The 72,089-nt window shown below is 48.3% G+C and overlaps 2 long non-coding RNA genes across 3 annotated transcripts in view; both read right to left on the bottom strand.

The window, feature by feature from the left end:
• The window catches only part of LOC309615516, a 10,688-nt gene extending 2,065 nt beyond the window's left edge, over nucleotides 1-8,623 (bottom strand). The window contains exon 1 of the long non-coding RNA XR_014236901.1: nucleotides 6,971-8,623. This is a non-coding gene — a long non-coding RNA (uncharacterized lncRNA). The remainder of the gene's footprint in view (nucleotides 1-6,970) is intronic.
• Nucleotides 8,624-20,175: 11,552 nt separating this feature from the next.
• LOC309615514 lies at nucleotides 20,176-55,259 on the bottom strand. Of its 2 annotated transcripts, none has more exons than XR_014236897.1 (3): nucleotides 52,729-55,259; nucleotides 43,415-43,525; nucleotides 20,176-24,382 (listed from the first exon to the last, which is right to left on the bottom strand). It is a non-coding gene; the product is annotated as an uncharacterized lncRNA (long non-coding RNA). The 2 variants fall into 2 exon arrangements; XR_014236898.1 differs by lacking the exon at nucleotides 20,176-24,382 and adding an exon at nucleotides 39,423-42,123 and having other exon boundaries at nucleotides 52,729-55,258.
• Between the last annotated feature and the right edge of the window lie 16,830 nt (nucleotides 55,260-72,089).

Raw genomic sequence — 72,089 nt, 5'->3', positions numbered from 1 at the left:
CGCCGGCTGCTGCTGCTGAGGGTCTGCTCGCCTGCTATTAACAGGCAACCTCTCCAGCAGCAGGCTGTCCCCATAAGCGTGGTTTCAGAACCTTTTCCCTTCTCCTACCCAATCGCCACCCCGTGCCGGGGCAGGGCTGCATCAACTGCCCAACTTACAAGACTGTAGCCCAAAGAGATTATTTCTGTGAATGTGTTTGGCAAACTGACCACAAGGCACCATCTTTACGTCAGGTTTTGAATAATTCGACCAGTGGAAGAAAGAGCCCAGGGCAGCACTTCTCGAAAGCGACCCCCTCCCAACCGTTTCACCTGCAGGGGTCGTGTCCCTCTCACACTGTATCTCCAAATCGGGAGGATTTCTGAGCTGATAAGAGGAAAAGTGCTTGTAGTGTTGATTTCAGAATGCGTAACTTGGTCATTATCAGATTCTTTCTTAGCATTTAATGTAAAGCCACCTTACTTAAAGCAGTGCACATTTAGTACCTGGCCCAAGTGCTGTAAGAGGTAACTCGAAGAACAACACTACTAAAACAATAACAAGATAGCAGCAGAATTCCTATCGACCTCGGCCGCCCTATCAAAGACAAATAAACCCACCCCACGTGAGCCCGGGGGGATGCAGAGGCAACAGAGGAACCAAGGTCCAGAAAGGAGGAGGTCAGCATCGGGGCACACAAGGCAGAAGGGGCCTGTGTGCTCTGTGGGGATGAGAGGACGGAGCTTCTCAGAGCCGGGAAGCTACACAATCATCCCATTAACCGACCATCATCCTGCATGGACATCTAACGAAAATATAACAGCAAAAGAACACGAAGCCAACTGCACCACGGACACAGGTCAACCGTGAATAAAACCACACTGCGTGGAGTTACAGCACCGCGAGGGCGTGACCCGAGTGCCACGCGGGGTCAGTGCTGGGGTGCGAGGGGGCCCACGTGAAGAAGCTCACGAGCGCACACAGCACACAAGCCAGCCAGAAGAGCAGGACTCGAATCGTCTCAACATGGACAACCTTGCCCTTCTCCAGATTATCAAGGTGTGATGCCCGTTCCCGATAAAGACAGCCTTCTCACGAGACGGGCGAGACGCCTCAGCGGCCGGGGCCTCGCTGAAACTTCCGGCTGCCCTGGTCCATTTGCTCACCGCCTTCTTGGGGTCACCTCGCCTGGACCCCTGGCACAGCTCCTTGGGCACATACGCCTGGAGTCTGCGGGTCCCAGTAGGTCACCCGTTCCCAGAAGGGATCGTACTGGAAGCTTCCGTGAGCACCCTCCCTCTGGCATCGGTCCTCCCCATCCACGGCGGCTCAGTGGGTGCTGACTGAATGAATAAGTGAAGGCTGAATTGGGTTGGTGCACGCAGCACCCCTTTCACACTGTGGTCTTGGAGGAGCTCAACATTTTCAGGTGATAACTTCATGCTCACAGCTGTGAAACCAAGTAAAGAACAAACTGCTTTGAAAAAAAATTTAAAGGAAATACTAGTGAATGAAGGTCAGTTTTCTCTAGACCATTCTATCAAATAGGAGATGAGGATGGTGTCATCTACTTTCTCGTTGTAGTGAATATCCAGAAATACGGTACTTGGAGGGAGAAGAGAGTTAGTGAATCACACAAGCGTGGCTTTCTGGTTGCTGAGGGTCATGAAGACAGCCACAGGGGACACAAGCGTGGGGTCTTGCGGGGTATTGCTGTTGGGATGTAGACGGTCTTTAAACTCAGCTCAAGATCCGGAAGTGCTGCCTGGTCCTCCTGAAAAGAGGCACCTGGACAGTCCCCAAGACCCAGCCCGGAAGGGAGAGTCAGAGCTGGGATCCAACAAGGACGGTTGGCTCAGGGGCCCTACCCTTGCAGGCATCTTCAGGCCGGTCTAGCAAGGTCGCAGATACTGTCCTAGCTCTGTGGGCGGAGCTGGGTGGGCGCAGTGAGCGCTGGGTCGGGAGCAGAGGGCAGGGAAGGAGAGAGGGGGGGTGCCGGCTGTCCGACACCCCCCCCCCCCGCGCTCTGCGGCCCTGCCCGGAGCTGCCCAGCTGGCTGTGCAGAGGACATCAACCCCGAGACGGTTCTCTGCTGCGAAAGAAAGTAGGAGAGGCTGGGGGTTCCTGCTGGGGGCCGACCCCTGCCTGTCTCCTCACCTCCTCTGCCCTCTTCCCTCCCTGGCAGGTCACTGATTCTCAGCCGACAAACGCTGAGTGTCCACTCGGCCTGTCCTCACGGAACCGCAGGAAAATCTCCAGGATACGGTCAGGAAAGAAAAATCACACGATACTAATTTGAACATTACAACCTGGGCTGGGGCTTTTGGAAAATTAAGAGGATAAAAAGTTCTAGAAACTGGTAAAGTGTGGCTCTGTGCATTTATTTCATTTCTCTAGCACCTTGATGTTCAAAGCGTGGTCCAGCACCACCTGGGAGCTGGTGAGAAAGGCAGGCCTGGCCCCCTTCGACCTCCTGACCCCTCTGCAATCTAAAAGACCCTCAGGGGAATCAGACACATGTACGTCTGAGAAGCACTGTTCTAGGACAGCCACAGGTTTTACATGTTGTGCAAGGCCAGGACGACAGTCTGAGGAAACACGAGATGCCTGTATTCCTCACCAGACACGCACAGAGGAGAAAACAAGAGAAGCCCGAAAACAACAGCTGATTGACCTGTGGAATGTCCAAACACTTACAACAGACTGTAGGTTGGAACAGAAAGAGAGAGTAAATATCGGAGTGGCATTGTCTGAAATATGAAGATGTTTAATGGAATACATTCCTTTCAGAGACAAGAGTTAGTTCAAGCCGTTCCAATGAACCTAACTATTTCTGGGGGCAATAATGAAATTAAAGCAGTTGGCTCTTAAGAAAGGAATGAGGGAACCAAATGCCAAAACACAGTGCTTTTGCAGTAGTGACAGAGTTCAATGCCAAATAGCAACTGCATGAAAAGAAAAAAAAAATTGTAATGGAAGACTGGATTGGGAAATTGGAAAGTAAAGAAAAAAAAAATATATATATATATATATCACTGAATTTGGGAAGACTACATGAGATTGATTTTATTTCTGTTTCTAGAGAACACATTAATACCAGGTACCAATTAGCAGTCCCTTTGGCAAGCTTAAATAAGCATCACCAGCCAAATAGAGAAATCAAAACCGTTTTTCATCTCATTGGAGTCATTTTTGAGGCACATTTTTGGGAAGAGTGACAGGAGGCTGCTGGTGTTTCCATTTTATGGATGGATAAAAAGAAACAGCCACCGTCACTTCAGAAGAGGCTCCCTGACAGAGGAAGGCACGGTGACCAGCCCAGACTATAAGCAACAGATTCTGGAAGGATTATATCACAGGTTCCCAACTTTAGCCGCAGTTGGAACCCACCTGCAGAGCTTTACAAACCCTGAAGCCTGGGACTCACCCCCATAAATTCCGACAAAACTGTTCTGCAGACAAGGTCGCAAGCCGCTGGAGTGAGACATCCCCAAATTCAGTGTGCCTGGACCCACCTGCGGGCGCTGTTAAAAGGAGGATCCTGGAGACTTTCGGCTTGCGCCTCAGGACGTGAAGGGCTGGAAGGAATGTTGTCCCACCCTTATGATGAGAAAGGGTCAGCTTAACTTCAAAGTCACAGCTTTGCTTGAACCTGCCAGGGAGCTGAGGTCACAGAGCAAATGACTGGCCCAAGGTTTAAGGAGACCCAGTGCTGCAGGGAGAGAAGAGAGGCCCAGGCTGGGCCACCTCAAGTAGACGGGACAAGACACAGCCAGGAGGAGGTCAGCTACAAGAGCTAAGGGGCTGGTGGAAGCCCGGTGTGAAGCCTGGGCTGCAGAAATTCAGGGAGTCTACACGATCTTGCAGGTTCTTTCCCTGATAACTCCACCAAACGCTCGTGGAAACACTTAGAAAGAGCCCAAGAAGTAGCCCATCTGGTGAAGATGCAGGGAAGAAGAGAGCAGCCACTGGGGAGCAAGGGCCAGGAACCCCACTGAGTCTTCCCTCATCCCCATCAGAGAACAAAGCCGTGGTCTGCTGGCCTCCCTGCATGGGGAAGCTCATCGCTCTCGCAGGCAAAGGAGACTGGGTGGGGAGGGGTGGTCAAAACAACCTACTCCTGGGTTTCAAATTTCAGTTCTGAGTCCAGGACTGCTGCCTGGGGGGGGCGGGGGAACTGAGAAAGCCACACCCCCAGACCCAGAACCACCACCAGGCCAAGGAGCTTCGAGTAACAAATAACAGCAGAATTCCGAGAATCCTGCTGGGAGAGGGACGGGAGAGGAGCAAGGGCAGGCGAGACATCCTCTCTGGGTCAGCGTCAAGGGAAGACTGAAAATGAAGAATCAAATAGGCATCGCGCAGCTGACCCTCCCCTCCCCTAAGTGATCTCCGCAGGAATTTGAAGCCTGCAGTTCACTGAGGGCAGCTATAGCAATGGAAGATCAGAAACCCACCCAACTGCTAACTAGACTAATGGAAAGCTCACACTGCAGGTCCAGGAGGAAGAAAGGCATGCCCGCGTCCAGGCACAAAAACCACTCATCTCACTCTCTGCTGACTGACACACGTATGTAGCTGTCATGAAAAAATTGGGAGGCATACGAGAAAAGCAAGGAAAACCAACACACTCCCAAGAGAGAACAAGCGTCAAAACCAGACTCAGATATGAAACAGTTGTTGGAACTATCTGTCAGGGAATTTAAAATAACTATAATTAGTATGTTAAAGGCTCTAATAGAAAAAGTGGGTCACATGTAAGATCAAATGAGAACTTCAGCAGAGAGACAAAGCATAAGAAAAAACCACCTGGAAATGCTAGAAATAAAAAATCCACCGTTATAGAGATGAGAATGCCCTTGGAAGGCTCATCAGTGGATTCAGCACAAGCACTGAAGACTCAATAAACCTGAAGGTAAATCAGCAGAAATTACCCAAGTTGAAATACAGACAGGAAAAGCATAGGATAAATAAAATAACAACATCAAAGAAACAAACATCCAAGAGCTGTGGGACCGCATTAACATTCAAAATATGCACAATTGCAAAACCAAAGGAGAAGACAGAGAATGGGGCAGAAGGAATATTTGAAGTAATATCGGTCAAGAATTCTCAAAAATTAATGACAGATACCAAACCACAGATCTGATAAGCAAAGAGAACACCAAATAGGATAAATACAATACAAAACAAAAACATTCACTTAGGATATTACATTAAACTACTGAAAACAAGAAACAAAGAAAATCTTGAAGGCAGCTAGAGAAAGGAGACACTTTACATGCACAGGGACCCAGAAACCAAGGAAACCAGAAGACAATGGAATCACACCTTTAAACTGTAGAAGGAAGAAAAACTACTGACCCTGAATTCTACACCCAAAGAAACTATATCTTAAAACTAAAAAAGAAATAAGACATTCTCAGGAAAGAACCAAAACTGAGGGAATTCAGTGTCAGCAGCAGTTGCATCAAAAAAAAAAAAGCAATATCAGACTAAAACTTGTATCTGCACAAAGACGTGAAAAAGCTCTGGAAACAGAATACATGAAAGTCAACTGAAATTCATTTTTTGCTTTATATGAAAGGTAAACGGTCTGAAGTGGAGGTGGGAGAACTCTATCCAGTTGGTCAAATCTGACCTACTATCTGTTTTTGTTTTACTACAAAGCCAGCTACACCCATTCGTTTGCCTGTCACCCAGGCAGGTTTTTGTGCCCCAGTGGCAGAACTGAGTAGTTGAAATAGATATGACAGAGCCTGTAAAGCCTAAAATATTTAATATCTGGGCCTTTAAATTAAAGAAAAACTTTGCTGACCCCTGGTTTAAAGAAAAAATAGTAGCAATGTATTGTGTGTTGACAGTATTTGTAAAAGTGGAGGTTATGACAAAATAGCACATAGGAAGGGAAGGAGGAATTGGTAATATTTTGTTGCAAGGGCCTTACATGCCACAAAAGTGGGAATAACATTATTTAAGGCTGGACTAAACCCTTAAATATATATTTGATATTTATATCTTATTTTAAACTCTAGGGCAACTACTAAGATTTTTCCTAAGAGGTATAAAAGATTAAATGGACTCACAAAAAAATGCCCAATTAACCCAAGAGAATGCAGTAAAGGAAGAAAAAAAGAAAGAAATACAGATGTAAAAAGTAGAAAGCACTTAGCAAATACAACCCAGTGACGTATAAACATGATAATACAACACAACTACTCAGAGCTCATTCCAGGAATTCAAGGATAGTTCAATATTTGAAAGTCAACCCATATAATTCACCACATTAAGAGACTAAAAATGGAAATTTATATGGTCATCTTGACAGATGCAGAAAAAGCACTGAACAAAATTCAGTGTCCATTCAGGATCTGAAGTCTCAGCAAAGAAGCAACAGAACTGAACTTCCTTAACCTAATAAAGGGTGTCTCCAATCACCCTCCAGCTGACATCATACTGAACCATGAGGCACTGACTTCTTTCCCCTGAGGCTGGGAACAAGTTAAGTAGGTCCACGCTTAGCACTCGTATTCATCACACTGGAGACTCTACACAGTGTAACAGGGGAAGAAAAAGAAGTAAATGATCTGCAGATCTGAAAGGGTGAAATAAACTGTTTCTATTTGCAGACGACATGATTATCTATGTAGAAAAAAAAAATCTTCAAAAAAGCTCCTAGCCCTGGTAAGCGAGTAGAGCAAGGTCAGAGGCTACACAATACAAGAGTCACCCTGTGCTCCCGTATACCAGCTGAGGAGTCCAGCTTCTGGCCCAAACCCTACATGTAATACTGCAGGCCCGACCATGGCAATCACAAAGGCTCTACCCGCGGACCTCACAGGGGACATGCCCCCCACCCCAGACTTGGGGCACAGCCCATGCATCACGGTCTCCAAGGGGACTGCACCAAGGACCCAGGCCCCTGGCCAGCCATGCTCCTGTGCACATCCACATTCCCAGCCCAGGCACCCCTAGTTGGGGGCCTCTTTACCTGGGGCCTTCCTCAGGTGCCGCTGCCTAGATCTCCCTGTTGGGGAGGAGTGGGAAATCTCCAGGACACTTTTCTCCGCTCTGACTCGGTACTCACTACTTTTCCACTCCCAGCCCTTCCCCCTCTGCCTCCCCCAAGCCCCTGAGTTCAATAAAACACAGGAGCCTTCTGTTCAGGGTTCCCTCAGCAGTGAGATGACCCCGTGTCTACACCGGTCCACCCAACCCCAGCTGGTGCCATCCTGCGGGCTAAATGCAATGTGGGCACCGTGCTTCCTCTGGCTCACACTGTCACAGTAGGTGATGGAAGGCTGACAGGTGCCTTTACCACTTGGCTTGTTTTCTTAATCAGTTGTTCTGACATCTGGCAGCTCAGCTTTCAGCTCAGCTGAGCTCTTGAATATGAACAATTAGAATTTGAAATAAAAAAAAAAAACCAAACCATAAAGCACTTAAGTATAAAGCTAACAAAATATGTGCAGGATCTGTATACTAAAAACAACAAAATGCCAGTGATAGAAATCAAAGAAGATACAAATTAATAGAGAGACATACTGTGTTCACGAAAGAGAAGACTCGTTGCTAAGATGTCAATTCTCTAGAATCTGATCTATAATAATCTCAATCAAAATCTCAGCAAGGTTTCTAATAGATATTGACAAGCTGATTCTAAAATTTATACGGAAAGGCATAGGAACTAGAATAGCCAAGACAGTGCCGACAAGGAAGCCCTCAAATTACTCAAATTCGTGGTATAGTAATCATGCTAGAGGCAAAAAGAACGGACGCATAGATCAACAGGCCAGGATAAAGTTCAGAAAGAGGCCCACAAAAATACAGTCAACTGACTTTGGACAAAATGGCAACATCAATGGAGAAAGGATTAAAAAAAAAAAAAAACTAGAAATATTGTACACACCTATATAAGTAAATAAATAAACCTTGACACATACTTCATACTTTATCCAAAAATTTAACTAACAGCAGATTATATGCCTAAATGTAAAATGTTAAACTATAAAACTTTTAGAAGAAAGCCTGTTTGACCCTGGGTTTGGTGATGTGATTCTAGATATGACACCAAAAGCATGTCATAAAAAAATTTGATAAATTGTCCTTCATCAAAATAAACTTTTGTCTTCTGTGAAAAATACTGTTAGGAGAATGAAAAGCCACAGACCTGGTAGAAAATATTTGTAAATCATTATCTGATAAAAGACTTCTATCTCGACTATACAAAGAACATTTGAAACTCAACAATAAAAAACACAAACAACCCAATAAAAAACTGACAAAATATCTGATCAGATACTTTACCAAAGAAGATGTATTGATGGCATATAGGCTTATGAAAAGATGCTCAACATCATTAGTCATTAAGGAAATGAAAATTGAAACCACAACAAGATACCAGTAACTGCACACCAATTAGAATGGCTAAGATTAAAAACAAATGAATAAAATTTTAAAAAGGAGCAATACCAAATGTTGGCAAGGACGCAGAGACACAGACACACTCGTTTATTGCTGCTGGGAACATGTCCAGACACTTTCTAAAGATAGTTTGGTAGCTTCTTACGAAGCTAAACACGATTGTACCATACAACCCAGCAAACCCACTTCTAGGTACCTACCCAAGTGAATTCAAAACTTATGTCCTGGGGCTTCCCTGGTGGTGCAGTGGTTGAGAGTCTGCCTGCCGATGCAGGGGACACGGGTTCGAGCCCTGGTCTGGGAAGATCCCACGTGCCGCGGAGCAACTAGGCCCGTGAGCCACAATTACTGAGCCTGCGCCTCTGGAGCCTGTGCTCCGCAACAAGAGAGGCCGCGATAATGAGAGGCCCGCGCACCGCGATGAAGAGTGGACCCCGCTCGCCGCGACTAGAGAAAGCCCTCGCACAGAAACGAAGACCCAACACAGCCATAAATAAATACATAAATAAATAAAATATTAAAAACAAACAAACAAAAAAAAAAGCTTATGTCCTCGCAAAAAAAAAAAAAAGAAAAAAAAACCAATCCCCCGCAACTGTATGTGAATTTTATAGTAGCTTTGCAGGAATGTTCAGAGCAGCAATAGGAAAGAGCAAACAGTTCTCGATTCATGCTACTAATGGACAGATCTTGCAATAATTTTGCTAAGCTAGAGAAGTTAGTCTCAAAAGGCTACAGCATCGTAAGATTCTATTATGTTACTTTATGAAAAAGGCAAAACAGTAGAGATGCAAAACTGATCAGGGTGCCAGAGACTGTCCTAGTCAGGAGGGAGCCTGGGGGGCAGGATTTCCTTAGAGTTCTCCCTGGAGAGATTCCCCACCCAAGAGTGATCCTGGACGGCCCCGGGGAATGTGGGCAATGGCACCCATCAGAATTCTTGGCGACCCGCCAAGCAAAAGGCCACTTGCTTATTTTTTTATCAGGACTGACCTAGGAATCCACATGCACTCTCGAGTTATCATGCCAGCAAAACTACACCCTCAGATTGTCAAGAACTTATTTTACCAATGCCGTCCTAACATAAGGTTATTATTAGCCTCTGCACACTAAATCTTTCCTTTAATTATTCACCAGGCTTGTTCTTCTTCAATAAAATGGCACCGTTTCAAGAAGAGAAGACATGCAGTGCAAGGTTCTGTTTTTACATGGACTCATTTTTATGTTTGTAAAGACAGCCTATTTTCTTACAGAATTTTATTCATAATTACAGGGCCTGGGTATTAGGATACAAACTTATCCATTGCTATAAAGTTAATTTATTTGATTAATACGATTTTTTAAAAATTCAGGTTTTGGAAGTTAATTTAGTGAGGGAAATAACTATTCTTATCTTTTAGGGTTCGGTCAAATTATCACTTTTTCAAGGTTGAGATTCCTGACTGCCCAGATTAAGTTAGGGATTTTAGCTCCAGGGGTCTACAGCCCCTCTCCCTGCCCCAAGAAATACAGGCCACGTTTATATTTACCTGTTCAATGATTGCCTTTCCTCTTATGGGGTAAACTTCACAGAGACAGGGACCACATCTGTCTTTATCATAGCTAGACCCCAAAGACCCCACCCAGGGCCTGGACCACGGTGAGCCAATCAGAGTGCGTTTAGGTCAAGAGAGTCCAAAACCTGGGAGGCCGCATGCTGTGTCTCATCCACATGATGCCTGTGTAGCTATGCAGAGGGCCTGGCACACAGTAGGTGCTCAACAAATGCTTGTAAAATGCAAGAATCTATAAGTGATAACTGAAAGTTAATGAGTAGAGACGTGTACCTCTGAGAAAACTCTACCTGCTACCTGTTCGATTCTGCCCTCTTCTCCCATCTGCCCACCTGTCTGACGGGAGTTAATACATGGATGTGCCCAGATAAATCACAGGGTTTACCATGTGATTATGGAATTGTCAGGCAGAAAAAATCTACCCCAGGCCCCTGTCCTAAGAAGAGAACGTGAGGATATTAAATAACAACACAGTTTGCATTAAACAATGAAGAACGACTGCTTAGGGGGTCATTAAAGTGAATTTCTACACCCCCGCCCCCGTTCTAACGTACGGGCAAGAGCTATGGACCTTTAGTTCCACAGAGATCTAGCCCAGCCAAACTAGAAAAGGACAGGTGTGTTTTTGCAATGTGCTTCTCAAATATTTTCCATGGAAGGGAGGTGAGGAATTCCAGGGCCCCTTGGTCTCAGCACACATCCTGCTCACCTGAGTTCCAGGTAAGACACTGTCTTCGTGGGACGCCAGTGCGGCTGCAGGGCTGTAATTGCAGGATTATGCGATCATTCAGATTCCAATCTGATTTTAGTGGATGTAAATATTCTTACAGACCCAACCAACAAACTACGCCTTTCCAACGCGCCGAGCGACAGGAAGGTTTTGCTAGAAATGTACCGTAACTGCGCCTGTCTGGCCCCTGGTAGCCCGTTTCTACGCTCCTCATTCAATTGCACACGTGTCAGCAGGAAAGCGTGACCACAGACAACAAGCAGCCGTCATAATGCGAATGAATAACATAGATGTTGGGTTATTGTTATCCTTGAGGAAATCTTATGTTACGCCATTCAAAAGGGAAAAAAATACGTGAAAAGTATGAAAGTGAGATTCAGCAGATGTTACACTGGAGTTGTCAATCTTGTCTAAGCAGGTGCTAATGTGTTATAATTATCCCTTCTGGCAGTTGATGTTTAGGATATTGGTTCCCACCTAGTCAATCACAGCTGTAATTGTTAAGCTACTTACATCGCTAATATGCTGGGTAATAACCAGATAGGATTTAATATTTGACATTTACCGTCAATTACCTTTCTTCTGACATGTGTCTCCTCTACACCAGGATCTGTACATTGGGCTCTCTCGTGACTTCTGGATAAAATAAACAGAATTGCAGGGCAGAAGAGGGAAGTGAAAATAAAAAGCAGCTGTGTGTGTCTCTACGTTGATCTGCCACCCTGGATTTCCCAACACGGAGCGGGGCCCTCGCTCCACTGGAAGGGTTACAGGATGCCAACTGCACGTGCTACCAGAATTACTTTAAAAGATTTTGCTCTCGTTCTCCTCACTGGGGGGAAGGGGTCACCTTTATTTTTGCCTCACAAACGGAGAGGCCGGGGTGCAGAGGGTTTACAGTGGCCTCCCAGGCAAGAGTCATGTGAAAATTTGCAAAGAGCACCCATCAGGTTTCCTCCCAAAGATCTTACTTCCCCGCATGTGCTTTCATTTTCAATGCAAAATAAAATCGAGAGGGAAAATGGTCATGGGGAAGACGCAGGGCTCCAGAGTCACAGGCCTGGGTTTGAATCAACGCTCTGCCACTTTCTGGCAAATTCAGGAAATCACCTATATGGCCTGGGCTCCAGCTTCTTTTTCCAAGAAGGAGCGTTTCTGTGAGCTTAAGTGAGGTCACTCATGCCAAGCCTGAGCAGCGGGGCTGGCACAGAGGAAGGGCACGGTAAGCTGTGGTCACCAGCGGTGCGGCCTGGCAGTGCTGTGCTGACCCGGCTGGAGGCCGCATCTGAATCTGGAGCCTTGGGAGCTCGGCGACAATCAATTCCCTGGGGGTCTGGGGGTCCTGCTCTCCCCCCCCCCCCCCGCCGGCTGGGGCAGCTCCAGCCGGGACCATCCCTCTTGTCTGTATCCCGCCGCACTAGGCACTTGAGGACCCTACGAAAGTGCTGGGTGAGGGCAGCGGACCCCCAAGTGTGGGCGTCCCCCATATCAGGCTCTGTCTCCAGGACACCAGGGCTCCAACAAAGCCCCAGAGTCTCGGGCGTGGACCCGACATCACAACTCCACTGAGGGTCGGATTCCACTGACCAGCTCCACTGAGAAAACCAACAAAGAGTCCTCGGTAAGGAGGTTGGGAGTCCATTCCCCTTGACGTCACGGCTGTGGTGCGACATCACACGGTTCCAGGGAGCACCAGCCCTGCTGGGGACAGCGGGACGCATCCCAGAAAGGTCCCAGTTACCAGACGTACGTAGAGAAGTTTCCCTTGGTGGGTGTTCTTATCGAGGGCCCAGATGAAAATCACGGGAAGTTTCTCCAAAAGTTGTCACCCAGGAGATTGCGTACATTATTTTAATCCTAAAGACACACACACACGTGCATACAGATATGCACACACACCGTACATACACACACAGGTATGTGCGTACACACCACACACATGCACGAACACACACACATAAGATCCAGCCAGCTAAATTTTTGGTCTGTAACCTACTGTGAGCTAGTTCCCTTTAAGTTTTCTGCGCCATTTCTGCTCCGTCATCCCAGGAGCTTTCTATCTGTGGCCTCACGCGATGGGGCAGCACCTCTGGGGGCTCAGGAGAGACTCCCCTCACTCAGGGGGTGGGCACAACCCCCGTGACATCAGGTAACGGTTTGGTCTTGGGGTTGATGGCGTCAACGTCACCTCTTGTCACCTCACTAACCTTTTCCTGATGATATTTTGTCTTGAGGGCCTGCACTTCTCCACAGCTTGAAACTCTGCTTGAAGTTGAAGATAAGCCAACATTTGGATGCACTTTTTCCTGAGAATGAACTTACTGATTATTCCAAGGACTGTGCAACTTTCTAACATTTTTACAGTGTATGTATGTATGTCAGGATGGGGTTGGGTAATGAAGATTTTCTTTCTTTCAAATAATTTAGCAGAAAGTAAATACCCATAACCCTTCAGTCAGGTATGCTCCGTTAATAAGGAAAGTATATAATTTACGTTGTTACTCTCTTTTTCAAACATTTTGGCAATAAACCAACCAGTAAGATGTACTACACCAGTGACAGCCACATACTATCTTGAAAACTATATTTTTACGAGTTATTAAATGCTCCTTATTCCCTGCAGAAGAAAGGGGCTTGTTTCAAGGGGATTCTGCTCAAAGTTTAAATTGGAAAGGACGTGTGGATCTGACAACCAAGGAGCATTAAGACTTCAAAGCAAAGCAAATGAGGCTGGACCCAGTCATTTTGCAATAAAATGTGAAGTCATGTAATAGTGCCCTTTTAAGCCACTTGGGACTTTTAAGACTTCAAATAAAATGCTATTAGCACAGACAGATAAACAATCTAAGCCGCTATTTGCCTGGGGTGATACCCTTGTGATTTACAATGGGCAAAGAAAATACAGCAGCCCTGGTGTTGAGAAAGAATGGCACACACACTGGTAACCTCTCCTCGAGATGGCAGGTCTTTGCATTTGTACCTGCGCAAGCTCTCATCCCCGCCCCCAGCATCTCGTGGACCCCTCCGCTCCAAACCCAGATCCTGTCTTCAGGTGAGCGGCAAAGACGGGTTTCAGGAGGGAACATCGAATGTGAGAAAGTCACCAATTTATTTTAGCTGAGCAAGAGAAAAACTAACATTTTGCCCTTGTTTTTGCTTTAATTAGTGAGCAATGTCACCCACGGGGTATTCACTTCGAGTCACAAATGTCTGCTTTTTGAGCGCCCTGCTGGACCTGGCTGAAATCAGGAAGGCCCACTCCCAGGGGACTTCTTCTCGATTTCAGAGGTACTTCGCCCCACCGCACACTGCTGATCGCAGCAGCAAAAATGTTCGGAGTCAGGAAGTCCGGAGGGTTGGGCCCTGCAGGGCCAATCCATGGGTCCCACTGCCCTGTTTCTCTTCAGGGGAGATCCGCTCCAGCAAATCCCAGCGTGAGGGACAGCGGGGGCACCCAGGCTCTCCATAGCGTCTTTAGCCTGGGAACTCGGCTTTTCCAACATTTCCCTGCTACCCACCCACCCCCACCCCCATCCTCGGGGCCATTGCACGAGGCCCCGCGGAAAAAGTGCCCATCCAAGTTAGCTTCTGCGGCAAGCAGAGGCCAGGGTGTGATCTCCACAAAACCTGGTGGTGGCTTCCGGTTAATGGCAGGGGTGCATCTAGTCCGTCAGGGACGCGTGTCTCCCCTTCCAGCCGCCACGGCCAGGCACACCGCATCCTTCCCGGAGCCCGGTGATCGTCCGCCTCCTGTCCTGCCTGGGCCACCGCTGAGCTGCTGGCGGCCGGAGTAAAATGTGCCAGACGCTCCTGGCAGTGGCACAGACAGCTGCTGGATTTAACCTGCCTACACATAATAAGCCGGGAGAAGCCGAGAGGGCTACTTAGAAGATGCTGTCGTTCCAGCCTGGGAATTCTTCTGTGCTGTCACCTGAGAGGTCGGAGGACATCTCACGGACAGACGGGTCGCCGTTGTCAAAATGCCGTTCCATTTCCAAATCTCCCGAACACATTTCCCAAGTCTAAGAAGTCGAATCCGGGTCCAAGGCTACTGTCCCAATCACCAACAGTCAAGTAAGAATAAAATACAACAAGAGCAACTATTGAGGATTAAGCCAGTAAGGCTATTGTCCCTTTAAATTGAAAAAGAAAGAGAGAAAGAAAAATATTCTGCAAGTTCCATGGAAAAAAAATGTCGTATGTGTATAGACCCCCAAATCCCCTCTGTTTAAACAGGGTGATTAATATCAGCTCCTGTAGGAAATTAAATCCAGGGAAGAACAGTAATATGCAGATATGCAGATTTCCGGGCAGAACGGCCATCTCTGGGTAGGGAGCTGGCTGATTAATCTGCGTCCTCAGAATACAAAATGAAACACGGGGCTCCCCTGGGCAGTGAGAGAAATGACTCTGCCCCCCGCAGAAGGGGGGAGAAAGGACCAGGCACAAACAACGGGGTCGCGGGCCACATGCGGAGGGCTACGCTCCGGTATTTAAACCAGCGGGTCACAGCGCAAAGCCTGACTGCTTCATTCCAGGCTTCGCCGCGTGATCTCTGGAAAGTTCTCCCTCCCTCGTTTCTGCAGACGCGGAAGAACTGCCAGGCGTCCCTGTTCATTGATCTTCGCGGTCGTCTTCCAGCCCTCCTCCGCGGCTTCTGAGAAGGGTGCCCCGTTCTCCCACGTGAGCCCGAGACCACGCGTGCGCCCAGCTACACGCTACCCGTACAGCCCCACCCGCTGGGGTGTTTTTTCTTTCTGAAAAACTGAGTGGGGTAGACAAATTTTTTAATTTAAAGTACGACACCAGAAACTTATTTGCAAATGTAAATGACTCTCCCTCATCATTTCAAAATGTCGGTGTGGTCATAGCACCTGGTCTGGCACGAGGATAAGATTTTTGATCATTGAATAATGATGCTATTAATTTTTTTGAAAAAAAATATTTACAGCAAGATGCAAAATGTCATTTTCAGTGGGATTTTTCTGTCGTTACTGGAAACCCAAGCCTGTTATTCTGAACCATTCAGAGTCTCTCCAATAATTGTATAGAAGTAGGCATTATGCTATATTATTAAAGCTGTAATTTCCTGCTGAATCTGTCTGGATGTTTCTTTTTATCACTTGGCAATTTCTATCCAGTTACAGCATAATTAAGTTTCCTGACCCTTGCTCACTCTTAACAGGACGCTTAGAAATACACTAGAATTGCAGATCTGCGGGCCGATGTCCTGTCTCCCCACACGGTAATGGAATAAAATTATTAATCCAGTAATTGTACAGAACACATTACTTTGCATTGAATGTTCCTGGTTCTCATTTTCTGTCGGGGACAATCAGCCCGAGGGTACAAATCATTTCTGCAGGAGCGCAGCCCTTGAAGAAAGCCTCTCATTCCCGCTCCTGGAGCTACCTGGGAAGCTGTGATTATTCGGGGCCTAATACAGCGCTAGGCTCGAGCCAACAAAACAAAGTTAATAAAATGGACTAAGGAACAAGGTTATTTTCCAGCTGCAGCTCACGCGCCGAAGTCAGAACCAACGGCTAGATGATAAAGTACACAACCGCCCTGTAAGTGGTCTCTGAGGGTTCGCATAGGGCCGGTTCCGTCTACAGCTGCTTTCACCAGAAACAAGGGGGCTGTTTTGGCTTTCATCATGCAGGTCCCCACGTGGTAAGGGCTCTGTAAATCACGGCCTACCACCCGCGTGCATGCGGGCACGGGCTGCAAGGTCAGGGGCACAGGCCACGGAGCGCTGCACTCGGACTGGGGGCCATGCTCCAACACCCCCGAAAGGCCCACAGGCGAGCAGGACCCACGCTCCCGGCCCCACTAGACTCGCCCTGCATCCTGGAAGAAGGGTGCCATGGAAGCAGAGCGTAAGTCTGGAGGGTCGTTGGACCGAGGCCTGGATCTGCTGGGTGAGATCGCGGAAGGTCGGTGGAGCGGGAAGCCGGCCGCCCAGCCTGTTTGATGAGAAGGTCGAGCAGGCCTGACCACGGGAGGATAAATGGCCAGCACGTTCCCCATCCCCACGGAGACAGTGAGATTTGATTCTGAAGCAGTAACAGCTTCCCAAGCAAAACGACCTTCGCTTATTTATGTGTACAACGCGTAACTGCACGATGCAAAGTTGATCTACACGCTCTGTGAGGTGCATGCTCAACGTGGGTTGTACGTTACAACCAATGCATATACCATAAACACTTCTTGTTTCAAATGCCCTACCGTGCCCGTGGTGCTTCCTGAAGTCCCCTCTGAGGGTCAAGGTCAATGCCAGAGCACGGAACCTACCTACGCATTTCCAGAACAGACCAGCAGGTTTATAGACTAAGCCCTGTGACTTCCTTTCACATCCAGATAAAGGAAGACGTACAATTTCCATTCTGCTGATACACGCTAGCTGTCGATTAATAAGTACGCTGTTTTACAGTTCACTGACCACACGTCGGTTTACAACCATATCCTGAAGAGGTTGTTCCAACGTGTGGTTTACGTGCTACAAAAATACTGCCGGCTGATTTCCACTGAATCACCCCCTGTGGGAGGGGAACCCAGAAAGCACTGGGAAGACCTCGAGAAGCAACAGGCGTTACTGTCAGGTCAGCCCTGTGCTAAGCGTATTGGTTTACATCAACGGTTCTCAGCTGGGCATGGCTTTCCCCCCCGGGGACACCTGGCAACACCTGGAGACAGTCTGGGTTGTCACACGGGGTGACGGGCTGCTAGAAGCCAGCACCCCACAATGCACAGGTCAGCCCTGCCCTCAGCCAGGAGTTATTTGTTACAAACGTCAACAGGACTGAGGTTGACAAACCCTGATGTAAATGGACAGATATCAGTTGCAAAAAAAAAAAAAAAAATCCCAGCCCGAGAGCCTTGTGCACAATCGACACCAGATACAGCTGAAGCATTAAACATTTTTATTCTCCCAACCTCCCATCTTCTGAAATTTAAACACAAGAAAAGGGCAAAGTGGGATTTTTTTCAACTCTACATTTTTTCCTTTCCCAGCTGAAAGAGAAACTATCGAAGGAAGCGAATGAGGATTGAGGTTTCTTTTTTCTCCGTCCCTGATTCTACTAGAAACGCAAAAACAAGGTCAGAAAACACGTTTTCCTTCTGTGGATGCAGACGGAACAGTGGAATTTATACGTTATGTTATCTGTCAACTTGTCTACATGTGCAGATGTGTAAGGCATTTTGTACAGTGTAAGTGGTGTGAAACACAGATATTTGGGTGACGGTGGTGGTATATGTTAATGAGGAGCTTGCAGGTCAGAAACTATGATGGTCACCACGTGAGCGCGTAGAGGGACACAGAGCCTCCTTTAAAAATGTTCTTCCGTGGAGCTGTCAAAATTTCTTTCAGGTTTCAAATGTTAAGGCCTCTGTCCCCAAAGAAATCCGTCAGTAAAGGCAATTTAATAACCAGTCCACTACGTCAGATGTCCTACTCCTGAATTTCTGAAAGCAAATTGTGCCTCACTTTTGTTTTATTGCAGCCTGTAAATGCCTCCTCTGAAAAGCCACACACGGGAACTATTTGGTTGATTTGAGCTGCCTTTATTTCAGAATTCAGCAGGGAGTGAGACATTCCCAGACCTCCCTCACGCAGCCTCTGAATCAGCTTCTAATAAACATACATTTGGGGGAGAAGGCCTGATGGGAGGGCCGTCACTTAACTTCCTATTGTTTCATTGATAAAAATGATCTGGGAAGCAGAAGAATATGTTAACCGTTTCCTTTGGTTTTCCATCGAGAAGGCTGAAAGACATTTCTAAAATAGATCTATTTTCTTTTCATTCTGCAGAATAATGCATGAATGATTATAACATATGCTCTATCTCCCGTTTTTTTTTTTCCTCAACCAGTGGAAAAGTGCCTGACACTGTAATCACAACTTGTTGGGTTTTCAATCTGATGCTGTCCCATTTTATCATGGTAGTTAAACGTCCATTCTTGTTCGGTGTGATAAATGTTATGGCCATTTAACAGTAACGAAAAAGAGAGACATGTTAAACCAAATATTGCTTCAGATTGTGTCTTTTATTCTCCTTTATCATCATATCTTAATTTATAGTATAATCATCATTATCACAACTGTCAGCCTCATTTAACCTCCCCTGATCTCCCATGATTCTCTGCCGTCAGGTCTGATTGCCTACCTTCTGCCGACCGGCTGATAATGCCTGACAGATTAGCCCTCCCCAAGAGGAAGACAATGATATATAGAAGAGCGCCGCTCACGCTATATATTAATGAGGAGCTGGCAACGCTTTGATAAGGCTGCAGAATAATCCATCAGGGCGCGAAGGAGCTTGTAAAACTGGAGGGACATTTCACGGGAAAAACACCTGGGAAGGATGTAATGACCCAGCAGCTAAATGCCTGTCAGCTGTCTTCCCTCTGTTGTAATTAACATCAGATAGCGGGCGTGTGGATAACCTAAGAAGTTTATCAACCCCCAAATCCAGTTTCCTTCTCTCCGTGTTGCGACCACCGCTCCCACTTTTACAACATATGTAGCAAGCCAGCAATTAATAGCTCATTTTCTTTGGCACGAGGAACTGTTTATCTTCTAAACTCGCTCTTATCAGAGGCTGTTACCTATGAAAGGGAGGAACCACTGGCGTTTTTTGCTGCACTTACTCAGCAGCGGCCGGCTTCGCCATTAGATACAATGCTTCAGATGGCTACTTGAGTTTGAATGCACCCTTATTACAGGTATTATATGAAATTGCCTGTGTTATGTGAAGGGGATTATAGAGGTTCTGGATCAATAACTTCAGTGGATGTTGGGAGTGATTACAGCGCTCTGTCAATTTTCCCCATTTGGCTGTCAGTGTCGGTTTACAACACACCACCTCTTTTATTCACATCAAATCACTCATTTCATTGGTAAATTCTATATATCTCAATTTCCTTTAAGTAGCTGATTTGTGTAAAATAAAATGACTTCCTCTTCTGTGTGTGCAACAGACCTAATCCTATAGAGTAATAAAAAGCGTAAACACAAGGAGACTCTTTGTCCTTTTCAAAGCATCGTGTGGAGAGCTGTGACTGCCCGCTACATGAAATAACTATAATTGAAACATCTCCATTACCCGGGCTTGGTTTAGGCCACACCTAGCCTCTTCATCGTCCCTTATTTTCTAATCGTGGGGAGGAATCTTGGAGCTGTCGGATCTCTCTGGGTGGGAGCACACGGACTCCGAAAGCAGGTGTGTGCCCCTGCGCCCACGGCCACCTCTGCTCTCACCGCGGCAGCTAGACTCACGCGCTGCTGTGCAGGCGCGGACCCGCCCTCAAAACTCTGGGACCACCAGTGCTGTCCAGAGAGATTCGTCTTCAACCCATCGGCAGCCCCCTGCTCGGTGCAAGCTGCCAGAGCCTTCCTTTCCTTCCTTTTCTTTTTCGTGAGCGTACGCACATGCACACAGGCGTGGCTGATGAAGTGCAACGTCAGAACTGAGGAGAAAGAAGTCCAGAGGCATTCAGTGAGGGGAAAAGTCAGAGAGACGCAAGAAATGTTTCAGGATCAAAGTCTAGATTTCCTGCACAGTAGAAACCCTCTACAGGTACTCAGAGCATGTTAAGACATTGCGGAAATCTAGTGGTATCATTCCACACATCTCAGCGTGCACAGGATAACGCTGCATTTGGGAATTATTTTTTTAACCTTAATTGACACTTCTCATCAGTGTTTTCTACTATTTCTGACCTAAAAGAGGCCCTTGGAAAACTGTGTACTTTCCACAAATAAATAGAACGTACATAAACAGAGTATTTACAAAATCATCAAGGCAACCCTCCCTCCAGAAAGCCTCCCTGACTGATGGTCTAAGGTTCAAACAGACAAACGAATAAACTACTAGAGTCACCAACCTATGAGAGCGCACAATTTCTGGTCCTGAAGCAATTCAAATACTGAGTAGAGAGAAGGAAAGGCTGTTTATTGTCTGTCCTGGCAGAAAATGTCCTTTGCATAAAAATATACAGACTAATCCTGCACATCTGCAGCTTTCGCATTTGTTCATTCACTTCTGTATATTTTTGATATATTCTGCATGAGTTATAAAGCCAGGAGAAAATACGAGATTCTATTAAAAATGTAATGAGTAAAAAGAAAATCTCCATAAACTGTGTCTATATTTTCTGAAAAGCCTTATTGTCCCAGAGAGCATAATATTATTTAAGATGCAACTGAGGTGGGCTTCCCTGGTGGCACAGTGGTTAAGAATCCGCCTGCCAATGCAGGGGACACGGGTTCGAGCCCTGGTCCGGGAAGATCCCACATGCCGCGGAGCGACTAAGCCCGTGTGCCACAACTACTGAGCCTGTGTGCCACAACTACTGAAGCCCGAGCGCCTAGAGCCCGCGCTCTGCAACAAGAGAAGCCACTGCAATGAGAAGCCCGTGCACCGCAACGAAGAGTCGCCCCTGCTCGTCATAACTAGAGAAAGCCCGCGCGCAGCAATGAAGACCCAAGGCAGCCAACAATAAATAAAGAAATGTATTAAAAAAAAAAAGATGCAACTGAAATCAGAGCTCTTCAAAATCGGCCATTTCTTCGCCCATTACAAACCAGCACCTTTGTGCTGTGGGCTAGGTTTCCCACACCATGCGTATCTCCACAACACAGGTATAGCGGTACAGCAGGTATAGCAGGGTAGCAGAGTACAGTAGGTCAGACAGATGTGGGAGAATGTTCTACTCAACATCAGTGTCAGCAAAGCAGGATGGGAGTGGGAAAGGGGAGGGGGGCAGGCCACGATCCCCAAAGGGACACTCACACCTTGGCCTCCCTCACACTGCAGGGCACCCACCGGGCTCACCTGGCCTTCCTCCCGCCCTGCACCCCAAGGTCCCGGGTCACTGGGTTTCTCAGTCTCTCCTCAAGCACGTGGCACTAGCGAGCCTGCCTGCTGCCAGTCTCTTCGTCAGTCACCTCTCATGCTCGGACCGGACACAAGAGAAGCATGACCTCAGTTTCACAGGGAACAAAATGCTAGTTCACGTAACTTGCTTTGACGCCTCCAGGGAGAAAAGGGTAGGCTGGAATCCCAACCCCTTGTCCTCACAAATCAGAAATGATTTCAGTTCAGACATGCACGCCAGCAGGTAGTGACTACTCAATTCAAACCAAAGGAAATATTTTGGGCAGGGCAGGATGTCATGCACTGGGAATGGAGAGCAGGGTTAGGTGTGGAAGGAGATCCTTAGACGTTTAAAATGTAATCTTTGCTCTCAAGGAGTTAATGGTCTACTGGGAGAGATGAGACATAAATTAATAGAAAATGAAATTACAGTGAAATTTAGAGAACATCGTGGTACTACCACAGTAGAAATATTACAGGACTCAATAGTCTTAACTGTCAGATTAGCTTTATAGGCAATAACTGTTATGAATCAAGTAGAAAAAGCTCACTTTTAGCTGGAGTAATCAAGGAAAGAATTACAGAGTGAGATCTGAATAGAATTTGGCTCACAAGGATAACCACGGCAATCTAGGCATTCCTGAGCATATACAAATCCATGCAATTACTCTTAAAGGAAAGCAGAATTTGATGGAAAATTATAGCATGAATCTGGCATTCAGGCTGATATATGACAAGCTACTGTTTGGAAAAATCTAGTTTCAAAGGAGCAATAATTCACTTTTAAATAGCAATTTAAAAAAGACGGCAGCCTTTAATATATAAACCCCTAGAGTTATGTCTGACATTACACAAAGGACATACATACTGCATAACCATTTTCAAACAATAACAGAAAATTCAAATTAAGAATTTATATGCATCTCTGAAGCAGCCACCAAATTCACTTAGGGAAACAATGCACTTTGACAAAGTTACAGAAAATACTAATTTACTAATAGTCAACCAAAATTCAATTACAATTTTATTAACAAGTCCAAAACAAAGGGAATATCCAGAAGGCTGGTGTCTGGTAAAATATCAAGGTGAAATGTGCAGAATGAGCCGTGAGCCCAAAGTTACATTTCACCCACTGATCTGTACTAAATAAAGTACAGATGTCAGGAAAAGAAACAGAGCTACACAAATATTACAACTTAATGAGTGACTGAAAAAAGGCAGCCCGCACAGTTTATGGGATTTTCCTATCCTGATTGGTCAGAGAGAACTGGAAGAGAAAAGGAATATATAACAAGCCCAATCTTCCTGGGTCGAAATAATTTCCACTCCATCGTTGTGTGTGGTATGTTAATCAGGGAGAGATCCCCACCCCCCCTTTAAGAGGGGTGGAGAAGGCAGCTCAGTTATCAGACCGCACCTGAAAAGGGCAATCCCAAAAGATGTGCACACCTTTGCTCAGGAAACTCTTCCTAGCACCAGAAATAGGACTTGGCACACAGTAGGCGCTAAATAAATATCTCTGGAAAAACTGAACGAATGAGTGAAGAATACTGTCATCCAGAGAATATATGACAATGTAAATTAGTGGGCATAGGGCTCTATGCATCCCTTTATACTTGTGTTTTTCCAAAACCAAAGCTAGTTTTGTGATGTTCAGTAAATTATTAATGGTATATCTTTGGGCTCTGAATTCTCTTTAAACATGAGTTGAATTTTGACTGGTAAGCTTCTATCCATCTGCCATGTAATTTTTGTTCACAGACAAATCAGTGTGACTTAGATTGAAAATATGGCAGGACCGTGAAAAATGATATCGCCTTCTGTGTAGTGTTGGTGCCATCTTGAATCCTGTATTTTAGATGCTTTGAAAATCCTAGTAATGTCAGGGCAGAGTCGGACGAAGCCATTACTGACCATGAGAATTACTGACCTGGGTGGGGACCCCCGGGATGGGCTCTGCAATGTTCACTTAGGTGTGAACTTTGTTTATGCTTTTGCTGTTCTTAATTTGCCAGAACTGAGAGGCAGAAAGGCTCCTCTGTGTGTGTGTGTGTGTGGTTATGAGGTCCTCAAACCCGCCTCGGTCTAATATGAAGGCCATCACACGTGGAGGAAGGCCAGTAGCCTCCTTGCCATTTGGAGGTAAAATAACTAAAACCACTAACAGCAGTCAGGGAGTAGATCGAAAAAGAAAGCGTTTCTTTTTTTTTTTTTTTTTCCTTCTTCTTAATGCTGCTTCTTGTTAACAAATATCCATTGTCATTAATTTGGTTGCTACTTTTAAAAGCAAGTGTTACAGTCTTAATTCTGCTGCCAGGACCTAACCCTTAGTAATGTGCAGGATGGAGAGAAAAGAGTAATGGGGGTTTGGGGTGACACAGTTAATAGTTCAAATGAAAAATAACTGAATACTTAGCCCACTGAAAGTGGTTTATCCCCACGGGGCCTGCGCTGTTTATCGCTACTTAGTATGACCACGTTTAGGCCGGAATGCACTGCTCCATCCAGAAGCAGGTTATTTGTGGTCTATTTAGGCTTCTGTTTCTTCTAGGGAGGATTCCTTTTCCTTGAGAACACTTTAACCAAAAAGTGAGATGAACGTAAAAGCTGGCAATAATACACTATTACGGAAGGTGAGAAAGCATTCTTGGTTGGAGGAAAATGGAAAAAAAAAAAGAAGAAAAAAGGAAGGGACCCATGTAGCTTGCCCGTAATCCAGGATTCTCTTTATGACTCCAGCTTCCAAATTGCTTTTTCCTGCTCTGTAAAATATTCGATAACACATGGAGCTCCATCTTCTTGGGTTATTATTTGATCTATTAACAGGATGGAGAGAATATTACTGATGTGGGGGTCTGATTTCTTAAAACAAAACAAAAATGCACACAGTCTCTAAACGTGCATTTGCATTAAAAAGAAACCCCATTGTGCCCAGAGATCCTGAACTGTTGCATTCTGAGTCCCCTACCCCCCCCACCCCCACCCCCGTTCACATTGAAATGTGGGGTAGGTACCCAGAGAACTTGGGGTGTTAGAGGCAGGCAGGTCTCCTGGGGAAGGAGCAGGAGGGGAGGGCATGCTGCAGCCATCTGATGACAAATTCTAACATTTGGAGGCAGCTTCCACAGGCATGAGTGCGGCAGGCCGCCTCCCTGATAAAAATGTGGAGCGGATAGACACCGCGTCGTCCGCAGCCTGGGGTCTGCTCCTCTAGGGCCTGGAGGTTTTCTTTCCGAGGAAGTGTCTGCATACCTCCCTCCTTTTGTCTCAACCAGAGGGTTTAATAGCTCAAGTAACTGAAAAGGACTAACAACAGTAAGGCTCCGGTTTCCAGAGTAACCGTAAAAACAGAGCCCAGTCTCCATGGCAAAGAGAAAAGCCATTTGCTGCAGCCTTTTCAGACCTTGAGCCGACACTGACAGTTTTCCTATAATCACCCCGATTATTTGTAGCAACTAACTATATTATAATGTTAACTATAGGAGGTCTTGGAAAATATGCGGGCTAAAAAAAAGGAATAAAAAATGTACTGGGTTTTCCTCCGCTTTAGCTATGAATAGACTAACAGTTTAAAATTTACAAAATAGTCTCTTCTTGATAATTCAACCCAAAGGGGGTACTGCCCATCTTCCAGGTTTCTGTCCTTAATTCTTTTAGGGTCTCTACATCTACTCAGAAGACTGCACAGGGTCTCAGTGTCTGGAATGCACGCATTTCTACTGGAGAGCAAAGTGAGAGCAGATATGTGATCTTCATGCGTTTTATTTAGTCTACCCCAGGGTGACGATCCTTTATCCTGTACTTGGTGGCTGCTGTCTCTTTCAGTCATTTGCAACATACGCCCAGATTATGCTGTACATATATGCATGCGTGCATGCGTGTGTGTGTGTGTCCTTCCTCGTGAGGCTGAACGACCAGCAATTCCATGACCGAGTGTGCCCAATTCATGTGGCTGGGCTCGCTCGTGCTGACCTGGGAGAACCAGTTGGTTTGACAAGGGTTTGCTTCTTGAGCACAGAGGTGCAGCCTGCCTGTATTTTTTTTTTAACTGTTCTTCATCTGAACCTGAAATGAACTTGAATTTCAGTCTCCATCTTTTATTTAAAAACCAAAATCATCTTTCTGTAGGGCACAGTTAATGATAAGGCTCATTATATGTTCACCTATTAATATTATGGTGTTAATACAGTTCCAGTGTTAAGTCTATGCAAGATAACTTCCAGATGAAACCAAAACACAATTTACCAACCATTCACACACACACACACACACACACACACACAAACACGCAGATAACCATGGGTCTGTATATTACACAGCGTATTTCAAATTTCCTATGTACGCCTAAAAAGATTATTATCAAAATGTGAAGTAACATTACATTAATAGAAAAATGACAACCATTGTGTTTTCAATTTTCTGGGGGAATGTAAACTATCTTCCCTTTAAGGGATATAGTTGAAAAAAAGTCCAAATAAAAATCACTTGATTTTTATTCCATATATAAGGGCTTCCACTGAAAGTTCTCAAGTTGTCTTTGTTAGTTAATGTTCGGAGAATAAAATGTGGGAAATAAATATCATGTCATGCCACCTAAAAACTGCCTCATTTTAAGAGTCTCGTGCTCTACCAACTGAGCTAGCCGGGCACTCCTTGCCTCATTTTAAAATGGCACAATTTTAAAAAAAAACCTTGCCCAGTAATTTAGATGTTTACATAATTAGCTGTTAATCAAGGTCCGATTTTAATTTTCTCCATCATTTATTAAAAACAAACATACATACACTTTGTCGTAAAATTCAGGGGGCATATATGCAAATCTCCACTTAGCTGCTGTTTTTCCTCCCTAGAAAGCATCCCAAATGACTAAGGCAGAGAGGGTGCCTCCAAACACACCAAGCCATACCTGGAACACTTGTTTAAAGTGTCAGATTTCCAAACAGAGTCCCTCGACCCAAAATGACATCAGCTCAATAGATAATAACGCCCCTCTTTTTCTGATTTTGTGTTTCTTCCCCAAATCTGTTCGAAAAACTCCCATGTTCTTCATAGGGAGGGTCTATCACTAGCCAGCTGGTCCCCAGAGTTCCCTGGGGCGCTCAGGTGTCCGGGGAAAGGGCAAGGGGGTCGGGACGCAGTCCATGCAGGAACTAGGCAGAAGGCAGTGAACAGTGCTGGACCCCCACCGGGACCATGAGGAAGAGCTCCCCCAGTAACAAGCGATTGCCTTGAATCCCGGCGAGGCCCCGCCTCCACCCTGACCCCAGTCTCTACTTATCTGTCAGACTGATCTGCGCTGTGAGCCCGACTCCTATTACACGCTGGGTTTTATAAATTGCTTAAAGATAAAAGCTTACCCCGCTGTAAAAAGAAGTAAGATATAATATTGAATTTGCACTAAAATGAAAAGTTTCCTGGTGCCCCTTATATATTTAAAATTGCTGTTTTCTTGCAATGAATATAATTCACTGTCTTTCCCAAAGTATAATCCCGTGAGGGTTTGACCAAAGAGAAATGCGCTAATGATTGCAAATGGCTCAAATATTCTGTCCAGTGAGTTAAGTGATAAAAGTTTCTATGTTAAAAGAAATAATAAGTGGAATTTCACACATATTATAGTAATTGTGAAGCATCCAATTTACATAGAAATAATGTGAAAGAATTCTGACCATGGTGTTTTAAGTGAATCATTACATGCATTGCTGATACATTTAGAAGCTGCAATATGCCAGGTATGTTTCTTTTAGCATAATAAGTCCTGTAATGGAGCCTTTAAAAGCTTAAAATGTATAGTTAGATTAACCTTTCTGTTTTAAGGGTTTCTCCCCTCAAAAAAAAAAAAAAAAAAAAGGCCAAAAGAGAGAAATACAGAATCATTAAAAAGCCAATTAAAGCAATACCCCTTTCTTTTCTCCATCCAACGACTTCATTGAGGCTTTTTCTCCACTAATCATTTTATTTAGTACTTTAGATTTTTGGTAAAATTTGGTTATTTTTTCCTCCTAAACAAGGATTCAAGATTTCAGTCAAATTCTTGAAGTACCATGGTGATTCTGAAGGAGGTTGTATCTTAGAAGTTAAGGCAGATTTCTCTAACTAGAGAGGAAGGGGTACTCAGACAAATTCTAGACTAAAAAAAAAAAAAAATTGTGGGGCTTCCCTGGCGGTCCAGCGGTTAGGACTCCGCGCTCCCACTGCAGGGGACACGGGTTTGATCCCTGGTCAGGGAACTAAGATCCTGCACGCCACACGGCGCTGCCAAAAAATAAATACATAAAAATTTTAAAAATTGTGATCTCCAAAGCCAAATAATCTGGCTCTTCTCATCCTTAGAAGAGATTATTAGAAATGTTGTTCTTGCTTTTTTCTTCCCCAAATTAGCTTTTAATGGACTTGATATTTTATTCCAGCGAGAAGGCATTTCTCCTTTGCCTTATTAGGTTATGCGATTTAGTAGATAAGTCAATTATTAAGAAAAATGAGCAAAATATCCTAGACCAGTTTTTTCATTGATTTGGAGGCAGGAGGGTGCATGAGCCTTTGGGTGTCCTTGAGAGAGGCGCTCTGTGTGCAACCGTCTCCTCAAAATCGTCCTTCCTTTTCAGTGATCCGTGGCCCTTTAAGTCCCTTGCTGTTGCCGTTGCACCCAGACCTGGGCTTCTCACAACGGGTTTCCTGGGCCAGACCGCCCTCTGCCGCGCGGGCCTGCCCTGCGGGCTGCAACACGCCAGCAGCATTGCTGGTCTCACCCACCAGATGCCAGGGCTGCCATCCTCTCCTCGCAGTAGTGACAGTCAAAAATTTCTCCAGACCATGCCCAACTGCCCCCTGGGGGCAACACCCACCCCCCCCAAGTTGAAAACCATTGAGAATCACTGCTCCAGATCTTGAGAACAGGAAGAATAATAAAGCTCTTCACTTTCTTTCCCCCAACCAGGGACTAAATATAGTAAATTCAAGCCCATAGTCTAAACACTCAAAATTCCCTAGGGTTTCTCACGATTTCTTTTTTTTTTTTTCTTTTTTTTTAAAAAGAGGAATCTTGAAGCTAAACTAAAGTGAAAACATCAGACATAAAGAACAAATGGTTAATAAGTAAAATTCTGATTTTCTGAAGCACTCTCTTTCTGATTATCTTTAGCACTTTAAGATACAAAGGGCATTTGTCCCTTCTCTCATTTCATGTCCTAAGGTCCAGAAGAAAGAGAAAAGCACAAACGGCACAGAAGGGTCACTGGACCATCTGTCTACTTTGGCAGGCCACACAGACAGCAACCAACATTCACTGGTACCAAGATCTTACGGGCACTTCATGATGTTCCTGAGAAGAGACACAGTGTGAAGAATATGAGCCCAACAGTAATGTTTTAATTCATGAGTTTAATTTTAGCGTTTTCCAAGTGTTTTCTAGCACATCATGTCACTTAATTTTCATAAAGCTGTCCATACTTTGAGATCATTAGTAAAATTAAAGGCTGTCTGTCCATTCATCCATCATTCACCCATCCATCCACCCATCTACTCATCCATCTATCCATTTATTAAATATTTATTAAGCCTTTTCCATGTACTGTGCACCCTGAGAAAACTGTTTACTGGGCGTTGTGGGGGAAAAGAGTGAATCAGACACGACTCTTACATGCAGCTCACAATTCAAAAATAGAGAAAAAACCTCAAAGAGACAAATTTACCTCCCCATTGTTTCCATCTGCTGGCAAGGTATGGTCAGTGAATTAATGAGCAATAAATAGGTATTTCACACGCGCACACACACATACACACGCACACGTTTCAGATTCAGAAAAAAATTCCTTCACATTTAATAGGATGGTGTCACAATAAATATGACAGTGGAGCATAGGTTGCACATATCAGCTCCTGTGCTTTTGGACATATTTTGAAAGAACAGCATTTGTTATATAAATTATATTGAGTATTACACATTTTTAATATGTATATGTGTATATAATGCATATGATAGTCACATACATATAAGGCTATTTGAATTATGTGTTTCACGTCATTTTTACCCCCTACCCTGCAACACTGAGGTCAGCCTCCCAATGCCAGGAGCCATGTCCTGCTTATCTCTGTGTTCCCAACATTTGTGTCCAGAACATCCTTCTACAAACGTTTGATAAGTCAGTGAATGACTGAACGCCAGGCACCGTGGCAAGGGCTGGAGGTGAATAATCCAAGACCCAATTCTTGCTTTCAAGGAACATCTTGTCCAGCTGGAGATACAACCTAGAAGGTACGATTAAGGTCGAGGAGTGACCCAAACGAAGGAGGGAGTGGTCAGCTGTGCCAGGTGGTTGGACAGAGATTAGGGAAGGTACCGAAGGGGAGGTGAACTTGTGCTTTTCCCCCGTAAGGACAGCAGACTGAATCGCGCTCTGAATCCCCACCAAAAAGATAGTTCAGAATTCCTTTTAAAGGTATAAACCCACAAGGAGAGGAAGGAAAGGAGAGGTGAGAGCAGTAACACAATCCTGGGAGCTGGAAGGTGGATGATTGGAACTGAGGGGAAAGATTTGGGAAAGCCGCACCTCAGCCAGGGTGGGGGGCTGAAGAGTAACCGACATTATAGGACAGAACCTCCCAGGGAACTCTGAAAGCTGTGAATCAAACAGGGATAAAAACAGGCAGATTGGGACTTCCCTAGTGGTGCAGTGGTTAAGAATCCGCCTGCCAGTGCAGTGGAAATGGGTTTGATCCCTGGTCCAGGAAGATCCCACATGCTGCAGAGCAACTAAGCCCGTGCGCCACAACTACTGAGCCTGTGCTCTAGAGCCCGTGAGCCACAACTACTGAGCCCGCGTGCCACAACTACTGAAGCCCGCAAGCCTAGAGGCCATGCTCCACAACGAGAGAAGCCACCACAAAGAGAATCCTGCACACCACAATGAAGACCCAACAGATAAATAAATAAATAAATAAATAAATAAATAATTTTTAAAAAAAGCAGGCAGATTGGTTGAAAGTCTCCTTTAGAAGGGGACAGGCTGGGGGAAAACCACATCCCCTGGAGCGAGCAAAGCAGGAGACCGCAGTACAGCTGTGTGTAGGGAAGCCACGCTCAAGACAGGGAACTAAGCAAACATTTACACCCCCAGCTCCCGCCCCTGTAGGGTCTCAGAATGCGAGCTGCCCAGCCTTCTACGGTCGAGACAGGAGGGTAGGCCACATGAGCGGGCAACAAAAAAAGACCTAGACTAGAGATACTAACATTAACATTTCCCAACTTAAAGGCATAGTTCCCTCCTGAATTAAAGGCATAGTTCCCTCCCTACACTGAATCCCATAATCATCAACCCCGCCCCACACACACCTGCAGCTTCCGATCGGCCTTTAGTGCCTCCGGTCTTAAATATGAGCCAGAACCAAGGATTATCAGACACATGTGCAGAGGCTCTGATGTGAAATACAGAGATTAAAACCATTGAACCAGCAGGAAAACATTCATTTCCATAAATCAAAGACCATACAAGAAGAAGCAAACTTTATAGAAACTTTAATATCTTTAGAGAGGTAAGAGATGATATTCCATTGACAAATAAGAAGAGCAAAGTTATACAAAGGGGATCATTCAGAGCACAAAAACTGAAATTAAATATATGATGTCAGAAATGAAAAGCTCATAAGTAAGACTGGATTATAAAATGCAGTAAGCCTTCCAGAAAGTAGAGTAAAAACACAAGGAAACAAAATAGGAAGGAAAGAACTGAACATTACAGCATTAGTCCAGGAGGCCCATGTCCAAACAGAAGGAGTTTCTATTAGAAAGAGGTAACAGAGAAAACAGAGAGGAGGGAATCACCCAGCAAATAATTGCAGGAAATTCCCACGGCATGAGTTTCCAAATCGCAGAAGCCCACCAGGTACCCAGGACAATGGATGAGAAAGGCCTGCGTCCCAGGGCAGCGTTACGGAGTTCCAGAACAGAGCGGAGAAGGAACAAGGGTCAGAGTAACGTCAGCTTTCTCAACAGCAACCAAGGAAGCTGGACCACAGTAGACACAGGCCTTCAGAATCCTGGATGAAAACTGTTTCCAGCCGGGACGTCTATATCAAGCCAAAATCTCAACTCAAAAATGAGTATAGGGCTTCCCTGGTGGCGCAGTGGTTGAGAATCTGCCTGCCGATGCAGGGGACATGGGTTCGAGCCATGGTCTGGGAGGATCCCACGTGCCGTGGAGCAATTAGGCCCGTGAGCCACAACTACTGAGCCTGTGCATCTGGAGCCTGTGCTCCGCAACAAGAGAGGCCGCGATAGTGAGAGGCCCGCACGCCGCGATGAAGAGTGGCTCCCACTTGCCACAACTAGAGAAAGCCCTCGCACAGAAACGAAGACCCAACACAGCCAAAACGAAATAAATAAATAAATTTAAAACTATTAAAAAAATGAGTATAAAAAAAGATTATTTGCAGACATATAAGTTGTAAAAAATTTACCTCTCACATACACTTTATCAGAAATCTACTGAAGGAAGTGCTCCAACAAAAAGAGGGAGTGAATCAGGAGAGAGGAAAACAAGAGGTCCAGGAAACAAGGGATTCAGCATGAGAGGAAGGCAAAGGGAACCTCCAGATGATGACAAGGTGGCATCCCAGGGGGTCCCGTGCCACAGGAGAAACTGGAAACAAGTCCAGATTAGGAGAGGTTACAGCCTCAACAAGAGATTCTTCAACAGGATGAAAATGATGAAATATTGGGCATACCTGCAAGAATTGAGGGATTTGGATAATTAGGAAGAATTTGGGTTGTAAAAAGACAGTTGTTAACTCGTGCAGGAAAGGAAAAGTAATCATGATATACTGCATTTCTCAACTGTGAATAAAATTTACATAGTTATAGTAATGTAAAAACATCTAAAATAAATTTGTACTATAAGAGTGAGAGGATACCATATGCTGAAGGAAAGCTAATTCACTTTTTCACAGTAAGAACTCAACAAATAAATGCCTAAAATTGAAATCTCAGGAAGTGGCAATCTAAGCACTTTTACTGAGAAATGTGGAGATAAATACCAAAAGAACCAGAGAAGGGTTGAAAGTGGCTGTCTCCGAGGAGAGATGAATGAGGAGGACAAGAGACCTCTGGGCTTTGTGCACATACTGGAGGATGACTTAGCTTTTAACTGAATGTGTGTTTAATATTTGATAAAAACATAAAGCTAAAATAAAAGTAAACAATTCACTGGAGTTCACCAAGAGGGTAAGAGGAAGAAACCATGTTCTCTTCAAGGACACAGAGATAAGGAACAACGTGGCACATCCAGGAGACTTCACGTGGTTCGGTGGGAATAGGCATGATGTGCACAGGTCAGGAAGAGAGGGGTGAGGGGGGTTGTTGAGGGGCAGGGATGGAGAAAGTGACAGAGGCCTGATCCCAGAGCATCTCGCGTTCTACGTAAGGGATTTGGACTCACGCGGTAAGCACTGGAAGACGACTGTATATGAAGCCACACCACAATCTGATGTACTGTTTACCAGAATCGCTCTGTGGGTAACGTGGTGCAAGGGTGGAAGACAGTCCACACAAGGGGCAGGGTCAGCTGGGAGGCTGCTGTGGTAGTTCTGGCGGCAGGTGGCAAAGAGAAGATGTAGGAGCTATCGAGGAAGAATACATTGAATTGAGCGTCCGTCTTGATTGAGATTTGGGCTGGGTATAGAAATCCTAGCTGGAAACCAAACTGAGAGAAAAGTGGGCTGATGCCTGGAACTTTGGCTCAGGTGACTGGGTTAGTGGTGACACAAACCCAGGAAGACTACGAGCTCCGTGAGGGCAGGGCTCCACCTGCCCTGTTTAGCACCGTATCTCCTGCTGGACCTTGCACGTCGCAGGTACAGCAGAACATGAAAGAAGTGACTTGCACCTCCCAAGCTCTCTGTCCCCTTTCTGGTTGGCTGGGGTGTAGACCATGTCCCGGGCCTTAGAAACAACATGTGGAGGACAGTGGAGCCCAAGACAGAAAGGGCCTGAATCCTTGACTCCCCACCTGGAGAGCTGCCCCACCAGGAATAAACCGTTACTGTGTTAATCCTGACATTTGGTGGCTTCTCTGGTTGAGCAATTTAGTTGCCTTAGCTACTGTTGCTGCAAACCTGGGGGCTAGCTGTTACCTGTGTGAGATGCAGACCTTGGGAGTTTGCTTCTCCCCACCTACGTACTCCCCGCTCTAAGTAGTTGGTTCATCTCAGTAGAAAATACTGCTTCCAATCGGCACTCTCACTGACTGACACCGTATGGCCAGAGTGGCAGCAGGAGAACGTGCAGTTAAGGGAGAAGCTTGTAAATGCAGGACTGGATGCAGTCGGAGGGAGCTGAGCACAGCTCTGACGGAGGTGCCGGGGAGCAACGGCAGGAAGCGAGGACAGAGTGGGTGTGCGCCCACCACCCTTTACCTTCTGCATCCGGTCCCCCAACCCGCCCAGCCTATGTCACAGGGCGGCAGCCAGTCCCAGGGGGGCCCTTAGGCTCACTGGACTGAAGCAACAGCCTGGGAAGAGCATTTATCAGGCGTTCTGGGTTGGCTAGCGTCCCTCCCAGTACCTGTGAGCATGGTCTCATTCGGAGACAGGGTTGATGCCAACGTGATGAGTTAAGATGAGGTCACCCTGGAGGAGGACGGGCTCCTGATCCAGTGTGACTGCTGCCCTTATGAGGAGAGGAGACCAGACACACAGAGAGGCCGTGTGGAGACAGAGGCAGGGATGGAGCCAAGGACACCAAGGTTCGTCGGCAGCGCCAGAAGCTGGCAGAAGAGAGGAAGGAGCCCCCCGCTGACGCGCGGTGCTGGACCTCCAGGCTCCAGGCTGCGGGACAACAGCTCCCTGCCGTGGGAGTCCCTGTTAGTGGTCACAGGAGCCCCGGGAAATGGATACAGGGAGGAATTAGAAAAGGGCTCGTGGGAGTCGGCCGGCACTAAGGGACCAGCCCCGTTGCCCCGAAACACAGAGAAAAGGCAGCCGAGGGCAGGTGGCCTCACCTGCTAGCAGGCGGGCCGGCCCCCAGCTGGGAGAGGCAACTCTGACCGCGGGTGGGCGGGGAGAGAGGGCACCACGCCCCGCCCAGCAAGGCCCCCCTACTGGGCCCCCCAGCAGCCCGCAGAGGGAGGGCGAGGGGTTTTCCAAAGTCAGCCGTCCCTCCCAGCCTGAAGGATTTCCTCACTGGTCTGGCGGACCTCGGCCATGGGTGCCCATGCCCTGAGGAGCCCCGGGCCCTCATCCTATAAGCTGGTGTCCTGGCACCAGGTGGCAGACACAGTGGGCGCCCCGACTGATGACATGTGGCCAGGCGTTCTCGTTTACCCTAGCACTGGTTTACGCTGGAACCCTCCAGCTCTAACCAGACCCCAGCAGCACACGAGACAGAAGAGCCTTTGTTTTCAGCTCTCGATTCCCAGGCCAGTAGCTGAGCCAAGTCCGCACCTTCTTCCCGTAAAGGTGAGCTGCCCCCCTCAGCGGCCTCAACCTGGCTACTTGGGGACCTGGCTTTCCCTCACCCTTGAGTCTCAAGTTCCTGTAATTTCCTGCGACCTCTGACCTTTGACCTGTTCCTTTAGCTCATCCATCGCACTGGACTCTTCTGACGCTTTGGGCTCCAGAGTCAGGTGCAGCCACGGGTCAGAACCTAATCTGTTCTGGAAAAGGCCGCTCTGCGTCAATGCATATACACTCAGACACATTTTTAAACCTACACGTATTCATCTCCACTTTTCATACGATGGGACTAACTGAGCAGAACAGACGAACTCTCCCCTAACAGGCCTGAACTCCAGGGTCTCGTCCACCCTTGGGCCTCCGGTGAGCACTCCGCCTCACGTGTTCCTGAGTGTTTGCCGGGTGGAAATGAACCTTCGCATCACTCGAGGCCGCTGCTAATCTCATCAGCCCATTAATTGGCTGTAAAGACGTGAATTGCTTCCGAGAGTGGAGAACCTGCGGTCTCTCTCGGGACCTGCCTGAACCCGTGGGCGGGGCCGAGGGGGAAGAGCGGGCACCACACGCCCTCCTCCCCCAGCCAAAGCAGTCAGCCTGCACCCACGGCGTCCAGGCCTCACCTCTGGGTGGGAGGACACTCCAGGCCGCAGGGGGCTGACCACGTCCGGCAGGGGGGCGCCTCCCGGAGCCCCCGCCCCCGGCCAGCTCTGCAGAGTGCCGAGTCCACCACGGAGCCCCCCAGCAACCGTCAGCCACGCTCCTCACCTCCATCCTGCTCACCGCCTCACCTGCAGCCGGCGTCATCCTGGGGGACACGTGGCCCCAAACCGTAGGCTTCCGGTCCAGCTGTGCCTCAGCTGGCGGGAGAGAGGCTACCAGAAAGCCAGCAATGTCAGCTTCCCACTGTTCTCGGGAAGCCCACGTGGTCGAGCTCATCAGCTTGTCGGGGTCACCCTCCTCCTCAGGGTCAAGACAACTGCGTCTGTTCGGGTTTGCTACATAACAACCCATCCCCAACACTCAGTGGCTGAGAAGAACCTATTATTTTCCATAATGTGGGTGGGCTGGCGGGTCTGGGCTGGCCTGCCCTAGGCTCCCTCAGATGGCCGTGTCCAGCCGGAGGGCTGGCCGGACTGATCGCATCTGGTGGTTGGCAATGGCTGTTGGCTGGGCCGCCTCAGCTCTCCTCCTCGCGGTGACTCGTCTTCTAGCAGGCCAGACCGCCTCCTCACGGGGGTCTTGGGCGGTACATCAGGAGGATGAAGGCAGAAGCTGCGAGGCTGGGTTTCCCTGGTGGCACAGTGGTTAAGAATCCACCTGCCACTGCAGGGAACACGGGTTCGAGCCCTGGTCCAGGAAGATCCCACATGCCAAGGAGCAACGAAGCCCATGCGCCACAACTACTGAGCCTGTGCTCTAGAGCCCACATGCCACAGCTACTGAGCCCGTGAGCCACAACTACTGAGCCCACGCATCACAACTACTGAAACCCACGTGCCTAGAGCCCATGCTCCACAACAAGAGAAGCCACCGCAACGAGAAGCCCACGCACCGCAACGAAGAGTAGCCCCTGCTCGCCGCATCTAGAGAAAGCCCGCGTGCAGCAACGAAGACCCAACGCAGCCAAAAATAAATAAATTAAATAAAATAATAAAAATAAAAAAAATAAAACCAAGTCTGTTTAAAAAAAAAAGAAGCTGCGAGGTCTCTTAGGGCATAGCCCCAGAAGCTGCAATTTGTCATGTCCACTACATTTTCCCTGTCAAAGGAGGTCACGAGCCAGCCGAGAATCCAAGGGTAGGGAAATAGCCCCTACCTCCTGATGAGGAGATTGGCCAAATTTCACTGCAACGGGGCACGCGTGGCCAAATGCAAGGGATCTGGGGCCGTGCTCTGCAACCCACCACAGGGTAAATCGGGCTCAGCGCCATTTCTCCGATTCTCCAAACTTTAGCTCACCCCTCACCGAGCCCCCAGCACGTGCGCGCGGGCGTCTGCTGCTGGGGACGTGGACACGCCTAAGGCCGCGCTCCCTGCCTCCGATGCCTTACAGGGGCTGGGCGGCAGGTTCGGTTCAGGCCCAGCACCGCAGACAACCGGTGCCACGAGAGCACAGGGAGAGCCGCTGGTGGGGCCGGGGTGCCGCGAACGCTTCCTGGGGAAGACGGCGCTGAACTGAACCACGATGTCGAGCCCGATTCGCGCTGGCGAAGGTGCAGCCCCCTGGGAGAGGGCCCAGCAGAAGCGAAAGCACCAGGGCAGAAAGGAGCATCTACTGGGCGGTGACTGACCACCTGCTCTGCGTGGGGCTCAGCCGAGTCGTACAGAAGGCACCGTCAGAGCGGCCCAGGGATGCAAGGGGGGCCGCGAGTGGAAGGACAAATGCCCTCCCCCGCTACGGACGTCAGGGGGCTTCTCACCGGGCCTGACCTGGGCCTCCTTTTCACGAGCCCCCCGGCGGCCAAGCCTCTTTCTCCTCACTCTGCTCGCTGGGATCTCTTCTCTAAATCCAACCCTCCAGCGATTTCCTCAGAAACCCAGCCGGAAGGCGTGCCTGACCCCTCCTCTTGGCTCTAGGTCTTTCTAACCTCAGCCGTCCATGCAAGGAGGCCCCCGAGTGAACTCCTGGATGGACACGGGGGAGTGAGGGTGCGCAGGAAGGGCTCTGCCCAGCTGGCCACCGGGCCCGTCACTCCTCCTGGGGCGGGTTGCGGCTGGTCCCTCCTTCGCCGTCTCTGCTTCCGCCTGGCTCAAGCCCCCATCTCTCTCTCGCTCCTCCGCGGTCGCCGCCTCCCGTCTGTCTGTCTGCGCCTCACCGCCCTGCCCGCCATCCCCTACACAGCAGCCAACGCGGTCCTCCTGAAAAAGAAGACCTCCTCAACATGCCCCTGCTTTTCAACTTTAAATGGTTTCCTGTTGTCAAAAGAACATACAGCATCCTGTTTGTCACACAACAGACACTTGGTAAATAACTGTTGCATACGTTAACAGTTGGATGAGGAAAGAGAGTTGCTGGCCTTCCTGCCTGAAACTCAGATATTCATTGTCACACACGGTGAGTGGCCTCCAAAAGGAGATGACATGACCCCGGATGGCGAGAAGCCAGAGGGTGGCAGGAGGAAGTTCCAGGCATGGGAAGCCTTCGGGCACCAGAGTGTAGTTATCACTCCACCACCAACACGCCCGCCCTCTGAAATTACTTACTGCTTGTAAGTGTTCCTTGCTGTTCTTCCGCCGTCTCTCCGAGTTCTCTGCCCTGCTTGTCAGGGCCCGAATCGCAGCTCGTGTGCTAAGGTTTGCCCCGAGTGCCGCGGGACAGGCAGGGCGCCTGGACCCTGGACTCGCGCGGCTCGGGCCGTGCAGGCCCCGCCCCAGGGGAGGCCGGACGGCAGGAGAACCGAGGACTGCGGCAGCGGCATCCCTGGGCCCGCAGCAGACGCCTTCGGAAGGGCAGTCCCACGCCGGTGGCAGGAGGGCCAGAGAGGGAAGGCACCCCTGCCCGCAGCCTGGCTGGCTGTGTGGAGGCGGCACGGGGCACCCAGGGGCTCACGATGGCCCTGGCGGGAACTCTCGGGGCCAAGAAGCCAGAGAGCGGGCCGCCGCTTGTCCACCCCGCACGCCGCCGCGCCAGGACCCCACCGCGCGCTCCTGTCTGCAGCACCAAGGAGCGCGTCCCGCAGAGGGGCAGGGCCCCCACGTCTTCCAGGGAACTCACTCTCCCCCACAAACCGCAAGTCTCTACCTTCAAATTACTCAGTTAAGGAGGAGCCGAGGAAACACAGAGGGGTCAGCACAGAACCGTGTCAGAAGACTCCCCTTCTACGTAGGGCGAGTTACTGTGAGAATCCACTGAGACTGCGGGTAAAGCATCTAGGACGGTGCCAGGCACGCGGTAAGTAGTCCTCAAACAACAGCAACAACCAAACAGAAACGGAGAAGAATACAGGGTCCCCAGCAGACGTAAGTAAACAAGTACAACCAGGGGCTGACATGAAGCACGTGCTGGGACGAGAGCTCGTCTGAAGGATGCGGGGGACCCTCGTGTGCATCGCCCGTAGCTGACAGGGTCCACGTGTCCCAGGGACCAGGGGGAGGGCGCTCTGGGGGCCCCTCTGCCCACCACGCCGACGGACAGCACAACTAGGGATCCACCTCTGAGAAGTGGCTCGCGCTGCCGTCTGTATCACCGCCGAGTTGGTGAAAGCATCTCGATGGTGCTCCTGGACAGCAGGCAGGAAAGGCGGGAGCCACCGAACCAGAGGAGCGCGCCTCTGAGCAGTGAGCCAGGAAGCTTCCATTCTCGCTCGCCGTGGTCCACGTGCAAGGCCAGGGGCTCTGCACCCCTCACCCCCCGCCCCGCCCTACCCTGGGGTAGAGCAGCAGCCTGAGAGGGGCCTGGTGAACCTCTGACCCCGAAGTGACAGCATCGTAGGATCCACGCGCCCGGATGGGGGCCTGGACACCGAGCCCGAGGACGGCGAGCCCCAGTCCTGGTGAACCGCACACATGGCTGTCACCACAGCCACTCGCTCTGGGCACCTGCCACGTGCCAGCACTGTGCGAAATGATCCGGGGAGAGTTGCTGATTTAGGAAAAACAATGGACTTGGTGCCCAGGCTCGAGGTCACGCTCACCTCCAGCTTCCTGAATCCCTGCCTTCAGGGCGGTCAGGGGCTTTCAACTACCAAGGACTATTCCAGCCCTAAAGCAAGGGACAAACTCGTCCTCTGGGAGCGTCAGTGATTTCCAGACTAAGTAAGGCTCTGCTACTTCCCCTTGGCTACAGAAAAGGTTATGCCACGTGTGACACTCGTACTATTTTCTTCACGTGGTTCTCGGCTAACAGGACAATAAGGACCGTCCCTGAAAACCCAGTAACCCTTTTTAGTAATACTTATCCAGCCTCACCCACAGCCCTCTCTCTTTCTCACTGCCCTTTCGAGATATGGTCACATTCCACGCAAGAACACTAGAAAGACTAGAATAACTCTCTAAACACACAGGGAAATATAAATCACAAACATAGATCCCCAGGACAAAACAAGATTCAGAATGCCCTGTGCATGGCTGATCTCACGAAACATCCTTCTAAAAGTTTTTTCTTTTGAATTAATTATGACAATTATGATGGTACCATGCATGTCAAGAAGACAAATAAAACTCTGTAAATGTTTCCAATAGTCAAAAATGCTGTTTGACAAGTCAGGAAGACATACAAATTGCTTTCTCCTGCGTTGCAGATGGGGCAAGGGCCCTGGAGCAGCGTCTGGTGCAGGTCTCTGCAGCCATCTGGGGGCTGCGGCGACCAAAAATGCAACACAGTTTGGAATGAAAAAAAACTGCCGTAGAAAGAAGGGGGAAGAAGAAGAACTGTGTATTTCAGGGGGTGAATTTTTCATGCACAGTGTTAGAAAAGGGAAGAAAAATGGACTTTACTCTTGAAAGTACCCACAAACACATGCTTCTCTGAGTATTTACAGGAAGAACAGGTCAACCTTCTGCAGCCCAGAAAGGCAACACCAGCAGGTGTCCGCCAGCCCCTGGAAGAGGGGAAAGTGCCGTGACAGTCCCAAAGGGGACAGGAAGGGGGGGCGAGAACTCCAGGCTCCTGGTCTCCCTTCTTGATCAAGATGAGCAATGAGAAAAGAAAGCGGCAGGGCGTCTGTGGAGCTGTCCTCCCGCAGCAGAGAAATCTGTCCCAGACGGAGAGAAAGGCAGACTACCAGGCGGCCTCTGCAGCGGAGAACCACGTCCCCACAAGGGCCTGCCCTGTGCTCCCAGTGACAGTGCGTGAGACATACACTCCACAGGCACCAGGGAAAGGAAAACGGAGCGAAGACGAAGAACACCATCAAACGGACCCAGGTAAGAATCCGGCAGAAACGCAAAGGTTGCGGGTGGGGAATAAGGGAGGGCCACAAAGAAACCAAGATGAAGCAGCAGAATTTAAATCTTCATTAAAGCAAGAACGAGCCCAACTGACAAAACAGAAACATCATTCACGGTTTGGAAGACAAGCTTGAGACACTTTCCTGAGTGCAAATTAAAGACCGAATAGATTTTAAAAGAGAAACAACATTATGTGCCTGAAGGGTAAAAACATGAAGCGTGCACCTTCCGAGAACTGAAATTTCACAAAAGCTTACTAAGTATTTGGGGAAAAAAATAAAGGAAAGAGACATACTCCTACACATGCACTTGTGGATTACATTTCAAGCATAGGGAAAAATACTCCTACAAACTTTCAGGCGTTAAGTGCAAAAATGCAGATAAATAAGCAAAGCGGAAGCTGTCCTCAGCTTCGTCACCGTGGCCCAAAAGGACAGGGACGCGTGGGCCCCGCACTCCGAGGGTGCACAGTGCTAAGCTACGGAGGCCCACCCCACGCAAGTCGATTTCATGTGCAAAAAGCAGCGAGACCATTTCTCAGGTATGAAGAATTCAGGAAGAAAACCACCTCCCCAATCTCCCTGAACAAGCTGTGTACGACACAGGGAGCCCAATGGGGACATGAACACAGAACTCAGCATGGGGACCTCCCGATATAACCACAGAATTAAATCTATACAATTGTAAATACGATTCTGAAATTAAAAGTAAAGATCAAAATATCCTTGGAAAACAAAGTATTATAAATTATCATCTTCATTATCATTACCATCGGGCTTTAAAAATCCCAGATTACATTAAAATGTTTAGAAATTATTTCAGGGGCGGGGAGGAGAGATAAGTTCCCAATCCTTCATCACAGCTGAGAGTTAATTTTTGACATTGGTAATAAGAGGACAATAGATTGAACTCAGGTCTTAGAAACACTAACGGTAGCCACTAAAGAAAGAAAAAAACCCTAAGTTTATATTTTTCGAACCGGTAGAGGTAAAAACATGTAATTTCTTTAGAGATAGAGAAATGTGAAAGGAAACGTTGAGAATAAGAAATGCTTGACTTAGAGATTAAATGATGATCAATGGGAACCAAACATAGGTATTATTTTAAAACCCCACAAGGGATGTGAATTCAAAATGGAGGCTCCGTAGTCTGTACTGTTTCAGTGATGCTTTGCACAGGCCAAAACGAGGATGCCCCTTGCATTCCTATCATTCACCAGTGTCTGGAAATTGGGGAAATTAGGAAGAGGCAAAATTATCATTATTTTCACATAGTAGGATTTTTCTCCTCCACCACTCTCTCAGAAAATAATAGTAAATTGCCAAGTAATGTAAACTTCAGTATCTACTTAGACAACTAGTAGAAAAACACATATGCAAAAATTAATATAATTCCTATATATTGGCAATAATAAAAAAAACTGTTCAGAATAACCATACAACATAAAAGACAATAAAATAAATACGATGAAACATGTATCTTTATCAAACAACTATTTCCTGAGGGAACAGGTACAAATAAAATATGAAGCATATAATGTTCCTAGCAAGGAAAGCCATAACATGTATTACAAAAATGTCAATTCCCCCCCAAATTATTTAATAAATTGAAAGAAATTCCAACAACATAGTTCTGCACATTTTAACTAAATTATATTAAACTTCATAAGAAAGTATAAGTGGGCAAGGAAAATAAAGATCATTAAAGAGGAAAATAATGAAGAGGTGAAGCACAGCTACATATTAAAACATAGTACATAAGAAGACACTAATGCAAGTAGCATACAACCGCCATAGACGAGATAAACAGTCCAATGATATAGACAAAAAAGCAGAAATAGAACCAAATTATGTTTCAGTCCTTAATGTGATATAAGAATGCATTTTAAATCAGTGGAGAAAGAATTATTAAATAAAATCTTCCAAAATAATTGCTTCACTATTAGTAATAAAAAAATAAATGTTGACACTTGTACTCACATCATTCATCTAAATAAACTACAGGGTTACTGCAACAACAAAGCCAGAAAAGAACCAGAGAAGGAAAATTTTATATGCATAGCTATATGGTGTGAAGACAGATTTTGTAAACATAGCATCAAAATAGAAACACTAAGGAAAATTTTGATAGATTTGACAACCTAAATTTTTCATATCCTTTTACTGTTAAAAAATGCACAAAGGCAAATGACAAATTGGGGGAAATATTTAGAACATATACAATACCCAAAAGTCTATTAAATACCTCACTAAGTAAAAAGCACTTGCAAATCAATAGCAAAAAAAAAGTATCTCCAAAGAAGAATAGACTATGGATACAAACAGGCAATTCAGAAAGGCAGACCAATAAAGAGCCAGTCACCATATGAAAACTCTTTATCCTCACTAATGACCAAAAGAATACAACTTAAAACTAGATACCATTGTTTCCTGGTCAAAAGGGCAAAGATTTAAAAAAAAATAACAATACTCAGATTGTCAAGTGTAGCTAGGAATCAGAAATCATTCCCATACCTTATTGATGGGCGTGTCCATTTCTGGAGTGCAGATTTTCCAAGTGTCTCAGGTGCCCCGTAAATGTTTACCTCCTATTAAGCCAGCAGTTGTATTTCATGATTTTGTCCCCTAAGAAAAGAATGAGAAATAAACACTAAGATTTTGCCCAAGGACTTAAATTGTAATTTTCTACATCACACTTGGAGAATAAAAACCTAAATGTTCATCAAGAGGAAAATATTTTCAAATAAGTCAACTTAAATAACTATGCATTTATAAGGGACCACTGCATAATATTCAAAAATCATTTTAGAAAAGCTTTTCATGATATGGGAAAATTCTCATGATGCAATGCTAAGTGAAAATGCAGGATATAAAATTTCTCGTACATTACGATCTCTACTTAAAAAATTCACTTTTCCTCCAATCAGCATGCATTTATTTCTTCAATTAGAGCAATCACATTCAATATAATTTTTTAAAAACCAAACGGTGAGGAAGCATCTACAAATGAAGCACTTGGGGCCCAGGACCCAGCATGTCAAGTCATTCCTTATGTTGAGAATCCGAACACAGAGAATCAAATTGGAAGCCCTTTTTCCTCTCAGCTTAACTTCAGGGCCTGGCGGTGGGCACCTTGGGCTCCACCTGTCTGGTTATCTCCATGTGTGAAATACCAAGTCACCCAGGTTCTCTCTTGTTCCAGATGCTGTGTCTGATCCCACTCAGCAAAGCGGTCCATAGCATGTGGTCGGTGGACGTTACTCCAGGAAATGAGGGCATCACCGTTGAGTTGTGAATGAAACACGCTTTGGGCACAGTGGAGAAAGCAAACAATTGAAGGCGGGCGCCTTGGAAGTGGGCAGTGAGGTCAACAGAGACCTTGTTCTGGAGCCACTGCCTGCACTGGCCTGACCTTCCTCTAGCTTCTCTGGGTCAAGAAACACCTGCGGTGGAGGGTAAACAGCTCTTGCGTTCAGCGTGCATCACTGCAGCTGCAGTTTCCTTTTACCTAACCCCAGAGTGGGCCCCTGAAAGATCTTTTCACGGCTGTCTCCTCAGGAAATATTCCCTGTATTTACTCAGCGACCAGCAGTAGTTCTGCTGGGCTTGTCTAATCCAGCCTCTCATACTTGTATCTATTTTTCCATGTTTGCTAGTTTAATGATATGAAAGTAATCCCTCTCTCATGGCTTTACACCACATATTTAAATGTTCTTATTTCTGTGTCAACATTTTGTGTAAACATCATTTCAGTTCCTTCACCGTTTACTCAATAGAAAGGAGATATCACCCCCTACGTCTGAATTCTTAGAGATCATATTCTTCCCACCTATTGAGATGTTTTTAATATTTTTGTTTTGTTGCTGAATAATAGATTGCATTTTATGCTTCTCTAATTTAACGTGCTTACTTCACAAAGTAATTTTTCCTCTCGCTTTAAAAAGGATACAAATTGCTTTAGACACTTTTTAAAATTTTCACATTTAACTGTGTCACTCGTGGTGGTTGCAGAGCCTCTTAGCCCAGGTAAGGAACTTAATGTTGATTTTCCGTCGATTACACTCACGCCTTACACAACTTTAGACCTGTTCTTGGAACCCCAGTGCTGGCCCATCGGCGCTAGCTCTCCCTGGCACTGTCTCGGCTGCTTTTAACACCGGTTCGAACCTTTCCAGGCCCTGCATCCCCTCTGTCACTGACGGAGATGCAGCAGGTCAGGCTGGGAACGGCCTCGCCTTGGGGGGCAGTGTCTGGAAGTGATGGGGCAGGCTTCAAGACCGCGTTCTCAGCGCTTGCTGGCGGCCGGGGGGCCCTGACACCCCCTTCACCCAGGAGCACGCAGGTAAGGAACTCCCTACCTTCCTCCAGTGAGCTGCTCGTGATCTACTCCGCACACATTCCTGGCAGAACTCATTCTCCTCGGGGGAGGGAGGACTCACCTCTATTTTATCTCTAACTCCCTCTGGCTTCTAGCCGGCAAATCAGTCCTGCTCACCTTCCTGTCCCCTCAGAGCTCAGTCCTACGACTCAGTCACTCAGCAGACGTCGGGTCGGGTCTGCTCTGGGCCAGGCCTGGGCTGGGGCTGGGGATCAGCGTGAACAGGTCAGCGAGACCCCCTCGCCCTCCTGAGACTCCAGCTTATTCTGGACCACAGGGGCATGCAGGTTGGTCCTCCACCTCAGGCGCCTAAACTCTCGCCTTGAAGCCCCCCTCTGGGCTTAGCCCCCTCCCTCCTCACTCATAGGGCATCTCTCTTCCTTTATCAAGACTATTCCTAATTATCAACCACGAGGGGGCCCACAGTTGTACTCAGAAAGCAGCGTGTGTCACAGAGCTGGATCTTCTGCCTGGAAGGCTCAGTCTCCAGTCTGCTAGATTTTGCCTGGAAGAGACACCTATTCCTTCCAGACTGAGTGGAGGTGAAGGGGGCTGAGGGCTCAGGGCTGCATCAATCTCCTCTGGTGCATTTGGTTGAGACTCCCTGGGGACTAAGCAAAGGCGCGGCCACCAGCCAAAGTGCAGACTCTCTGCATGACCCAGCCCAGTGGGATGCTCAGAAAGGATGGTTTGCACAGGTGCTCAAAGCAGCATCCAGAGTGGTGGGGGGGGGCAGGGGTCATGTCCACCCAGAAGCCACTGAAGCAGAGACTTCAGGCCTCCCTCTTGCACAGCCCCTTCTAAGGACCTGGGAAGGGCCCTAGAAGTTTGTATTAATTGATTTGATTTCTTAAGCACCTTGTTCCACATTCCTATTCCTCTCCCTCCCCTGCTGAGTCATTTAGATGTAAGCTCTCAGTCTTGCTGGCTCCACCCTACATCAGTGCCTAATGAGTTTCTAAAAGTCCTGTCCCTTGCACTATGACATATGTGAAATGCAAGACATCACATAAGTATTCAGACGCCTAGCTCCACATTTCCTGCCCCCCTCGTCCCCAAGACCACTTTAAGAAGTATGGCAATCAGAGGGGTATCTGAAATGATCCAATAACAACAACCACAGAATTATGGTTTATTGAGGGTTTACTCTAAACCAAGCAGTGTGCAAAAAACTATACTTTATGTTATTTAATCCTTACCAGAACACAATGGCATAAGTATTACGGGGCCACAATCTCTTATCTAAAATCCCCAAGGCCAGTTGTTTTTCAGAATCAATGACTTTTCGTATTTTAGAAGGGAAATTCTACCAGATACCATATCTTATTTAACATGCCGAGAGCAGACCATAATGAAGCATATTAGTATTTCTGCAGTAAAGTGTACGAATATTCATTCCAAATGGTATAAAGGTCATAAATAGCTTCACATCAGTTGGGGTCAGGTATCACATGAGAGTCGACAGGAGAACTTTTATGTTCCTATCCTGTCTGCTATGGAGGGGGTCACCTACCTCGTCTAAAACTAGTATTCAGTCATTAACTAATCATCTAAATGAGAAAGGATCTATAGCACGGTTTTGTTTTTTCCCACTGGGATTCCTCCCTAATCTGACAAATTGGCCACAGCTCAAAGGAGTATTACTGCACAAGTTTGGTTTAAACATCAGTAAATAAGGGTTTCTGTTGAGCTGATGTGACATGTGCCCTAACCAATTTCTGCCCAAGAGTCAAGGCTTAAGGAAAGGTCCATGATATCAAAGAGCCATTTTATTTTTCCTAATGTGCTTTTCACAGATGATAGTGAATTTAACAACGAGTGAAGTATATAACAGAAGCTAAAATCTTTCTTGACTATATGTAGAATGGTGGCCTGAGGATCCAACTTTTAAAAAAATGAAAGCTCTAATAATTAAAAATAGAAACTCTAATAGAAAAGTTATACGGCAGACTAGATACAGCTAAAGAGAGAATTTATGATTGGAAGACAGACCTCATTGTCAAAAATGTACCCAAAATGGAGCAAGGAGAGAAAGGAAAGAGAAGGGAAATAGAGAATAGCATTTAACAGGTGTAGCATAATATGAGAAAATAGAATACGTTTCTGATCAGAATTCTAGAAGGAAAACAGAATGGAAGAAACACAATACTTGACAAAAGAATGGTTAAAATTTTTCTAATATTTTTAAAGGACATGACTCTTCATATTTAGGATGTCCATAAACCCCAAGAAGGGTATTTAAAAATAATTCACACTTAGACACATCCTAATGACATTGATGGATACAAATAAAAAGAGAGACTTTTTTAAATTGGAGGAAAAGAATAGATTCTCTAGAAGGAAACAAGATTTAGAAATATAGCTGATTTCTCAACAGTAATAGGGGAAACCAGAAGACCGTGGCATAATATCTAAAATGCCACGGGAAAAAATAAATGTTGACTTGAAATGATAAATCAGTTCAGTGTATTTTTTGAAAATGATGATGAAATAAAGATATTTCAAAAATCCCATGACTGACCCTCATTAGAGGCACTTTCATAGGAAGAAGTCTAGGAAGAGAGAAAGGATCCTAGAAAAAAAGTTCTGAGATACATAGAATGTTTATCAAAGAAAATAGTAAATATGTGGATTAGTCTAAACAAACATTAGCTGTGGAAAATAGTAACATATAATTTGTGTGATTAAAAATAACAAGCTAGAACTAAGAAACAGAACAACTGCAACATATAATCTATAATAAAAGCACTCTAAGTTTCTTGTATCATTTTTAAAGAGGGTAAAATATTAGCTGTAGACTTTGTCAAGTCAAATAGCTTATGGATTATTAATATTTCAGGGTAATCAATAATATCATAGAAATAGAATATATTACTTCCAAATTGAGTTGGAAAATAAGATGGGAGGGAAGAAAAAAATTCAATTAATTTAAAAGGCTGTAAGAATAGAAAGAAAAAGGAAGCCTAAGAAAGGTAGGACAAATAGCATGAAGTAAAATAGCAGAAAGGAATTTCAGTATATCACTAATCATAATAAATATTAATGAATAAAACTTTCTAATTACAAAGTTAAGATTATAACGCTGAATTTAAAAATCCCAGCTATATGTTGGTTATGAGAGATACATCTAAAATATAAGAGCACATAGACAGGTACAAATCAAAAACAAAAAAGGAAAAATATGTTCTAAACAAATAACCAAAGAACACTGGTAGTAATATATTGGTATAAGTTGAAAACAAAAATAATATGGGCTTCCCTGGTGGCGCAGTGGTTGAGAATCTGCCTGCCAATGCAGGGGACACGGGTTCGAGCCCTGGTCTGGGAAGATCCCACATGCCGCGGAGCAACTGGGCCCGTGAGCCACAACTGCTGAGCCTGTGCGTCTGGAGCCTGTGCTCTGCAACGGGAGAGGCCGCAATAGTGAGAGGCCCGCGCACCACGATGAAGAGTGGCCCCCGCTCGCCACAACTAGAGGAAGCCCTCGCACAGAAACGAAGACCCAACACAGCCAAAAATAAATAAATAAATGTAGTCGTTAAAAATAAATAAATAAAAAATAATTTAAGGCCAAAGGCATTACAAGAGACATTAAAAAAAAATGTTATTACATATTGATAAAGGGCATAAAGGGCTCAATTCAACAGGAAAATGTAACAGTTCTAAGCATTTTTGTTCCTAATAACAAAGTCAAAACATATAAAACAAAAATAGATGGAATTATAAGTAAATTTTGAGAAATCTAGCATCACAGAAGTAGATTTTTAAAATTCCTTCTGTAAATAATCAATAAACCATATAGACAAAATTCAATAAGGATATAAAATACCTGAATAACACTATGAAAGAGGCTCATGTAATAGGAACATAATAGAAATAGAGAATTAAATATTTTTTAAACTCTCAAGAAACATTTACAAATACTGACCACATACTAGGAAATAAAGTAAATTGCACCATATTTTAATAAGTTGATATTACACAGACACACAGTTTCTGACTGCAACAAAATTTTATAGTTTCGAAAATACAATTTTCTTTTTCAGTTTTTAGTATCTCTAAATTAGGATGTGTCTGACAATCAGGGACTTCTTATAATTACTGTTGCCATTTTCCCACATTTTAACATTTCTGAAATTCGAATACTTCTTGTATAGCATTTTAGATCCAACAAATATGTTAAGTTCAAAATCAATAACAAAATGACTTTTTAAACAAATTCGTACGTTTGTGAAGTAAAAAGTACACTTTCAAAGACTTCGTGATCATTTTATGATGTCAAATCATTACGCCATACACCTTAAATTTACACAGTGCTGTATGTCAATTATAGCTCAGTACAAGTGGAAGAAGAAAAAAGCCTCATGGATCAAAATAGTAATCATTATGGAAGTTAGAAAATATCTATTAAAAATATTAGGTATCAGTAATTGTGAGATGTGGCCAAGGTCATGATAAGAGGCAAATTTATAGTCTTAAATTATATTAGAAAATTTTAAAAGGCTGGAAATTAATAACCTGCAAGAACAGCAGAACAAACTCAACAAAGCAAAAGAAGGGAAACAATAATGAACAAAATGTAATGCAGTTGAAAATAAAGGTATGGGAAAAAGGATAAACAAAGCCAAAATTTGGTCCTTTGAAAAAGATTAATCAAGTTAACAAATCTCAGAAGAATATAAAGGTAAAACAAGTGAAAATAAAATATACATAGCATAAATGAAAAAGTAGGTAACTATGTATATACAACAAAAATTTAAATATCAAAGAGTACTAAAACACATCCGGGCCGAGTAATTTGGAAAAAATGTGAAAATAACAAATTCCTACATAAAACAAGTTATCCAAACTGACCCCAATAGGACTGAATGATCCTGAAACCTTTAAATGCCTTGAGTCAATATTTTAAAATATATCTACAAAGAAAATATGGATGGTTTTACAGATGAGTTCTACCAATCACTGTATAATTCCATGACGCAACCATTCCAGAGAACGTAGAAAGAATAAACATTCCTTCAACTCATTTTATTGGGCTAGTTATCAGAATCACAGATAATACAAAAAAAGACGACAGGCCAACCTTACACAAGAACAAAAACACGCATATACACAAATGCAAAAATACTAACAAAATCATTATCAAATAAAATCCATGTCCACAGGGAAGGACTTCAAGGTTACTTTTGCATTAAAAAACATTAAAACCCATATTGCTATAGTTATCATATTAACAGCTTAAAGTGGGAAAACCATAAACCAGACACAGAGACTTGCTATGTAGTTTCAGTAATCAGGACGGTGTGGCGCGGGCCTGAGGGCTGACAAACAAGTGAAGCACAGTATAGATGCTAGAAACAGGTCCACGCGCATGGGAAACCTGATTTCTGACAGTGTTGGCCTTGCAGATGAGCAAGGAAAGAATGGCCCCACTGGTCATCCACAGAAACCAAGAAGTGGGCTCCCTACCTCACTTCACATACAAAAACAATAAGTTAGTAGCCTACGTGTGACAGGGTTTTTTTTTTCTCATTTGGGAGAAAACATAGGATAACATCTTTACGGACTTCATGCGGATAAGGTTTGCGTTTGAACTGTCTGATCCCCAGAGCCCTTGCTAGCCGCCCCATGTGGACTCTGCTCCTCTAAAAGGAAGTAATATCGGAAATAAGACGTGACTGATGATATTTAAATAAAAACTAAATCCAAAAACCATTGAGATAAAAAACTCAGGAAGGTGAGGGAGAGGGAAGATTAAGATAAAAGTCTAAAGCCCACTAGATGTAAGTGAAAAAACATTAAAAGAGGTGAGATGAAGATTGAGGAACATAAGTTTTAAACGAACAGAATACGACAAGGATAAATAGTATTGAGAAAAACCGTTTTTACCAGGAAAAGGTTGAACTTGGTGTGCGAGCAGAGGGGGTCGTCAGCTGCTGTTGGCTGCTGCTGCCCCCGGGTAGGGTGCCCCCCGCCCCCCCAAGAGGTGGGACCCAGGAGGCCAAGAGGGATGACGGCCTTGGCCAGACTCTCTTTAACGAAGCTTCTGCCCCAACACGTAAGCACTCGCATCAGAGGCCACAGGTCCTTCCAACAAACGTTTATTTCATCTACCCATTCCTTCCACCTTCACTTACCAAGCACCCAGCTCCTTCCACCTTCACCTACCAAGCACCCAGCTCCGTGCCTGCTGCCTAGTAAGAAATCAACACGTGGCAGTCCTTCCACTTTCACTCCCCAAGCACCCAGCTCCGTGCCTGCTGCCTACTAGGAAATCAACACGTGGTAGTCGTCCCTATCCTAATACTATAGGTTGTTAACCTTTACAATTTCACCATTTTGGTCCCACAGTCTCTGATGATTCCTGGGCAGAGGGTGAGAGGCGTGACCTGAGGCTCGAGGAGGGGACCCCGATGACACAGCCTCCTCAGCCACAAAGAAGACCTCGAGTCTGACCCAAGGACAAGGAGGAGCCGCCGGACACTTTCCCAGGGAAGGGCGGTGAATTCGCATTTTCCGGAGGGGACCCGCGGGCTGAGGACCGGGCAGAGAGCGGAGCGGAGGCCAGGTGGGTGGCCACACCCAGAACAGGCGGTGGTGGGGAAGGTTCAGAGAAGTGGGCTGCGGGGCTACTTGGGAGGCAGGATGGAGACCGACCGGGAAAAGATGCAGTAAAAGAAAGCATCTTCTGATTTGTTAATTGGGAGGCTGGTGAGTCTCCTCTGCGGAGACCTTAGGAGAGAGAGGGCTCAGCGTGCAACCCTCCAACATCCTCCCGGGTGAACAGCCCACAGGTGAACCCACGCCCCAGGGTCTCCTTCCGGGAAGCTGCCGGGAAGGTGGGCTGGCCCTGGCGGCCTCAGGCCGAGGCTGCGTGCAGCGGGAGCCCGGCTGGGCCAGGCCAAGTGGCGGCTCCGCCCTGCAACCAGGACGGTGGCCGGCTCTGACCCAGCAGGGCCTCCGGGACCGACGGTCCTCAGACTTCACGCGCCGAGGGCCCAGAGCCTCACGGCTCAAGGTGTCGCTCCCGCAGCACGAGCATCTCCCGCGAGCTTGCTGGAAACACAGCCTCGGGCCCCTCCCGGGCCAAAACCTGCGTTTTGACACGATCCGCAGGAACTTGCCTGCTTGCTCAAGTTCCAGAGGCGGGGACCTAGCGCACATTTACGCTAAATCCAAACAAAATTACGAACACCTTATTTCCAGAGGGCCTGAATCAGATAAATACAGAGCACAGACAGGTAGGTAACCGTCTGTGTGCACGTCTGCGACAGGTCCACTGGAATTGTTTGCACTTGTTTACGAGCTGACCCACCCCGAGCACGAGTCGCCCTCCTCCCCCCCTGCCGGCTCTGCTCTGTTCCACTTTCCTTACACAGATTTTCACGTCTAAACTGACGAAAGCCGGGGATTCTGCTAATTATACACGCCACCTCCCGCACTCACAAACCTGGTGTTCGATGAGCATCACACAATAACAAAATAGCCAAAGAAGCCGCGAAGGAAACATCGTCTCTAACAGGAAGTGGACATTCTGCCAGCCCTGCTCTGTCCACATGCGGGCAAGTCAAGCCGAGGAGAGAGGGAACCGGCCTGGGAGCCTGTGATTCCCAAAACGCTCACCCGTGCTGCCCCACCCAACCCCCGCCTGTGCTTAGCCCAGCCCCTATTTGCAACGCTTTGCTGCCCCAAACCTGTCACTCAGCCTTACTCAAAAGGCCAATCCAAATCCCGCATCCCCTAGGAAACTTACCCATTTGGTTAAAAGCTGTATTTTTGAACCAAAATTCTAGGTACAAGCTAAGAGATTTAGCTAAATCATTATACTTATATGTACAGTCTTCCAAATAAAAATGTACCCAGCTTTACACCGAGATCACCTTGTTAAGTATAAAGTTGCATGACATGTCATTCTCTTGGGTAATTCCCAGCAGTTCAAGTGCACTTCTGCAATGGCTCTCTCGTTTATCAGGAGCTCTGCTTTCTACAGAATAAGTGGCGAGCGGAAATTATTAGGATGGGTTTACAAAAACAGAGCAACTGCAAAAGAAGCAGTATGCTTGAAAAAATGTTTGCCAGGACCTAAAACTAGGTAAGATACACGCTAACATTGGGACAAGGAAGTCTACGTGGCGTCAGGTCGGAAATGAGGGCAGTGGATGGGGAAACCCAGCTTGGGTAAAAGATTATGGAGAAACGGACCAGAAGACATTCTGTTATTACGCTGAGGAAGGGCCATGACCTCCCACTGAGAGGGCCGCCACTCCCGAGGGTCAGCCTCGCCCCTCCCACACCCACCCAGCCTGTGATGCTGTGAGGCTCCGGGCCACAAGCAATGGAACCCGTGACCAGTGTGACCGGCGCGGACGGTGATCGCTGCATCACAGGGAAGAGGAGCGGGTGTGCCCCTCATGCCTCACCCCTCCTAACTGGCTTCCGTAAGGCTCGCCACGTGCTACACTGACGCCACCTGAGCTCCCATGCCCACTGGCACAGGGGAGTGGGAAGCACACACTAATGAATAGCTTACAGAGTTGAAGTCAACATTTCCTGAATCCCTTCTGGGGAGGGCAGCCGTGAGGTCGCTGCAGCAGGCCTCTTCTAAAGCACTCACAACGTGTCGTGGGAACTGCTGTAAGGCTCACTGCTGTAACAAACTCTAAGCCTCTGTGGCCTTCACAGTGGATATTTAGTTTTCTCATAAAATCCAACCCACACGGTAATTAGTCCCTCAGACCCTTTCAAAATGGACCTACTGCCCTTCTGGGGTAACGGTACCATACGGAAAGGAGAGTACCCCAACATTCAGAGGAACCAGGGTCAAAACAGCATGGCTATCCGGAGACACAGAGCATCGTCAGGGCCCCGTCAGAGCAGACACTGAATGGAACCCGCCCGCCCCGCTCGCCTCAGGACCACTGGGCCACAGACCTGCCCGACGGTAATCTGCCCGATTCCTACGTGTACACCCGGACTGGGTACACTCCGTAAAGCTGGAACGGACGTGGGTGGTTTCCTAGACTGTGGGGTGAGAGCTATCAGCGTGGAGAGGGTTCGGGAAGCCTCAGACTCCCCACATAAGTTAGCCAGTCAAAGACAATACTGCTCTGCAGGACCTGAAGGATGCGAGGGTGTCTCCCCGTAGCTCATCAGTGTGTCCTTACGAAACCTCGAGGGAGCCCGAGGGCTGCAGGCTCAGCCGAGCAGCTGTGTGCCCGGTGCGGCCACCCCACCAGGAAAGGTTCCGGGGCATCGGGAACTTTGGAGACAGACACTGACCTGGAAGGCGCCCTGTCCACCCCCGACAAGAAGGGGGACCAGACGCGGCTCAGGTTCTCCTGGGGTGGACACACAGTGCCTCTGCAGCATTCACTCCCTGCGCTCTGCCACGGGGGTGCCATGGGACGTGGACTGTCCAAGTCCTCCGCAGAACCCACACCGGTCCACCGTATCGAGGCCATCAGACTGCAGGAGCCAGAACTGAAGGCCATGCTGAGACAGGCGCACTCCAGAGGGTGGGAAATAAACCCCAGGAGCCGGCACTTCTAGGGCCGGGAGGTGCCCTCCAAAGGGAAGGGGAAATGGTCACCACTCGGGCATCTACCATGTAGAAGGGGCCAGGCCCAGGGCCACCTTCGGGCTCTGCAGGCAGCACACTGCAGGCTGGGCAACGGGCTCCAACACTGACCCAGAGACATAAAATGCCCAGCTCTATGGGCCCCGAGAAGGGCAGGGGCGTAAGGCAAGGCCAGACGGTGGTGCAAGGCCCTCCCCATGCGCCCTGTGGCCTGGGAGACCCCAGTACTGGGTACTAGAAATATCCACGGTGGGGAAATGTCACGTTGGGTGGTGCAAGCCAACGGGAGACCCTCACCCTGGACCCCAGGGTTCGGGAGCCATGCTACCCACAGCCAAGAGTTATGCACGATTTGAGGGAAGGCGTCAGGTCTGCTGCAGGGCCCTCGCAGAGACGGAGCACGTGTCAGTGGACGTCAAGGAACGACGTCACCATGACTGCGTCCTGCGAGGGAACGGCCAGGTCCACCCAGTCTTCAGGCCCACAGACCCCTAGCAGTCCGTCCAAGCTGGAGGGGTGCCTCTGGGGTCATACACCCCCGGGGAGGGGTCCCAGCCCAATGCCCTCTCCCCCTGCAGACTCCTGTCTCCCCCTCAGCCACCCCACGGGGCGGGTCCCTCGTGAGCAGATGATGCAGCGGGACACAGGGGTGATCGCAGTATTTGGGGGGTGCCCCTGCCCAGAGCCCCACCCCAGGGCTGGCTGGGGCCTCACTGCCCTCAGCTCCTCCCTCTGCCCAGCCCTGCCCGGCTCACCCCCCACAGAGGCTGTTTTCGGGAGAATTCCCAGTAAACTTCCCACATGCAAAACCTGGTCCCAAAATCTGTTTTCCCAGGAACCCAAGCCTGGCGACTCTTTTAAAGAAAACGTTCTCAACTATCATCCTCCGGAGAGAACAGCAGCCCATACACTGATGGCTAATTAGCTTGCCTGGTAGACAAAGCCAGTGCCTGGTGTGGCACGCTCTATGAGAGAGTCACAGCAAAGCCGCACGGTCCCAGGACGGCCCAGCTCGACTCGCACTCCGCTTCCGGGGAAGGTTCCGGGAAAGGATGGGTGGTTCTCCATCCCCTCCGACCATGTGGAGCCTGTCCAGCCTGGGCACTTACTAAGACTCCGAGTCTACGGGTCTTCTGTGAATTGAGGCCGGTGGCAAAGAGGAAAATGAGGTCACCAACGAGGAAGGCCAGGCGAGAAGACCCTCGGCACAAACTCGCCCATCCGGCCTGGTGCTCGGGTGACAGCGCCCGGAGTGGGAAGGACACCAGGGAGGGATTAATATTTGATGCTCATCCGTTGTCGGTGGGCTCAGAACACCAGCTGGGAGACATCTAAGCCAGCTTAGTCTCATTTTATTAGCACTTAACCACCCAAAAGGATCAAAGTCAACAGAAATTCTGCTTCATAAATATCCTCAGAGCCCTAAGTCCTTGTAGGGAACGTACCCTTAATCAAGCTTATCAGACATTTCCCAGAACCTGTTTGGAGGCAGAGGTGGGACAGTCTACGGTGAAGACATGTCGCGATGTCGTGCCAGGTAGCGGCCGCTTCCCCAGGCACCGCCTCACCCTGCAGCGGAGGCTGCCTGCCCAACAGGTTTTAGGAAAACAGAATCCGGACTTTGTTTTCTTTCACTCCCAACATATGCCAGCCTCAGCCAGCCAACAACAAAAGCTATTTCAAGGCCCTGTGAGCGGCTCGGAATCAATCACGCCCTCACTTCCCGTCCACCCCGCGGCAGGTACAGAGGGCTCAGGAAAGCAGATGACAAGGCACGCACCTCCACCGGCCCGGCCAAGCGGGCCGCCGCTGGACTTCAGCCAACCGCTAGATTATAGCATCCCGTTTCTGACAAGATTACAAGCAGCAGATTAATCCTCTCCCTGCACCTTAATTGTGGGAAAGGTTTCCATCCCCGAAATCCACCGAAGGTTGATGACAGGTGTGTGTCCGAGCAAGGCCACCGGGATCCCGCCCCACCGCCCAGAAGCGGGGGGTCCACCCGAGACAGCATTCTCTGTGGAGCGCGTGCACACACCCACGAAAAGCACTCCCGGGAAGGCGCGTGTCGAGTTTAAACGACCAGGGCTCCACATTTTTTCAGTTTCAGTTTCATTTTTTCAGTTTCTCGATTTAAAAGCATTCAACAATTTTATTTTCTTACCATGCTTTTAAATTATGAAAAAATGTATAGAAAAGCTAAAAACGATAACACAGAGGTTATTTTTAGATATTTAAAACTGGAAAGCATTGTTCTTATTCCTAAAACCTGGCTGACAAAGACCTACTAAACTCACGAGGCTGAACTCAGATTCCTGATGGTATTGGCTCTGAGCTTCACTGCAAGATACACCTGGCCACCTATTTGGGGACAAGAGCATTCCCTTTCCTACATTCATGTGTGCAGGACAAGGATGGGAAAGGCTGCTGCTATGGACTGAATTGTATTCCCCCCAAATCGATATGTTGAAGCCCTAATCCCCCCAGGACTCAGAATGTGAGTGCATTTGCAGATGGGCTTTTAAAGAGGCGATTTAGTTAAAATGAGGCCACGTGGGTGGCCCTGATCTAGTCTGACTAGCGTCCTTAGAAGAAGAGAAGATCAGGACACAGACGCACACAGAGGACGACCACCTGAGGACAGCCCCTGTTTTGCTCAAGTTAGTTTTGGTTGGGTTTCAAGCATTTGGAATTAAAGTCTAAGGCATGTACAGCCAGAGAAATGTGCATGGTGACTTTGTTTATACTCAAGGCTGACCAGACAGGTGCAACGCAGAGCTGCTCTTCCACCATATCTATTTGGAAAATGTACACAGGACCTCACAGTATATTTATTTGGATCCCATAACATGACAATCTACAAAATATATCAGACAAGCTTACTTTCTTACATGAATTAAAGGTACACTGTGACTGATTCCTTACCTCCTTCAGCTACAGGAAAACCCATATCTGGATATGGGTATGTAAATTTCAAAGCTGCCCTGTTTTAATAGTCTTTTTTAAAATTGAAGTATAGTTGACTTACAATATTATATTACTTTTGGGTGTACAACACAGTGATTGATTCAATATTTTTATAGATTATGCACCACAGAAAGTTATTATTATATTATTGACTATTTTTCCTGTGCTATATATTACATCCCCATGACTTATTTATTTTATAACTGGTATTTTCCACCTCTTAATCCCCCTCAGTTATTTCACCCTTCCCCTCACACCCCCACCCCTCTGGCAACCATTAGAATGTTCTCTATATCTGTATTTCTGTTTTGTTATATTTGTTCATTTGTTTTGTCTTTTAGAGTCCACATATAAGTGAAAACATACAGGGTTTGTCTTCCTCTGTCTGACTTATTTCATTTGGCGTAAGAACTCATATAACTCAATATCAAGAAAACAAGCAATCTGATTAAAAAGTGGGCAGAAGACCTGAATAGACATTTTTCCAAAGAAGACATACTAATGGCCAACGGGTAGCTGAAAAGATGCTCAACATCACTCGTCATCAGGGAAATGTAAATCAAAACCACAATGAGCTATCACCTCACACCTGTCAGAGCAGCTATTATCAAAAAGACAACAAGGAACAAACGCTGGAGAGCGTGTGGAGAAAAGGGAGCCCTCCTGCACTGCTGGTGGGAAGGCAAATTGCTGCAGCCACTATGGAGAACAGTCCGGGGGTTCCTTAAAAAACTAAAAATAGAGCTGCCATATGACCCAGCAATCCCACTCCTCGGCCCCGTCCTTCCCCGTCCGGGGCAGCCGGTCAGTGGAGAGAGAAGACAGCAGGGCCGTGCCCGTCCGCCCCGGCGCACCCTCACCCCGCGAAGAACTGGGGCCCTGCTCACTCTTCCACGCGGCGTTTGGTCTGAGCAGAGGCGGGAAGACGGCCTCCCCCCATCCCAGCCCCAGAGCAGGGTTTCTGCGAGCTCCTGACACGCAGTCACACCCTCCTGGCCTTCAGAGCCAGTTTAAGGCAATAAAACCGCTCCACACGCTCAGTCAAGGTTGCCCCGAGAAGGGGAGCTTCTGAGGGACCCGCTGCGTCCTCTGTCCTGCTCCTCCCTCGTTCTTCCCACCTGGGACGCAGGCAGCTGCCCCAAAGAGGACCCCTGAGGGCAGGGGAGCGAGCGGGACCCGGGGCTGAAGCCACCAGGGTGGGTCTGTCACAGGCCGGGAAGCAGAACGAGGGAGCGGTGAGGACAAAGCAGGTCTTCGCGAGCCTCTTCTCTGCAAGGAGACCCTCAACCGCGTGCAGGAGCCAGGCCGAGGCCCGGAACGCGGAGGCTGGGCCTGGGGTCACATCCGAAAATGCGCCTTTGGCCCAACTCACGGTTTCAGATTTTACTCCAAACGAAGCGTATTTGGGGAGGAGGTACCTCTGTCCGCCAGTCTGTCCTCTTGGGTTAGAGGACTGATCTGCTCTACACAACTCACTGTTGGCTGTGAGAAGCGAGAGGGGGGACGGGACCCGCTATTTCGATGTGGAAGTGTTGGAATTCCATTTCCTCTTTGATGAAAAATTTGAAATGTTCACCCTGTCACAGAACAAAGGGAACTGTGAGTTCTGTTTCACCATCTGCAGAGCTGATTTCATGCACTTTTGACAGCTGCTATCATGCTTCTGACACTGACGACTTCCCCGCCAAGGGAGGCTGGGGGGTTCTGTGCCTAACCCGTACCTGCTCACTCCCAAACGCTAGCTTTCTGTAACCCAAGGAATGAGTTTAGCAGATAGCTTTGCCTTCAGTTTGGAAAACAGCCCCACAAATCCCTACTGAGATGATTTCCTTAAAGATCAAACAAAACCATCCTGATAAGTCACCTGCTTTGACCTGCAAAACATTCAGGGTGGGATCCTCAAAGGACATTCTGGCATTGGCCTTGGACCTTGGGGAACGTGGCCAGGTGGCACCTGGGCCAAACCACACTGACCGTGAGCCATCCCTCCCCGAGTGGTCCTGTGGGCTGGTCCTGTGTTCTCCCAGGGAGCCCCCGACAAGGAAAGCGTGGCCCCCTCACGGAGCTAGCTGTCCACAGAGACACGGGCACCACCTGCATAATCACAGACGCTGTACTAAAGATACAGAGACAGCGAAGAGCTTCCTGAAGTAGCGGTGTCTGCGTGCATCAAGATGCCCCACCCTGCCGCCCCGCAGACCGGGAAAGTGGGCACTCTTTCTTCACAGCCCTGGTCTTCCTCTCCCACCAGCTCGAGGCCCCTCCCGCACAGAGGACCCAGGATTTGACAGGAAGGCACGTCCTTCTGGCTCAGCATCGCCCTTCCGGGCCTCCTCCGGCTGCTGCTCTGGGGCCCCCACACCCTCTCCACCTCCTGTCAGGACCCGCCTGGGCAGCCTGCATCTAAACAGGGAGAGAAGGGAGGAGCAGGAAGATTCGAACATAACTTTCCCCGACCGCTCTGAGCGGCAGAAGATTTTGAACAGTGTGCCAAAGGCCATCCATCAACAAACTCTCAGGGCAGGCGTTCCTGAGACAAAGCTAGGGAACCCGTGGATGCGGGCTCGGGGCACGTCAGCCCCCCACCCCCAGGACGGTCTGGCCCAGCAGGAGAACCGCTCCGGAACCAGGCTCTAAAAAGAATCACTTTTCCAGTTTCACCCGGTTTAAAAACAAGAGGAAACAGGGAGATGCCACCACCATGAAAGCAGTGTGTCCTTCATGGGAAATCTCAGCAGGAACACTAGCTCTTCTCTGGCTTCTCAGTGCAGACTGTTTCCCTGGTTCCCCTTTTTAAACACCATGAGGTTCACACGGGTTCATAATAACGGGCTGAAACACGACCGCCCATCCAGTTCCCTGAAGGGCGCTCCTTTCCAAGACGTTGAAGATAACCCTGTGCTGTTTGGTAAACAAATGCCGGCTTAGGATTTCCCAAGCAGAAAGGAGCTGCACCAAGGAGGCCACGCATACAGGCAGATGCCCCGCCAGACGCTCCAGGGGATACGCTTGCGTCTTCACTGACATCAATGGGCCAGTGCGAGGTGGGAATGGATTTCATTAGTCCAGTTCATAACTTGCTGCCCAAATTTAATCAAATGCACAGGACGTGTCCTTCAAATAGGAGCACAGGGAGCCCTTCTAGGAAAATTATCATGCTACTGAGCTGCAAAACGGAGTCCTTCGAAGCTCTTTCATGGGCGTAAAAATAGCTGTACTTTCTGGAGAAAAATTATAGCTCCCCATTCCCAGGTTTTCTGCGGTCATTAACCTAGAAGCGTGGGGTGACACAAGGCCTCCCTAAAGACCCCACCACTCAGAAAGGGAGTCTTTCCCTCCTGTCTCCCCAGACAGTGTCATCAGGGTGTTGTCAGGCAAACAATGCGCTTATCTGGCTTCTTTTCAAGTCACCTGACTAACTGGAGAAAACAGAAACAGACAGAAAAGAGCGTGTCCTTGCCCAGGGCGGTAAATGTCACAGAAAGGCCAGGGGACTGCGCCTTGGCGGCAGCTCCGCTGGGTCTCCTGCAGCACTCCTTGGCCTGCAGGTGGCCGGCTCCATCCACCCCCCCCCACCCCCCCGCCCTGCCCACTGGCTCCGGGGCTGTGAAGGACGCTGCAAGACCCACAGACCCACGTCAGAGCTCTCATGAGCAAGGCTGCAGTCTCCTCCGCAGTGGGCGCGTCTGGAACTTGTCAGGGAAAGGTCCTGGGCGGGACGGGGGAGCACTGAGGCGTCCGAGCTGGCGGCTCCCTCCTCTGGTCCAGCCCGGCCGCGGGACGTGAGGGGCAGAGAACCCGGGGCCTCCCAGACCCAAATGCGCCCTCGAGGTAGAGAACCCGAAAGGAGTTTAGCTTAAAATGGAACCAGGGATGTGAATCGAAGAACCTCACACCTGCGCCCATGTGGAAAGGAGGCCTAAGAAGGGAGAGACCGAGTTCCCCAAACGCCCGATTTACGGAAAACCGAAACCCACCTCCTGACCAGCAACCATCCGCCAAGACTCTCTCCCGTCCTCAAGCCACCGGACTTGCCGTTTGGACGCTGCCCCAAACCCTCAAGGCCTCACCTGCAGTGGCTGCATGTGCATTTCCCTAATTGCAATTCCTGTGGTAGTTCCAGACAGACTCACTTTCTGGTTGTCTGCACTTGCCTCAGTTTACCTCTTCATTTAGGTGGACAAGGAGGCGTCTTCCTGGAGGAGGCGGCTTGGCCGCCACTGACGTCAGCGCAGGTGCTTGGTGATGAAGGACTCACAGTGACACCACCACCAGCTGACCTTCCTCGGGGCAGGACTTCGGACCCTACGGACCTTGGAGGTGACCTGAGCCTCCAGTGCGGCCTCTCTGGGGACCCTTAGGAGGACGGAAAATGCCAGGCTCCTATGAAGGTCTCGAGATGTTGGTTTTCAGTGATCCTGAGGACATGTTTCTTGTAATAAAATGCAGGAAGCGAAGTGTGTGCGCATCTAAGTGCGTGTTCCTGTGTGTGCACGTGGGTATGTCTGTGCCCTTTCGTTTGTTTTCCTGGCTGGCTCTGTGTGGGTAGCAGAGGGTCAGTGCCACCAGCCCGGCTCTTGGGAGAGGGAGGCGCGTGCCATAGGGCCACCCCTGGGCCTACCTGCCGGGAAGTGGGCCCCACGCACCTACAGGGCGCGCCCTGGGTAACCAGGCTTGGGGCCGAGGCTTGGGGTCAAATCCATTTGTCCCCAAGCCTCCCTTGGGGGCACTGCCGGCCCAGCTCATACAGCAGGAGCGTGGTCCCTGCCCCCGACCTGTCCCAGCGGCAGGCCTGAGCTGGGGGCGTGCGGGGCTTGAAGAGCAAACGCTCTTCTGAACTCTGTGGGCTCATTATTCCCTAGAACAGTGGTAACATAATGCATTTTCATTTACTTAGCCTTAAATATATGTAAATTAAAGGGTTTTCTTTTATTAAAAATAACACTGAAACTCACCACTGATGTGTTTTTGTTATTCTAAAAAGCAGCAGCACCGGAGGAACGAGGCTCTAATGACATTTCACATTCAGACACGTGTCTTGCTGCAGAAAGAGGGGCCTCCGCGCCCCAGGCCTGGGCGCCCGAATAAAGCGCCGCCCGACGGCGACTCACTCCGCGCACGCGCTCCCGGGCTCCAGTCGGGGTGGAGGGGACGGCTCACCCCGGCTGGAAACCTAACTGTAGCCAAGAAAAAATAAGAAATTGCAGCTCTGCCCGCTGGAACCCTGCAAGGTTGGAGCCCAGCGCTGGGCGGGGAGAGACGTGCCGGAACTCCGCTGACGTCTGCTGGAAGGGAGGGCTCAGCCATCACGGCCCGGCCTCCGCGCGGCCCGGACCCAGCCCAGACATCACTCAGCCCTCGGGGGCGCCCTCCTCCGCCGAACCCTCGCCACCGGCTCCCCCGGGAGCTCCTCCCCCTGTGCCCATTAGAAGCGGTTGCACCCTCTGCGTCCACGTCCCGGGCTGCCTCAGAGCCACAGGAATGGACTCTCGCCATTCTCAGCTGAAGGCCGAGATCCAGGGCCCGGGGGGGCGGCGCCCCCTCCCAGCTCCCGGTGCCCGGGAGCCCTTGGTGCCCCTTCCCTGGCTCCACGCCTGCGCCTCTCGCCACCCGGCATCTCCCCGCCGCACACGGCACCTCCTCTCCTCGTCTCAGAAGGACCTCGATCCCACTGGATGAAGGGCCCACCCTTCCCCACCATGACCTCGTCTAACTTGACTAGTACATCCGCAAGGACGCTGTCTCCTGATAAGGTCGCATTCTGAGGTTCCGGAGAACACGAATTTGGGGGGACACTTCTCACCCCAGTGCACCCCTCGTCTTGTGAACTGCCAAGGACCACGCAGGGCCGGGGGAACGCACCTCTGGGATTCCCAGGTGGATGTGGCCCGCCAGCTCGGCCTTCATCCCTAGTGCACCGTTTATTTTACGAGGACTTGAGCCCAGGTCGCCAAGCGCACCGTCTTATACTCGTCTCGTAGTGAGTCCTCCCCGCTGCGGCCCCAGGTGACAGGTGTGTGCAGACGGCCCTCTCAGCGGCCTGCCTCCCGACGCGGCCTGCACACAGTCATCCTGCTCCCGTTCCACCCTCAGGTGGGCTCACCCTCGCTCTCCCAGTGCTAAGACCCTCTTTCCTGCAACGTCCTTCCAACCTCAGGACAGGGGAGGCCACGGCTGTGAGGACAGCTGGTAAGAACATGTGCTGAAGAAGGGGAAGAGTGGCGTCTGGGACGTGGGCAAGTCCAGCGGGTGCCGAGGCAACAGCCAGAGGAAGAAGTGAGGTTCGCAGGCCAGGAGACAGGCAGGGGTCCAGATCCCCCTTCGAGAACCAAAGCACGAAGTTGAGATTCGACGTTATCAACCCCGTGTGCACAAATTCGCCCTCACCTCACCTTCCGCCACAAGCCCAGGGAAGAGGAGAGCGCGTGGGGATGGAGCAGGGCAGCGTGGAGGACAAATCTCCCCTCCTGGAACACAGCCTTGTCTCCCAGCTCAGGGAAGGCCAACGGCTCACAGCTAAGACCCCCTCAAGAATCGTCTCGGCCGGAGGAGGCCACCCCTCTGCAATAGGTGGAATACTGTCCCCCAAATTTATGACAACAGGAACCTCAGAACATGACCTTGTTTGCAAACAGGGTCTTTGGAGATGCAGTTAGTTACGATGAGGTTATACGGGAGGGGGATGGGGGCCCTCATCCAAGATGACTGGTGTCCTTGTACGAGGAGACACAGACACAGAGAGAAGACAGCCACGTGACCAAGAGGCAGATGTTGGAGAAATGCTCCTACAAGCCACAGAGCACCAGAAGCCAGAAGGTGCGGGAAAGACCGTCCCCTACAGGTTTCAGAGGGACCACAGCCTGGCCGTCACCTTGACCTCAGACCTCTGGTCTCCAGAGCCATTAGACAATAAATTTCTGTGGTTTTCTGCCTCCTGGTTTGCAGTACTTTGTTCCAGCCACCCCAGGTTACACCCCTGCACCTCCTGACCTCTCCCAGGCCTGCATGTGAGAAATCTTTGAAGGGCCATTGCACCCCGAGCTCGCCACGGGACTGCCCAAGGTGTCTGTTAAGCTGCACCTCAGCCCAGCCCTGCGTGTGGATCTCGACCTAGAGAGCGATGCACTGGCGGGTGGCGTGCACAGGAGGACCTTTTCTTCATTTCACAAGGAACCCAGCTAACGCCGCTTTGCTGTGCTGTAATATCCCAGAAGCCTTTTATCCTAGCGTCGGCAGGTGTGTGCGTGCAGGCGCTCACACACACACACACACACACACACACACACACACACACACTTCTGAGAAGGGAACCAGGTGCCACATCTGCTGGGGTCACAGGTTGGTCCATCAGGGGATGAAGCCCAGGCAGGTGGTCGCTTCTTAACTAAAATTCACTGAGATGCCGGCACCTTCACCCCTCTGCTCCACTAACCGCTAAGCTGGCAGTAGAGTTGGGTCATCTGGGCTCAGAGCTTCTTTCTCTCTGCACTTTTCTAGTAAATTCTTAGAACCCTGGAGGCTGGGGAGGGGTCAGTGCTCCACAACCTGATGAATCAGTGGGGCGGTCCTCCCCTCACAATGGCAATGGGCCACTGGCCGTACTGGTAGGGACCCCCAGGCCCTGCGGCTGTCTCGACTGACCACTGCCATCAGGTAGGTCACACAGGGTGGGGCGGAACTTAATGATTTATTTGGACCCGCTGTAGCCAACATGCTCTCAAGCAGGCAGACACCGTGCCTCGTGCTGAGAGGAGCCATGACTGCCCCCCAGGCAGGAGGGGTCAGCCATAAATAAGGGCGGCCATGGGTGCTGAACAAGGGTTAATACCTCAGGGGACCCCAACAGGGCTCCTCAGATGAGGTTTCCTCAAATTCACCCCCAAGGGTACAAGCAGAACCTTACAAATTATCTCTGAATTCACCCCGTAAGGACACTGATTCATGCAGAACCTTCCAGGGGCTGAACACAGACTGGCATCCAGCCCTTTGGTCACGCGAAGCTGTGGCTCAACAACAAGCAAAGAAAGTTCCCTCATCCACCTGTAGGACATTTCCAGCATGGGTGCGTGAACATGCACTCAGGAGGGCTGCACACAGGTGAGGATGTGCAGGACAAACACAGGTGAGAAGAAAACAGGCAAAGCCTGACGCACGGGAGGACATTACGCAACAGCTGAGAGGCTCCGAAGGGGGGCGGTGGATGTCGACTTCTGTGGCAAAGCACAGCCGGGTCCTTTGAAAGAGCAACGTCTAAAGCACGGCCCAGCTACAGGTGTCTGGCCCCAACAATCCGAGACGAGGATAACTGCTGTATAAATTATTTTCCATAGTTCTGGGCCCTGAGAGGCAGGGAGTAGGCATATTTTTTATGGACACGTGAGGTGTTGGGTTCGATGCACCACTAGACCTGAGGAATGGGTTACACCTGCCAGCTCTAACCTTCTAAGACACCGAAGCAGCTATCTTCCCAGTCCCTTTGTTGCCATAAGATCGCAAGTCGGCAAAGCTAGTTAAACGGCATAACAAGAACCCAAATCTGTGACTCTTGGAGATTCTTTACAAAGACCTATGACATGACCACTTATTCCTTCTTTTAAATAACTTCCACTTGTATTTTGTTACCTCTAATCCTTCCTGGAAGTATTCTATCAACACTACAAAAGGAACCATTTTTTTTAAAAAACATTGTATTCAGGTAGAGAGGAAACAACTGGCTCAGTTTGAAAGCCAACAAATCCATCCCCAAAGATGGAGCCCCGTGATGAGAAGGGTGCAAGGGTCCTACCACCACAAACTGCTTCCACTTCAGCTGCCCTATTAGGTGGCAGGAACGTACTGAGCACCTCGTGGGTTTGGGCTTAGGAATAAGAAAGAATGAAGAAAAAGGAGAAGCCAACACTGTGAAAACAGCCATTTGTCACCAAAGCAGGAAATGTTTACCAAGGTGACGGACTTCTTTGTTTTCATTAGGCTCCAAATGTGCCACCACCAACCCTACAGGGTACGAGTATGGTCTTGTAGGATGGTGCTAATGTGCCCCCAAGCCCCATCCACAAATACAGTCGACCCTTGAACAACAGGGGGTTAGGGGTGCTGACCCCACCAACGCAGTCAGAAATCCGCCCGTAACTTTTGACTCCCCCAAAACCTAAATACTTCTGGCCTACTGTTGACCAGAAGCCTTACCTATAACATAATCAGTCAATTAACTTATATTTTGTGTGTTATATGTAGATATAAAATTTTATGCATTCAAGCCGTACCTAAATTTTCTTCATTTTCTCAATATTTCTAGGTCGCATGGTTCACCTGTGAGTTTTTTTCAAATTGTCACAAAATCTGCAAAAAAATTTTCAATATACTTATTGAAAAAAATTTGCATATAAATGGACCCATGCAGTTCAAAGCCATGTTGTTTAGGGTCAACTGTATTTTTTTAAATAAGAGAAGCACACTCATAAAAGGAATTCTTCTAAATACTTCTAAATCATGTAGGGATATTCAGTCCTCTCAAGCAGCTATTCTGAGCAGAGCCTGCTTTCGTGGATAACTTCCTGAGTCTCCGCATAGCTTCTTTTGAGCCTGGCTCTTTGCTGGAATTTCAGATCCAGGTGCCCACAGACAATAGTTAGCCAGGCTGCACGATGGAGAAACTAATTTAGGCTCCTGTGGTTCCAGGTATTCTAAAATTACTCATTTGCCATGGACCGCTCAGTGCCTTTCCTCAAATTTAACAGGTAAATTATGATTACAGTGTGTTGATTCAGAAGCCGTGCACTGGCTTCCAAGTAGTTCTCCCGAATTTCAGAGAGGAACACGTGTGGTCCAGCCACAGTATCCAAGCCGGAGCAGACACCTCCGTGCTCTTTTCATGTTGGGTGGTTTAGCTCAGGGAGAAGAAATCATCAATATGAATACTGTCCTCCCTTCATGCCTACACAGGGCATCTAAAGGGGCCGGATTCGGCCACATTTCCGTCTGGAGCAGAGGGCAGGGGTCAGGGGCTCGAGCCCAGCCCCACGAGGGAGGCAGGAGGATGCACCTGCCCCCCCACGCTGATCGCGGCTGCGTGGCTCACGGCAGCTTTGTTCACAGGCAATACAGCCCAGGGAGGCGAATGTCTCCTCCTAAGTTCAGGTTAGACCAAAGCTCCTTCCTCGCATTTCATCCAATTTGGCCTTCTCCAGGCCACCCCTGCCTTCTGGACGCCTCCCAGGGCCACTCACAGGGGATGGGCCAGCCCCGTGGGACATCAGGCCCGGCAGCCATCTGGGGGCACCCCTCTCTTTAACAGGCCGTTCTCAAGGAAATCTGGTAAAAGTCGGGGAACCGGCAGGGTGAGAGGCACTTCAGTGCCCAGGATACGAATACCGCAGGTGGGTCTGGAAGGGTCCAGGCAGGGCAGGAGTGGCAGACAGGCAGGGGTAACAGGGAGACAGCAGTAGAACATCTGCAGGGATGCACGCCGCCCGCCTGCGCGTACAGGCTACTGGCCGCAGATCTCAGGTCCCTCCGGAAGGGACAGCCCATCCCAGGGCAGCCGGAGGCCCGGCCCAGCAGCGCTACCCATGCAGCAGCCACGGGCGCACCGTGAAACAGACCCGCGCCCAGGCCACGTCCGCGACAGCCCCGCCCACAGGAAGCCACCTGCGCGGAGCAGCGAACGGTCACCTTCTGTCCACCCCGTTCCTTCCCTGTGCCGGCCTCAGCCGGGGGCCCAGCAGGGACGCGGTTTCTCTTGATTAGTTTCCGAACCTGCCACCAAATGGCCGTGAGGCTTCCCGTGGCCGCGGCGCCTCTCTGGAGCCCAGTAGCCGAGGCCGTGCTTGCTCAGCAAGGGGCCGCACTCGGGAGTGACTCATCAGCACCCCTAGTGACCAGGAGACCCTGGAGCGAGGGAAACGCAGCCCCGGAGAAACAAGCCCACCTCCTTCCCGGGGAGGGGAAGGGAGGGGAAACATGCATTTCCAAACTGCGGGTCCTGTTCCTCTGTAAACTCGCTTAAGATGCCACGAGACCGTACACCTGTCCCTGTCTGTAAATTGAAAACATATTTATCCCACTGTTGCTGTTTTTTTTTTTTTTTAAATAGATGGGAATTCTTCCACTTCACCATGAGGAATGCCAAAGAAATGCATAATTAAAAATGAAAAAAAGAAAGTCTTTTAAAGGCTGTTTACTTGGGTGATGACGGTGACACAAATGTTTCTTTCTCCTCACTGGGCCCACCCACAGAAACGACAGACAATGGTGCCGGGGCCCCCTCGGCACAGACAGCCCTGGAGAGGCCTCCGGCCCGGCCCCGGCCCATTCAGCTCCGGCCTCCCTCATGCCGCCCGCCCGCTAATTACATGTCAGCCTGGCGGCTCCATCCCGCCAGCCACCCCCAATCCCAGCCTCGGGCACGGCACTCAAGCAGTGCCTGTGATTACATCCCACCTGCCCCCCCCCAAAAAAATGGGAAATAACTCATATTTAAGAAAAAAGAGAGGGCTGCCTAGGGAGAAAGGATTCACTTTGCACACGTACCAGTACTGAGCAAAAAGCCCAAAGTTCCGCTTTCATGCTGCCCTGGCCTTGGACAAACTTAGACAAACCACCCCATAAACTCTCAGGACAAATCCCGAAGCCCCCCTTCAACCTGCAAATTGATGGATGTGTGTCAGAATCGGGCGGCTCTCCTTACAGAGGGCTTAAGTTACCCGAGAAAGTAAATAACAAAAGTTACATCATTTTCATCAACATTCATGATTCTAACTGCCTCAACCTCCACCAGAACAAAGCCACACTATAGTTTTATGGTATTTGATTAATGAGGGCAGGGAAATTGAAGTTTTTGCAATAAAACTAGAAAAAAAATCAACAGACTTTTATCGTTTTTTCCCTTATGATTTTAATTTAATGGCTCGTGTTTTCATTACTGCAGAGGCTGTACACTTTAGCTTGCAATTATGTCCCATCTGTGAAGCACTGTGTTATTACAGTTTATTCTAGTAGCTTTTCAATCACTTCTGAGTTGGGCTTTACAAGTATTCTTGCAGCAGGTGGGCTCCTTGGCACGGGCCCAGGAACACACAAAGCGCCAAGCTGGAGCTTAATGGCAGCATATGCGTGTGGCACGGAGCGCCAGCCTCCCCCATGTGCCGCGAGGCGGCCTCTTCACTTGCCAGCCGCTCTTCTTACTGACTACCGTCTCTAAGTAGTTCGCTGCCAGGGAAAAATATACCAAGGCAGCAAATTTCTCCAGTGCACCATCCTTATTACTGAGACAACCCTGTCATTAGCACAAGCACAATGAACCTGAACTGGGGATGCATACCAATGAGGTGGCACCGAACACTCTCGCTTCTTATCTCTATGGAAACGCCCCCCCCCCACCGCCCCGACGCCTGGCGGCAGTGGACAGGCAGGAATGTCCCCCACCCATATGTCACCTAGTTAACACTACACTGTCATGTGAACCGAAATCCGCTCTGGCCCTGGCGGCACGGAGAGAAAGGAGAGGACACAGCGGAAGTCCCCGCGGGCCCGGGGGGCGTCTGCCTTTAGAATTCTGGATCCTGCACAGCTCACGGCCACGAGCACGAAACGATGCTTAAGTCTATAAATAATGTTCTCCCATTAAATCTAGCAGGGAGAGTTCGAGCAATCGAAAAGGAATTGCTTTATCCCAATAAAAAATAGAAACCAAACATTTTTTTTCTGTAATTAACATAAAAGAGTGCTTCACTTTTAAGAGGCTGGGACAGTTCCTGGAGCCACAAGTCTCCCAGCCCTTCTCCCCTGGAATTCTTACCTGCCCCAAGACGAAATAAACCTAAAAAAACAAAGACTCCAAATGTTTGTATGTAAAGAATTTTCCCACCTGAACGCTGTGAACTTTGCAAAGACACACAAATAAAGCATTGTTTACTGTGTGTGTCAGTGTGTGTCTGTGTCAGTGTGTCTGTGTGTGTTAGTGTGTCAGTGTGTGTGTTGGTGTCAGTGTGTGCCTTGTGTGTGTCAATGTGTCAGTGTGTGTGTCGGTGTGAGTGTCAGTGTGTGTGTCGGTGTGTACGTGTCGTGTCTGTGTGCATCTGTGTCAGTGTATGTGTCTCTGTGTGTCAGTGTGTATGTGTGTCTGTGTCTGTGTGTGTGTCTGTGTGTGTGTGTCTGTGTGTCAGTGTGCGTATGCACAAAAGAGGAAGAGCCAAACCTGGGGCAGGGGATTGGGGGAGGCTTGGATTTTATTTCATAGCTCAATCTGTACACAACGGAGAGAGCCTGAGTTTCAGGTCTCCTCTCTGTGTTTGGGGTATTTTAACTCCCAGTGGATGACACATCCGGCTTTATTGTTGTCTGGATTCCACCATTAGTTCCAAAACAGAGCAGCCCCCACGTGCCGGCACCTGAGACCTGGTCCCCCTGGACTGGCTGTCCCTCTTCTCTAACGTTCAGTGTCCCGGGTCTGAATGTTTCATCCTACTCTTCACACTAAGTGTGCTGGAGACCCCGGGCCTTACTCTCTTCGTGCAGGGATGATTTTTTCCATCGTCTCTTAGCTGTCGCCTCTCGGGGTAGAGATCCCGGCCGCCCGCAGCAGGGCGAGGGGCGAGCCCTGTGCCAACGTCTCCGGGGACCCGTCCACACCCTCTGTGTCCCACACCCTGGGTCCCCGAGGAAGGGCAGAGCCCCTCACAGTAACACATGCAACCACCCTGGACCTACCAGGAATCTAAATGAAGCCATATTTAAGGCACAAAGTGTTATTTTCAAGAACACCCATCAGGTATTAGATGCTGTGAAACGAAGCTGTGCTGTAAGAGGTGGTGACTTAGGAAGATGAAAAATAAAGCATAGGCAGGAAAACTGACTTCTGAGCCCAAATCGACCAGACATGTCAGGGCTGTGATATTCCCCCGGTACCATCACTTATAGAACATTTATTTTTTATTATAAAAGCACTTCTAGATACATGTGAAATTCACTGGGTTCTAATGGGAATAATTTCCTCCTGCATAACGTGTCCCGATGGGAATCCTGCAACTCTTTGATTTTTGTTTTTAAGTTAAAGACATCGAGGGAAAAGAAAACTTTTTTTTTTTTTTTTTTGGCTGTGTTGGGTCTTCGTTGCTGTGCGCGGGCTTTTCTCTAGTTGCGGCAAGCAGGGGCTACTCTTCGTTGCAGTGCGCGGGCTTCTCATTGCGGTGGCTTCTCTTGTTGCGGAGCATGGGCTCTAGGTGCATGGGCTTCAGTAGTTGTGGCTCGCGGGCTCAGTAGTTGTGGCA

The sequence above is a fragment of the Balaenoptera borealis genome (genome assembly GCF_965194805.1).
Source record: "Balaenoptera borealis genome assembly, chromosome: 18".
Classification (NCBI taxonomy): Eukaryota; Metazoa; Chordata; class Mammalia; order Artiodactyla; family Balaenopteridae; genus Balaenoptera; species Balaenoptera borealis.
The sequence above is the reverse complement of the archived record's forward strand: the minus strand, read 5'-3'. Positions and strand labels throughout refer to the sequence as shown.